Genomic DNA, 70,985 nt, shown 5'->3' with positions numbered 1-70,985 from the left:
ATTTCAGACAATTTTATTTAATATATTTAATGCTTATACCAATAAAACAATATGAGTCATCCAAGCAGGTTTTAAGGATAGAAACTTCATTTTCCTTTTTTCTTTGTTAATTTATTTACTATAACTAGTTCATGACACTTTACAATGCACGTGAAATTTAAAGTTTATCTTAGTACATATAGAAAAAATTAAAAACGTTATATAAAATAGTTTTTTACTTTGTTTTACTCGTATAATTTTAATTTTAACTACTTAAAAAGAAAGGATAAAATTGGAATTTGTGAAAATCTTAAAGCCAAAATATATGACTTGTCGTTCAAACATATTTTCATCATTATATATTGGTGTTTCATATCTATGATCTAAAACATACTCATATACGAGATATATCATTTCAATCTGGCTAGTTGTAATCAAATGACATGATTGTTTGTTATATCTCCATTGTTGGATTGTGATTTTTTTTTTAATCTATGGTCTACCACACATCCATAAACAAATAGATCTATCACTTCAAGTTAAAATAATTGTAAAAAGGAATGGACGTGACTGTTCATTCAAACATGTCTCTGCCGTATATTGTGATGTTTCATATTTATGGTTTAGATAATACATGTATATAAAATAATATACTACTTCAAATGTAACCATCTCGATCCGAATAATTGTGAAAAACACAAAATATGAATTGTGAAAAATTATAAGAATAAAATGGAGATGTAAAGACTCTTTCTCTCCTAACCTATTTTCTATATACTGTAGTATAGATTTTCCTTTCTTTCTTCTTATTTATGGTCTATTTAATTAGTCATATATTACAATTAATAAACTAAATGGAAATTTAGTGTATTAGAGCATAAATTTTGCACTGTCTTGTAGTTTTTTCTCCCTATCTTATTTTGGTTTCCTTAAACTTAGGGAAAAAAAAAAAAAACAAACAAACAAAGAAAACAGAAAACTAAGGTCACGGAGGATAATTTTGTTTCCCTCTTCTCATGTATTTTTTTCCTATTGTATTTGTTTTATTCTTTTTTTTTTCTTTCTAAAACTACAGTATCGTATTTAGACTAAAAATATTATCTTAACAGTTTTTATTTATTTATTTTGGAAAACATCTTAAATATATATATTACATATTATTTAAAGAATGATCAACATATTAGAAAAAACCATAAAATGTTAAAACCTATGATCTTTTGAATGAGAATATATATCTCAACTAGTTAAGTTGCGATCATATGAATTGTCATGTTACAAACTAAAATCACTAACACTGACATTAAAAGAAGATATACATTAAATTCGACTCATATGCATTGTAATTAAGAATTCTTAAAACTTATTTAAGATCAACTCAATCATCTAACATACAACATATTATAATTTTATCTTCTTAGTCTTCTTTGAGTCAAATATCGTAGGTTGAGTCCTCACTGGGTTGTTAATGTAAGCATAGTGAATTAGTAAACCAATAAATATTGCAAATTTAGAGACTAAACAAACACATATCTAAAGATAAGAAACCAAACTTGGATATATCAGAGTACAAGTAAAACAAACGTGGAGCGTGAAGAGTTGAATCTTTGACTTCAAGGAAACAAATACATACCAATTAGTGAAACTATACTCATGTTAACAAATAAACTTATAATTTAATATTGAGAAACCTACGGTTCCACTTTAGGTGTTGAATTCAAGTCACCCCACCTCTATTGTACTAAAAAAATTTGAAATTTTGTTGCTTTGATGAAATGAATATTGAAATGTACAGGATTAAAAGAAGGCTAAATTGCAAATTGATTGTTTCAAAGGATTGATTTGATTCGTAGGAGACAGATAATGGTTTAGATTGAGTACAGAGATGCAATGAAAATGATCCGGGTGTGAATCAAATATAGTTAGATCTCGTTGTGAAAGACTGATCCCTAGAGTAACTTTTATCCATTGAGCGACGACCCTTCCACTCACATTGTTGGATCACTAAGGCTGACTTTCGTCCCTAACAATTCTTGTGGTTTCGAAAAATCCAACTACAGGAAAACTAGGAATGAAGAGCTTTCCCTTATTTTTCGTCCGTCTCCATAATGGAATGACTTTGACTATTGATTCATTCGTAAAAACAACACTCGTCAACTTTTGAATTGACATTTTTTTTTTCAAAATCAAAAGAACGATTGGGTTCATGTGGTTTAAAGAAAGTTTTAAATTAGTTATATGATTTATAATTAAAATTTAGTCCTCATAGTTTGATATATATATATATAGTCCATAAGTCTTCGGGATATAGACTATTTATGAGGGTTTTATCAAACTATAGAGACTATTTATGAGATTTTATACTAAATCCTAATTTTCTCCGAGCTATAGGGACAAATTTACAAATTTAACCTTTCAATTAAAAAGAAATGGAGTGGCAAAAGCTTGAACAAATCAACCTAGTTCATCACACAATCTTGAAAGCATGGATCGTCAACCTCATCTCAACGATAAGAGATATGTGTGATCAAAGCCACAAATTGATTATTGCCCATTCGTTCTCATTGTTCTTCTCGTCCATTCAATCTCTTTCTCCCTCCACAAATCATCATCATCCTCCCATTTCTTCCACATAAAAATACGCCCCCAATTCGCCAAATCGCTCCGTTCTCTGTTTTTTCACTCGCCCACAAAACCCACTTCACTCTTCTTCTCTGCATCATCATCATCAATGGCGTCTGCGGCTTCCCGTGCCACTTTCCATCTCCTTCCCACCACATCTTCTTCCACTTCTTCAACCCGCTCTGCGCTTCTTCAATTTTCCCCATCCACCACTTCCTCTTCCTCAATTCGCCTCCGCAGCTCCGCCACTCAGCGCCTTGGCTTTGCTGCCGCAGACCCACTTTTCTCCCTCCATGTCGCTTCCAAGATTCGGTCGTTTGGGGGCAAGGCTTCGAGGGGTGTGGTGTCCATGGCCAAGAAGAGCGTTGGGGATTTGACTGCTGCTGACTTGAAGGGGAAGAAAGTGTTCGTCAGGGCTGATCTGAATGTGCCATTGGATGATAATCAGAATATTACTGATGACACTAGGATCAGGGCTGCTATTCCTACAATCAAGCATTTGACGGAGAAGGGAGCTAAAGTCATTCTCTCCAGTCATCTGGTGAGCGTACTTTTGGGATTTCTTTTTTACTGGTTAAACTTTTGTTTTGCTGTATCTGGAGTTGATTAGTAATTCTGGAAGACAGTAGCTATAAAATTGTTTGAAGTGATTGATGGGGTGTTGATTTTGTTGATTTCCCAAGTGATATATTCTCTTGGTTAATGGAATTTGTAGAGAAAAGGTTAAGGGATGTTAGCTGTGATGGTACATTGCATGTAGTGGCAATTGGGTTTTTGGGTTTTTTGATTAGCCATTCATGGAAACTTGAGATCAGGGTTTAAATTTTTCTTTTTACTAATAAAGAGTGTTGATCGTATACTGTTTATGCTGCACGAGCTTGTGAATCTGTTGTTAAACAATGGAAATTTTCAGGGACGACCAAAAGGTGTGACTCCAAAGTACAGCTTGGCACCTCTTGTGCCTAGGCTTTCTGAACTCCTTGGCATTCAGGTACCTTTTTCTTCTTATGATCTGAAAAGAAGGGTTTCTTTTACTGTTCTTTGATGCCCTCCTTTCCTGTATGTTGTTAATGATCGCCTCGTCTCGGGAGGCAACATTAAACATTTCTGTATGTCATTTCCAATCAGGTTGTGAAGGCTGATGACTGCATTGGTCCTGAGGTTGAGAAGTTGGTTGCTTCCCTGCCTGAGGGTGGAGTCCTTCTCCTTGAAAATGTGAGATTCTACAAGGAAGAAGAGAAAAACGAACCTGAGTTTGCAAAGAAGCTTGCTTCTCTAGCTGATCTTTATGTGAACGATGCATTTGGAACTGCACATAGAGCTCACGCTTCAACTGAGGGAGTCACCAAGTTTTTGAAGCCATCCGTAGCTGGTTTCCTCTTGCAAAAGGTTGGATCCTTTAATTGATACCTGATCCACTTGTTACTTGCAAAAAATACCATATATTATTAATCGTATCCTATTTCCGTTTTCACTGATCTTGTATATAACTGGTATCTGGTCTCAATTTGTTCACTACCTCCGAACTTCGGTTATTTACCCCAAATTATGGTTGGTTTGATGTTCATCATGTTATTTTATTTCTATGTCTAATGATTTTTAACCCTTTTGGTAATCGCTTTAGGAACTTGACTATCTAGTGGGGGCCGTTTCAAGCCCAAAGAGGCCATTTGCTGCTATTGTTGGTGGTTCAAAGGTCTCTTCGAAAATTGGAGTGATCGAGTCACTTCTAGAAAAGTGTGACATCTTACTCCTCGGTGGTGGAATGATCTTTACATTTTACAAGGCACAAGGGCTTTCAGTTGGTTCATCTTTGGTGGAAGAGGATAAGCTAGAACTAGCAACCTCCCTCCTTGCGAAGGCCAAGGCGAAAGGAGTATCCCTTTTACTACCAACCGACGTTGTCATTGCAGACAAGTTCGCTCCAGATGCAAACAGCAAGGTTTGTTTGTAAATCTGGGTTCTTAGATCCATTTCTCAGACCAATGCAGTGCTGTAGAAACACAAGCTTCTGAAATTTTATTGATTGATTCAAACAGTGGCTTGTTTTTTCTAGTCTTTTGGAAACTTAAAAAATGCATTATGGATCAGGGAAATAAAGAACTTAATTTTTACATTGCAGATTGTCCCAGCATCCGCCATCCCTGATGGATGGATGGGGCTGGACATTGGACCAGACTCTGTAAAGACATTCAATGATGCCTTGGACACTACCCAAACTATCATCTGGAATGGACCAATGGGAGTGTTCGAATTTGACAAGTTTGCAGTCGGCACAGAGGTGAGGAATAACTTCTCCATAGTGATACAAATGCATTTTACATTGATGTCATTTTCATACTGATATAGCCGGTAAGTATTCGTACTTGAGATATAAATATTGATTTGGAGTCGAAACCAAGGAGTAAGGACAGTATTACTCTTCTAACTTTTTTTTTTATCGCAACATGCCTTCCCCTATTATTGGAGCTGGGGGACGATATACCGACCTTTACATATTTGTTATAATGCTGGAACTCTATCTGAGATCTTGAATATTTGTGGTTTTCTGAGGTGCCTGATTTATTTGGTTCATCATAATATAGGCATAAAAACCAATGTAGTTCAACATTTGTGCAGTATGTATAGCAGACGTGTTTATGTGGTCAGTACTGAAATATCCCTTTGGTTGCAGTCGATTGCTAAGAAACTTGCAGAGCTTAGCGGAAAGGGGGTGACGACCATCATCGGAGGTGGAGACTCGGTTGCAGCTGTGGAGAAGGTGGGAGTTGCAAGCGTCATGAGCCACATTTCGACCGGTGGGGGTGCTAGTTTGGAGTTGTTGGAAGGCAAAGAACTTCCCGGTGTCCTTGCTCTTGATGAGGCCGTACCTGTCGCCGTGTAGGTGATGGATTATTTGATTTAATTTTTTTTTTCTCCCCATTGCAATTGAATGCTTAAATTGCAATGTGTAACAGAGAAATATATATTGTTGTAGAAGAAGATGAGTTTTTGTTGTAAAAGTGGTAACTTCAACTGTTGTTCCCTTTCTGTCTCTGCGTTTGACTTTCCCTTGCTTACTGGGAACAGACTGTAGGGATAACAACTGCCTTAAGAGTTGTAATAAATTTGTGCATGAATGTCCATTTTCCTCCTTGCCATCTTCCTCTTCATTTTTCCCCCTTAGAGAAGAGGCAATTTCCAGTAATGCTGGGTAGGAACACTCCAAGTTTATTAATTTACGAGCTTGATACTATAAATTTATATCAATTCAGATTGAGCTATGCTCGTGTTGGCAAGTTTAGGCATCAATAATTGATAAATGATTGTTAAATTTTAAAATGATCTTTTGTTTAGCCTCCAAATGTTTGATTTGGTTAAGTTTACTTTTAACATTAATATTTGTTACTGTTATTCTCATTATTAGTTTTTCTTTATGCCCCATATAAGTACCATGAATTAAAATGACAATAAATCCATCTATAATTAATCTCAACGTGTGTATAGCTAACTAATCAAGATATATTACTTTGATGAAGAGTTAGAAGCTCAAATCTCCCATCTCTTGAACTTTCAAAACATAATTAGAATTTTTTTAGTACAATTGGAAAACAACAAACCTCGTAGTTACTAATACAATTGCATGCTAATTGAACTACGCTCAGTTTGGCATAACTATTTTGATTCTTATTTCTATTGATGACATGCAGAAATGCATGTTATCTTAGGCATTTTACTTAGAATTATGAAGAATATGCGACAATTATGCTAGAAATTCATGAGAAAATAAGCTTGCGTCATTCAGCATGATGAATCTCGACTAACCCGTTATTATGTGTTCAATGTTCTATTTTTGTAGCTAACGTAGGAAGTGGACGCAAATGCGGAAATCGAACCACCGCATAGACGACCGCATGCGGAGAAACTCTCCATCGCAAAGGTGAACGTGTTCAATCAACGCATGGATGTTGTGGTAATCAGCCACATGCGTCCATCGCATGGGAGTTGCACTCGTTAAGCGATTGCGGTCATCATGTAGAGTTGCGGTATTAAGTGAATGCGGTCACTGAATGATTGCGGCTACACGATAACGCATGATAAAGGGATCAACGCAAGGTTGGTGGAATGAACGCATCAATGCATCTACTTTGGGAAAAGCAAAAGATGATGTTGACATTTCACCTACCACGTTGTTAGCAACAGAGGTTCAGAAAGGACTAAACGCGTCGAATGTCAGAATCAGAGCATTCCATTAATGCTGTCGTCGATCCATACTCTATTTAAAGAAGCTGATGAGCAGAATTCCAACTGGTCCGGGGATTACCCCTGCAACCCAGGGTTTTCCCCGCGATCCAGAAAAATGCGTGAGAAGACGCTTGAGAGTTCTTCACCTCCTTCATCCATTCCGAGTGACGACTGGAGCCTTCGACCGGAGCTAGATCTCGAGAGAGTCAGCTCCACCGCCCATCCATGGCACCACCGGCAGCCTTGACGCACATCCGCTGGAAGCAAGTCTTTGCTTCCAGCCGGTCATTTCATTTTCCTTTCTTTTCCTATATTGTATTGTATGAAATTTTGTGATTAAGGAATTAATACATTTTGTTTTCAATGCATTTTTATATTTCCTTCGATTCCATCTCCATCTTCTTTACTTAGCATCTCTAACTTTCATTACATCACTTAGTGAGATTGCTTGAGTATCGCATACTTAGTCATGTGGATTAGGGATATGAAGCATGTAGCAAACCACCGAGTGGTGTGCGTTGCGTGAGTGTGTGAGTAAATCTTTTTTGCTTAGTGTGAAGCTGTAGCAACGCCTGTCTATAGGCCAACGCAATGCTTGTCTATGAGTAAAATTAGCAACAACCAACTGCCCGGAAGGGTAAGTAGTTGGTCGCATTAAGCAATGTATGCATTGTTCACTAGAGATAGGAATAATCTTATGTCAACAAAGTTCATGCGGTTACCTTGTCCTATGAATGCATCATTCATCATTTAGGCATACTCGAGAGAGTAGTCTAAAATCCAAATCTAAGACTCGAGATAGCGGATTGGAACGCATAGGCAAGAATAGGGAACTTAGAGATAAGCTTCGTTTGCTGTCATACAGCGTATGCACCATACGGATAGGATATTGCATGCATCCAGGAAGTAGGATATGGTGGTTGTATGCGGTCATCTCGACACTTATACATAATCACCCATACATCCTAGAGTTAGGCTTAAGTGTGTGTAGCATGATTGCATGACTTGCGTTGACTAAGGTTGTCTTTGCGGTCACTCTTAAGAGTTGCAATGAAAACATCTCCACATTTTATCTATTTTCCCATTCATTTGTTTCATGTCATGAGTTGTCATGTCTCTACCTCTTATTCATATTCTCATTGCGTTGTCTGTTAGTTAGGAGTAGGAGTAGTGTTAGCTTAGCAACCTCCCATCCATTATTTTATTCAACCGCCGCATGCACATTACCGCATTCACCTAGCTACAAGTCCCTGTGTTCGACCTCGGATCACCCGAGAAATTTGCGTTCGCGTTATACTTGGCGTGAGCGCAAGAAAACTTGTGACAGGACGCATGGTCATTGCATACATTTATTAATGCATAGTCATTCCAACGCATGACCATCGACGCATGACTATCAACGCATACCTTAAGAACATGCATCGCATATTGCGTCCAAGAGATTTTAGTTGTCGAGAAATTGACATCTAATTTCCCGTCATCATCTATTTTAATTTAACAATTAATGACATAACTTTAAGTATGCATATTAATATGTAAAATAAATTAGAGGTATGTAAGATAGAATCTAATATAGTAAGGATCAAAATGATTGTATTTTTTAAAGTTTAAGGACCAAAGATAAATAATTTGAAAGTTTGTGGGTTAAAATATAACAAATTCGAAAAATTATGAGTTAAAATGAGATCTAACCGTATCGTTAATATCATTTTCATCTTTGCCTCATTGCCTATAGTTATGAATATGACACATTTTCACATTGGTAACCAACCAAAAACATATCAGTTAACAATACATCCTGGTGGGAATTTTTCCTCTTTTAAAAACTTGTGCAAAAAAACTCATTCTTCCATTTTAATTTGAAACAAGCAAATTATGGGTCTACTTCTAGGTAGTGACTTTTGATCTCATAGGCCAAAAGTTCAACCACATAAGGATGTCATCTATTTATTTATTTATTCAATAGACTATTGCAATTTATTTTATTTTATATTATTTTTTCTTGCAAATAATAGAAATTTGTAATTAGGTCATTGTTTTACAACCAATTACAAGCATAACTCAAATAACTCAAATAGTTTTTCCAAAATCAAAAGGTTAGAGCTTTAACTTTCTATACTCTCTATCATAATTGTTAAAATATTAGTTCATAGTTTTGATTGATAGAACTCCCAAAATTAAGTATCAATTGTTAAAATTATGATGTTTGCATTAATAACTAATCATACTTGGATTGATATATATATTTGAAATAGAAACACTTTTTTTTTTTGCTATACGGTGAGTAAATTACAAAAAGTTCTTATTACAATGAATAAATTATGAAAAATGAGTATAGCTCAACTGAAATAGTACTCGCATTTAATTCAATACTTCTGCAAAAAAAATAGACAAATAAATAAGGGGTTTCTTACAGATTTAACAAATTTGTTAGCTTTAGGGCTTCAATCAAACCAAGTATTTTGATGATAACAAACTCAGATTTTTTGTACTAACATTTTTAGTATTTTAGAGTCACCATCTAGTAGAGCTCGGAAAGACGATTCCAACGCAATTTGAATCGCTCAAATCGGAGTTCAAACGAGAAAGTTATAAGAAAAGAAGATTGTAGAGGAAATCCAATGTGGCAGTGACACGTGGCACCTTGCTGACGTGGCACACAAAAAGTCAATATTGATGACATGGTAGCTGACGTGGTAGATGATGTGGCACTCTAACCGGTCACTTTTGCTGACGTGGCACATGATGTGACAGTAACGTGGCGACTGTGGACGAATGAGATAATGACAAATGGCGGTCACCCAGCTTCACGCGCGGACGCGCGCGTGCGCCGCACGTGCCTATGGTTTCTTCACAAAATGCGACGCGTGACATTCAATCTCCTTCCCTGTGCGCGTGGTGCCCATATCATCCGGCAATTTTTTTATTTCATTTTTATTTTTTTATTTTCCTTTAATTTAATGATCCAATTTTCTCCAAATTCTCACCAAATTTGAGCCTTTTCAAATTTGACTTCCTTCCTAAATTGTCATCCTTCAAATCCTTTTTATTCTCCAAATCTCAATAATTTCAATCTTTCAAAATTCCTCTCTTAATTACAAATCCTTACCTTTTCTATTTTTATTCAATCTCCACCCTTCATTTACAATCATATCCAATGGCCAAAATTTATCCCCCTCGCCTATAAATTCAATTTGATTTTACAAGAGGTAATATTGTGAGGTTTTCTTTTAATTTTTGGGAATTATATTAAGATGTGGGTACACCTTGGATTGTGAGAAAAAGAAATTAGTTTGATCTTGAACCAATAAAAAGGATCTTGGGTTTCTCTTTAGCCTAGTAAAAAGAGGGTCGTGTGTCGGTTTGGTCCTCACCTGCAAGAGGATTGAAATACCCAAGAAGGAGTCTTGGAGAGTGAAGTAGGCAATTTGCCGAACCACTATAATTCCCGGTGTTTTCTCTTCCTCTCTCTTTTATTTCTTGTTTTCAAATTTTTTTTGCTTCTTGTCTTAGTTATTTTTTTAATCTTTCCTAATTGCATGATTTATTTTTTAGTGTGTTATTTAAATTTATCCTTGATTAAATTGTCTTTAAATTTGAAGTTATCATAGCTTGCATGATTTAAGTTTTATCTTGCATAAATTTTCTTTAATCAAATTAGTGGGTTAACTTTATTGAGCATTGTTTGAAGATAAAATTATTTTTTAAAAATTGGTAGTCAACTTTATTCACCCCCTCTAATGTTGCCTTTAAATCCTACTATTGGTATCAGAGCGGGTAGCTCGATTTTCTTATTTCAAATAGGTTTTGTAATTTTTTTTTGATTTTACATTCTGTTTTTTTTAATCTTATTAAATCTGAAATTTTTCTAATTTTTGCAAAAAATTTGAAAAATTGAGTTTTAAAAGCTGTTTTCATTAGAAATTTTTTTCTTGAAAATTGGTTATTAAAACCTTATTTTTTTTCTCTACTTCTTAATTTTTGAAATCTTTTTGATTAAAATCTAAATTTTGGAAAAGTATTTCTCTTTATAAAAATCTTTAAAAAAAAGAAAAAAAAATTATATTCTCTTATTTTTTTGAAAAACTTAATTGTTCTGGCAACTACTGGAATAAATGGGTATAGTGAAGGTCAATCTACCACTAAGCCACCTTTGTTTGATGGAAATAATTATGCATGGTGAAAAACTAGGATGAGAATTTATTTGATTTCTATTAACTATAATCTATGGAAAATTGTTTTTAATGGTCCTTTAATTCCTACTAAGATAGTTGATAATAAAGATATTCCTAATGAAGAAAAAGAGTTTAATGATGAAGATAAAAAGAAGTTTTCTATTAATGCTAAAGCCATGAACTGTGTTTTGTGCTTTATGTCCTGATGAGTTTAATCAAGTCTCTGCATGTAATTCTGCTAAAGAAATTTGGGATACGCTTGAAGTAACTCAAGAAGAAACTAATCAAGTTAAAGAGTCAAAGATTAGCATGTTAGTTCATAATTATGAATTGTTTAAAATGGATGCAAATGAAACTATATTTGAAATGTTTACTAGGTTCACTAATATTGTTAATACTTTGAAGGGATTAGGAAAATCTTATACCACCTCTGAAAATGTGAGAAAAATTCTTAGATCATTGCCTAAGAGTTGGGAAGCTAAGGTGACGGCGATCCAAGAAGCAAAAGACCTCTCAAAACTTCCACTGGAGAAGCTCGTTGGATCTCTCATGGCACATGAGATAATCATGAAAGCCAATGTGGAAGAAGATGTCAAAAAGAAGAAGAGCCTAGCATTAAAGTCCACTCAAGTTCAAGAGGACTCTGAAACTGAAGCTGAACTAAATGATGAGGAGTTCGCTTACTTGACCACGAAGTTCAAAAAGCATTTTAGGAAAAGGAACCTCTCAAAGAAAGTCAACAATCAAGAAGGCAAAGGAGAAAAGAGCAATAGAGATACAATCATCTGTTATGAATGCAAAAAGCCCGGATACGTGAAGTGGGACTGTCCTCAAAGAAAAGCCATTTCAAAGAAGAGCAAGAAGGTCATGAAAGCTACTTGGGACAAAAGCGACGAAAGCGAATCTGAAAGCGAGGAAGAAGTAGCAAATCTGTGCGTTATGACTTTTGGAGACGAAGACGACGACGATGATGAGGTAAGTCCTGAAAACTTTACTTTTGATGAGCTCAGTGATGCATATAATGAAGTTAAAATTGAATTTGAAAAACTAGGTTGCAAATATATGTCTCTTAGGAAGAAAAATGTTAAATTAGCTCTTGAAAATAATAATTTATTAATTGAGCTAGATAATCTAAAAGAGAAAAATGAGACATTAGGAAAAGATCTAGATTTATCGAAATCAAATTTGCATGCTTTAAAAGAAGAGTATAAATTATTAGAAAATAAAAATGAAGATATTTCAGCTACTCGTTTAAAGTTTACAAATGGGAAAAAGAATTTAAATATCATGATGAGTAAGCAACAATGCATATTTGATAAAAATGGATTAGGTTATAAACCTCACCAAAAATAAAAGAAATTTACAAACTACTTTGTCAAAGAAGGTTCTATTATTTGTCATGCATGTGGAAAAATGGTTATAAAGCTTATGCATACAATTTAAGAAAAATCAATATTATGAATGAAAAGAGATGGATTCCTAAATTTTTGTTAGCTAACCCCCAAGGACCCAAACAAATTTGGGTACCTAAGGTTACATCTTGAGAATTATTTCTCTCAGGTATGTTTGAGATCCATAAAGAATAAGTGATACTTGGACAGTGGATATTCAAAACATATGATTAGGGACCACACAAAATTCACATACCTAGAAAAGAAAGATGGAGGATACATTACCTTCGGTGACAATAAAAGGGGTAAGAATGTTGGCAAAGGTAATATTAGTAACGGTTCGAATTTTCTTATTGAAAATGTTTTGTTGGTTGATGGTTTAAATCATGATTTATTAAGTATTAGTTAATTATGTGATAAAGGATATAGAGTATTCTTTTGTGATAAAAATTGTACAATAGAAAATGCATGTGATGAAAAAGTTCTGTTTGTAGGAAATAGAGATAAAAATGTTTAAACTATTGATCCATTAGATTGTCCTATAGTAGAAAATAAATGTTTATCTGCATTGCATGATGATTCGTAGTTATGACATAAAAGGTTAAGTCATGCTAGCATGCATTTAATTTCAAATATTTCTAAGAAATCCTTGTTAGAGGTCTTCCAAAATTAAACTTTGAAAAAGATAAAGTTTGTGATGCTTGTCAAATGGGTAAACAAACTAAGTCTTCTTTCAAACCAAAGAAAATGGTTTCTACTTCTAGACCTTTGCAATTATTACATATGGACCTTTTTGGACCTACTAGAGTTGCAAGTCTAAGTGGAAAACATTATGCTTTTGTTATAGTTGATGAATTTTCGAGATTTACTTGGGTTTTATTTTTATCTCATAAGGATGAAGCTTTAAAATCTTTTATTAGCTTTTCAAAAAGAATTCAAAATGAAAAAGATTTTAGGATTTCGAAAATTAGAAGTGATCATGGAGGAGAATTTGAAAATGCTTTTTTTGAAAATTTTTGTGAAGAAAATGGAATTTCTCGATTTTTTCTCTCCAAAAACACCTCAACAAAATGGTGTTGTAGAAAGAAAAAATCGATCTTTACAAGAATTAGCTACCTCCATGCTTAATGAATATGATTTATCAAAATCTTTTTGGCTGAAGCTGTTAATACTGCATCTTATATGTAATGAATCGTGTTTTAATAAGACTTGTTTTAGATAAAACTCCTTATGAGCTTTTTAATAATAAAACTCCAAATATTAGCTATTTCAAAGTCTTTGGCCGCAAATGTTTTATTTTGAAAGACAAAGGGAAACTTGAAAAGTTTGAGTCAAAAACAGACATTGGCATATTCTATTCTACATGTAGTAAAACATATAGAGTTTTTAATAAAAGAACCCATGTACTTGAATAGTCAATGAATGTTGTTTTTTATGAAACACATGTTGCCACTAATAAAGTTTCTGTTAGTGATGAATTAGAAATACCTGCTGAATATCTTAGTATTAAAGATAGGGAAGCAGTATCAAATGAATCTCAGAAAGAGCTAGAAAAATCCCTCCCTCAGGATTGGAGATTCTCCACTCACCATCCTCAGGAGTTAATAACAGGTGATGTATCTCAAGGGGTAAGAACTCGCTCTTCTTTAAATGCTTTAAATAATGTTGCTTTCGTGTCTCAAATTGAACCAAAATCCTTTAAAGATGCTGAATCTGATGAGTTCTGGTTAATTGCTATGCAAGAAGAATTAAATCAATTTGAAAGAAATAATGTGTGGGAACTAGTCCCGCGTCCTAGTGATCATCCTGTTATAGGTACTAAATGGATATTTAGAAATAAAATGGATGAATCTGATAATATTGTTAGAAATAAAGTTAGACTAGTTGCTCAAGGTTATAGTCAAGAAAAAGGATTAGATTATGAGGAAACATTTGCTCCTGTTGCTAGATTAGAATCTATTCGCATGCTACTTACATTTGCATCTCATAAGAATTTTACTTTATTTCAAATGGATGTAAAAAGTGCTTTCTTAAATGGTTTCATAATGGAGGAAGTGTATGTTGAACAACCTCCTGGTTTTGAAAGCTTTGATAATCCAAATCATGTTTTTAAATTAAATAAAGCACTTTATGGTCTTAAACAAGCTCCTAGAGCTTGGTATGACCGTTTGAGTAAATTTTTGCTAGAAAATGGTTTTAAAATGGGACTTATTGATACTACTCTTTTTATCAAAATTAAAGATAATGATATTTTATTAGTGCAAATCTATGTTGATGATATTATATTTGGTGCTACTAACTCTTCTCTTTGTGAAGAATTTTCTAAGTGTATGCATAGTGAGTTTGAAATGAGCATGATGGGAGAACTTAAATTCTTCCTTGGGCTTCAAATTAAACAACTTGAAGATAGAATCTTCATAAATCAAGAGAAGTACACAAGGGATCTACTCAAAAGATTTAAGTTCGATAATGCAAAAGTAGCAAAGACCCCGATGAGTACCACTACAAAGCTTTATAAAGATGAAAAAGGTAAAAACATAGATATTAAAGCTTATAGAGGTATGATCGGATCCTTGCTTTACTTAACTGCGAGTAGGCCTGATATTATGTTTAGTGTATGCATGTGTGCTAGATTTCAATCATGTCCTAAAGAATCGCACTTGCATGCTGTAAAAAGAATTTTTAAATAATTGCTTGGTACCGTTGATTTAGGCTTATGGTATCCTAAAAATGCATCTTTAGATTTGATTGCATATTCTCATGCTGATTTTGCTGGTAGTCTAATTGATAGAAAAAGTAATAGTGGAACATGTCCTTTTCTAGGTAGTTCTTTAGTATCTTGGTATACTAAAAAGTAAAATTCTGTTGCATTATCTACCACTTAGGCTGAATATATTGTTGTTGTTAGTTGTTGTTCTCAAGTTTTATGGATGAAACAAACGTTGCGTGATTTTGGTTTAAATTTTGAATAAGTACCAATTTTTTGTGATCATACTAGTTCAATTAATTTAACTAAAAATCTCATTCAACATTATAGAACAAAACATATAGATATTAGACATCATTTTCTTCGAGAGCATGTGCAAAATAAGAATATTGTCATTAATTATGTTAATACTGAGAACCAGGTAGCAGATATTCTTACAAAGGCATTAAATGAAGAAGCCTTTTGTAAAAATAGACTTGCACTTGGTATTATTAGAATTGCCTAATTATGTTTGATAGGGGGAGCAATATTCATATTTCTATGAATTTATGTGTTTTAATTTATTAAGGGGGAGAAAAATCACTGGTATATCTTTTTTTTTTTTTTTAATAACAAAAGGGGAAGAAGTATTTTTGGTATTATGGTGGTTTGTCATCATAAAAAATGGGGTGATTGTTAGCTTTAGGGCTTCAATCAAACCAAGTATTTTGATGATAACAAACTCAGATTTTTTGTACTAATATTTTTAGTGTTTTAGAATTACCATCTAGTAGAGCTCGGAAAGACGATTCCAACGCAATTTGAATCACTCAAATCGGAGTTCAAACGAGAAAGTTATAAGTAAAAGAAAATTGGAGAGGAAATCCAACGTGGCAGTGACATGTGGCACCTTGCTGACGTGGCATCCGACGTGGCACACAAACGGTCAATATTGATGACATGGCAGCTGGCGGATGATGTGGCGCTCCAATCGATCACTTTTTGCTGGCGTGGCAATGACGTGGCATATGATGTGGCAGTGACGTGGCGACTGTGGACGAATGAGATAATGTCAAGTGGCGGTCACCCGGCTTCACACGCGAACGCGCACGTGTGTCGCATGTGCCTGCGGTTTCTTCACAGAATGTGGCGCATGATGCTCAATCTCCTCCCCTATGTGCGTGGTGCCCATATCATCCGGCTATTTTTTTATTTTCATTTTCTTATTATCCTTTAATTTCCTGATCCAATTTTTTCTAAATTCTCACCAAATTTCAGCCTTTTCAAATTTGATTTCCTTCCTAAATTGTCATCCTTCAAATCCTTTTTATTCTCCAAATCTCAATAATTCTAATCTTTCAAAATTCCTCTCTTAATTACAAATACCTTCCTTTTCTATTTTTATTCAATCTCCACCCTTCATTTGCAATCATATCCAATGGCCAAAATTTATCCCTCTCGCATATACATTCGACTTGATTTTACTCTTCATTGAGATACCAAAAAAAAAAAAAAAAATATCAAGTCTTAAGCTCTCAATTCTCTCTACTCTCAAATTCTTGTCCTCTTTGCTCCTAAATTGGCTTAGAGTTATTTTTGTGAGTTTTTTTAGTGCTAAACTTGTGTATTTAGCCTTTAAGAGGTAATATTGTGAGGTTTTCTTTTAATTTGTGGGAATTGTATTAAGATGTGGGTACACCTTGGGTTGTGAGAAAAAAAAATTGGTTTGATCCTGAACCAGTAAAAAGAATCTTGGGTTTCTCTTTAGCCTAGGAAAAAGAGGGTCGTGTGTCGGTTTGGTCCTCACCTGCATGAGGATCACTTAGTGAAATACTCAAGAAGGAGTCTGGGAGAGTAGAGTAGGCAATTTGCCGAACCACTATAATTCCCGGTGTTTTCTCTTCATCTCTCTCTTTTATTTCTTGTTTTCAAATTTTTTTTGCTTCTTGTCTTAGTTATTTTTTTAATCTTTCCTAATTGCATGATTTAATTTTTAGTGTGTTATTTAAATTTATCCTTGATTAAATTGTCTTTAAATTTGAAGTTATCATAGCTTGCATGATTTAAGTTTTGTCTTGCATAAATTTTTTTAATCAAATTAGTGGGTTAACTTTATTGAGCATTGTTTGAAGATAAAATTATTTTTTAACTTTATTGAGCATTGTTTGAAGATAAAATCATTTTTTAAAAATTGGTTGTGAGAAAAAGAAATTGGTGAATAGGGTAAAAATCGTGGTTTGTAAACAGTTTAACATGTTCTATTTGCAATATTAAATATGTGAATTGCACTCGTAAAAGCTAAATCTAATAAACTAACAAACTCCTAGCTATAACATGAATACTTGAACTATATGTGAATACATAAAAGTGGATCAAGTTTGAGTATATAACCAAAACTGTCTATAAGTATGGGGATAGGGTTGGGTACCTTATCCTAGGGACACTATGGATGCAACTCACTTTGTAATTATTACAATAGTTGTGAAGTGTTACAAACGAAGTGATCCTAAATCATTCGTATAGAGACATGCGGGTGGCGGCATCCTATGTAATGATTTTGCATAAGACCGGACCACAAAATAGTCATTTTTACTTTATAACACCGTTTACTGATAAGACTGACTATTGTAAATCGATGACCTAGGTAACTCGATCTTAATCTTGAGCCTAACTGTCACACCCCGCTCCAGATTACCCTCTTAACCTGGATGGAGTGGTGACTGCAGCAGTTACCAACCCTTGTGCTGACACTTACTGCTTATCTAACTTGTTAAATTTGCTCAAACCCTGAATACGTACATTTCATTAATATACTAAACTAATTAACTTAGAACTTAACACATTTACATTACAAGGTTTCATAGCACTGTTTTACATGAATATTACAACTTAGTGAGCCCCATCTAGAATACTATTCTCTATCTGACAGACACATGTATACTAACTAATACGGGTCTTCAATTAAGCTTCCTTCAACCTGACTCTTTGAGTGGCAGGGAAGTCTTAAAACATTTGAAAACATGAGCTAGAAGCCCAGTGATTAACTAGCATTTAAAGCATAACGTTCATACATAAATTTGATATTAAAACTGAAAGCTTTAACTGAAAACATAAACTTGACAACTATTATTCATGTCGTCATCAACATCATATAGCACTATTTTATGCTTTGTTGGACTATGCCTTAGTCTGTCAGTCTAGAGTGACACTCTTGCTCATTCTTTATTATCCTTTACTGCATTACTATTTAACTAGGAATGAACCCTTTTGTTCTCTTCCTAAAAACATAATTTGCAACCTTAGTCGAGAGAGAACCTTTACTCAATTCCTCGACGTCAATCCAAAGTTAGTGTGGAGTGATCTCTACACTATCAATAACAAATTTTCTTACATTCATGTGATTCTAGTTTAAGTACCGTCATACCTTAGGTATTACTGCTCAGATACCTTCTCCGTGTACTTCAATATCGAGCTGCTCGGATACCTTCTCCATGTCCTTCAGTATCGAGCTATTCAAATTCTAGGACAAAGCTTCAGTACCTTCTCATCTAGTCCTTCAGTATTGAGCTATTCAAACCTAGGACTAAGCTTCAGTACCTTCTCATCTAGTCCTTTAGTACCGAGTTATTCAAATCTAAGACCGAACTTCAGTACCTTCTCATCCAGTCCTTTAGTACTGAGCTACTCACACTGAACTTTCATATTCTTATCTCTCAATGACTTAGTTGTCCAAAAATTTTCTATACTAACGTATCCTTTATTGAAAAGCATAGCATAGACATAACATTAATGTGAGATGCGTTGCCTGGTAACTATTTGAGAATAGTTGTCATAAATAGCTTTCAGTAAGCATACATTGTTGGACATTCATAAGCATTAATAATTTACTTAAAACATTTAAAGCATTTAGAGTCACTCATAGCTCGTCGAGGCTTCTAACGATTTATATGCCTCTCCTAGCTCCTCTTGGCCTGAAAGGACATAATCCCCGGTAGATTCCTTTAAGTTCTCAGCAAAATGCTTCAGGTAGCTCACTTATTAATGGAACTTTCACCAATCTTCACTTCGAGCCTTGATTCATCTGAGAATTTGTCCCTTCTGCAAATTTTTCACTTTTTGTTCTTCTCCCCGTAAGATCTTTCTTCGATAAAACAACCTCAAAATATAGGTTCTTCCAGCTTTCAAATGGCACCGATCTCACTTAATTTGCTCAAGTCGTTTGCGAAAAACTAGCTTCTTAAGTTCCTCTTCCTTTTATACTTCCTGTCGCCTCCCCTGTTCAATGGTCAAACTGCCACCTCATCCAGCACTTAGTGCTTCCGGCCCAATTCCAATTAGTGAGTTTATTCAATTAATTTATTTTTCCTTCTCTTCCTTCATAACCCACGTTAGGCTTTCGTCTCATAATATAAATTTAGTATGCATCGAGTTTCAATGCTTATGCGTATCGTCTAGCACCCAACGTCTATCGTCTAGTGCCCAACGTCTATCGTCTAGCACCCAATGTCCATCGTCTAGTGCCTAATGTCTATCGTCTAGCACCTAACGTCCATCGTATAGTGCCCAATGTCTATCGTCTAGCACCCAACGTCCATCGTCTAGCGCTTATCGTGCAGCTCATCACCTAGAGCATTGTTCAGCTTCGCGCAATTACTACATGATCGCCCAGCGCCCGCCTACACGATCGCCTATCTCATCGTGTAGTGTCATTCACTTACTAGACAATCGCATACCCAATCGTATAGTGCCGCTCATCTGCTACACGATTGTCCAGTGTCTTTGCTCGCACACACTTGAGGCTGCCGCAAGCATTATCAACGCACTATGCCTTTCAACCCATGCGTTCATCCTTAGTTGACACATAGTTTATCCTTGCCTTCAACACTTAACCTCTACAAGCCTTGGTTGCTACATACGCAACCCCATGCATCCACACTTCTCCATCAACGTATGCCTACACTTTGCTTCCATACTTAGCCAATTTTCACTTGTTATATTATCTAAAACTCACCCTTGACTAAGTATTTCTAACACTTAGAATTTTCTTCCTCCATCTGCCTATTTTCTTTATCTCCTTTCATAATTTTACTAACACGCTTGTTACTCACTTATGTAGGAAAAATGGAGTACGGGGTTGACACTAACTATAGGCTTCTGTTTATTCGTGATTATCCTTTGATCAGTATGGATGAGAGTGGCTCAACATCGCCGACTCAAGAGACCTCCCATTTCAGGAGTAAGGCCGTGTAGATAGTTGGGGACATAGTCCTGCAAGATGAAATTCTCTCATACCTATTTCTAGGGTTAGTAGATAGGTTGTTCTCTTAAGCACAGACTCCAAGTCTTGAACAAGGGCCCCATCCTCTTTTAAGGTATGAGAGAAACTTGGTTTAGTGGTTGTACCACAATCCATTCGTTAGAGGATCAATGGGACTTAAGGAGTAAGATGTACTTTCAAGGGTAAAACTACAATTTTGACCCAACTGTAATTACGAACAACTTATGAAAGATCGACTTACTAACCATGGTTGAATCAAGTGGACGAAATATAATCATGGTTAAAACAAGTGGACAGAAATATATCTACAGTGAAGAGAATGCAACTGCTGGTTTTAGTGGAGTGTCCCGATAGATAACAAATGTTGGTTAATTGGGTTAATAAGATTAGCCGATTAATCTCAAATCATTGAATCTCATGATCTGTAGGTCCATTAGGTCCCCTATTAGCTCATATTGGACTAAATAACATTATAATGAGAGCTTATGAAACGTTCAAATTCAGATTTGAAATTTTTTGTTATAAAGTGTAAATATTTTTAAATAATTTTTTATATTTAAAAGGATCACTTAAACAAATTGGAGAATTGGAAATATTTAAATATGATTTAAATATTGTATACATGAATCCTATTCATGTATGGGATAGGTGTTTCATTAATTTAATATTTGATATTAAATAAATTAATTAAAATTTTTAATTAATTATTCAAAATTATTTTTATTTAAAATTAAAATTTGAATTCATGAAACTCCATTTTGGAACCAAAATTCATTTTAAATTGTTTTTATGAAAATCATTTTAAAATGAAAATTTGATTAAAAATGGAAAGTGGGAAAATCTCACATTTTCCATTAACAATTACACCTAATCCCACTTGTTCAACCTTGCTATGGTGTCAATTTTTTTGTGTTTGATTTGCATGACAGAGTTATATATATATATATATATATATATACAAGGTTTTATTTGATTTTTTTTAGACGATGAAAATCTGGAAATCATTGAAGAAATTGGTTCTTTAAAATTCCTCACCAAAAGGACTCTCCAATAAAAAAACAAAATCCCTCTCAATTCCTTTTCAATTTGGGTCCCACAATTCGTTCCAAGGTCGAAGAATGGCGGAGAAGATACTAGTAGTCCACGAATGGTTCATGATCAAAATTCAACAAGGAGTTGCTGTAGTTTGGAATTTCTTCAAATGTTGCACTTCTAAACCCTAATTCTATTTTTGAACTTGCATGCTTGTTAACTAAAATTAATTAAATTAGAGTGCTTAAGATCCAAATTGCTTATGCTTAATACCAACAATTAGTATCAAAGCAAGATTTAAGCTCTCAATTTACGTTAATTTTAGCTTGGTAGGTGTTATTCATGAGATGTATGAAATGAGCGCTGATATGAATATATTATAGTTTTGGCATCTATATTTACCTTCAATTATGTTGCAACTGTTGTAATTGGTTCCTTATTTATGGGTCTTAATGTGTGGTTAAGGGTTTGTAAATTTATTAGAGTCAATAGAGTGGAAATTAGGTTGTAATTGAAGAAGAAACGAAGCAAACAACAATATTTTTTCTAGCAGCAGATAGCTACTGTCAAGCAACATCGTGACGCTATTCTTCCTTCAGCCCATAAACACGAAGCAGCGCCGCGATGCCATCTTTCAGTCCAGACGCTATAGGTGTACGTAGATCAGGTTGGAGGAATTTTCGGGTTGGCTTTAAATGAACCTATTGGTTTATTTTTTAAGGGTCAACCCAACTCAACCCAACCCAAAATTTTCGGGTTGGGTCGGGTTGGATCACCGGTTTTGATTTTTTCTTTTAGGCGAGGGATGAAGGTTTCACACTCACAGGTTTTTTTGTTTGTTTGTTTTAATATAAAGTGTTTACTGTTTAGGGGTAAAGGGAAGTGACAATCGTGAAGTGGATTAGGGAGGTGAAGAAATGTTTAGGTGAGGGGTGAGGGACAAGGGACGAGGGTTTCCGTTTCACACTCGCAGGTTTTTTTTAATATATATACACACACACACACACGAGTAACCCGAGACCTGGCCCGAAATTTAATTAATTATTTTTTTTAAAAAAATTACTTTTTAACCCGACCCAATCCAAAATAAATTTTAACGCAACACAATCCTTACGAGTTGGGTTGGATAGTCCGGGTTGATCGGATTATCGAGTTTTTTGAACACCCCTACCAGACGCATGCACTCTTGAGGGATCCGATCCAGCTGAACTGATTCAACCGTTCTCAATTCGCACGTGAAGGATGTGGGTAGGGATTTTGCTATTTCTACAAAATTGGAAAGAAAAAAAAACCAACTTATACTTGCAATTTCCTTAATTAAATTTATTATCCATTGCAATTTTCTAATGCGAATATAATTCTAAGTGATTAAAATACTACGAAAATTTCTTTCTAACTATGAATAATATGAATATAACTCAAGTTATTAAAACATTATATTATAGGTTCAAATCATCGCACAACATAAATAAATATCGAGTCAAAAAGCACGTGCCAGGTGGCTATTGGAAGAGTTTGAAAATTTTGATTTGTCTTTTACTTAGCAAGAATACGCACGTGCGTAGGTTGTTTCCGATCCCACCCACCCACTTCTACCAACCAACCGCCAAACAGCCGGTCCCCGTCGCACCGGAAAACGACCACCCTAGCGTTCCCTTTACGCCGCGGGCCCATAAAAAATAACAAAATAATAATTTTTTTAATCTATAAACAAATCGCTATTATCCGACGTGGCTTCCTTTCCTCGGCTCCGGTGATCACCACCGACGATACGCCGCCGTATCGCCACCTACTACATCAATAGTAACGCCATCAGGCTATTAAAATAATAACGAATTCCGCAGACTTTTGAAAATCTGTCATTTCGCTTCCGTTTTTCTGCTAGGGTTTTTGCGTTTTGAAGCTTCTCCTTTTTCGTTTTTTTGTCGCCATTTCTTCTTCGATCAGCGAAGAAGCTATACGATCATGGCCTTCTCATCCTCCTTCGCTCGATCTGCCATTTCCTCTTCTCTGATCGAAGCTTCTCGTTCTGACTTGTCGCCGTCTAACTGCCGGAAGGTTGGTTTTCTTTGATAGTGGTTAGGTTAATTGCATCGTGAAAAAGGGAAACTGGTCCAGTTCTGATGAATATAGTTGCAGTTAATATCGATTAATAGTTGTGTTTTTATGACTGGACCTTTACGTTGATTGGAGTTAAATTTTTTTGTTCTCATTTCTCTTGCGCGTGTTGTGTTTGTTGGCTTGTATCTGCAGGCTTCATGCGTCGGGAGCTCTTTAAAGCTTCAATCTGGTGTTTTTGGAACTGCTGTCTCGAATGGGGCGTCTTCTTTACAGTTAAGGTGAAACCCGGGCTTTATTGAACTTATTCTCCAAATACCGTTTTAAGTACTATCATCTGAATGGATTTCATATGTATTGGATGGCAGGTCATCTAAAAGTCGAACTGTCCAACCCATCAAAGCTACGGCCACCGAGGCGCCTCCGACGATCCAAAGTAAATTTTTTATTTTCTCTGTTTTTTTTTCACCCTCGAAGAAAAGTTGACTTGTTTCAGGTTGTCAGTTTCTGATTAATTGATTATTGTTCCATATTTCTCCCTTGCTGGGCCATGTTCAGAAACTCCGAGCAGTGGGAAGACCAAGATAGGAATCAATGGTAAGATTTTTCAGCGCAGCTGTGTGACTATTTCTTTTGTAGGGCTAGGAGTTAATTGTTGTGGTTCTTAATCCTTGTAGTCTAGAGAGCTCTCTGGAGTCTGAATAGTAATAGTGTGAGGAAGCGATTAACAATGTATATAAATAATACCGTCAAGCTATAGGTATGTTGTCACTTAATAACGTATAATGTAGTGGGAGAAAATAGACAAAGAAGAATATAATCTTAGTGAACAACATTTCTGCATATGAAAATGAAGCAAAAAGTATTAGAATGTGAAAAAGCAGGAACCATTGATCTTATTGAAGTGCTTGATTGAGCGAGGTTATGTGCCAACAGTGCACCAGAAGCCTGAATGACCTCTTTCAAAACTAGGGTTCAACCAATGTAATACAATTTCTAGAAGTCTTATCTTTAATTGTTTCATCATGTCAAGAAGTCTTCATATTCCACGTCCACAGATTGATTATTCACCCTTTTCAGGAAAGGTGTCTATTATTGTTACTTTTATGTAGTTTGATTCTGGAAGATCATCCCTTTTCCGTAGGTTATCTAGTTTTCTTCCCGTATTGGAATACCTTTTCCCCTCATTTATAGATATATTTCTTTTGCTGGTTCCTTTCAAGTAATGTTCATGGGACAAATAGATATTTTTGTGATGACTCACTATACAGGTTTTGGTCGAATTGGAAGACTGGTATTGCGAATTGCAACCTCCAGAGATGATATCGATGTTGTAGCAGTTAATGATCCATTTGTTGACGCCAAGTACATGGTATGCATAAGTTTAGTCAATGATCCATTTGGGTTCCAAGTATTTAGCATGCAAGTTTAGTTAACGATCCATTTGGATTCTCTTATCCAGGCTTACATGTTCAAATACGATTCTACCCATGGTGTTTTTAACGGAACCATCAAGGTTCTCAGTGATTCAACCTTGGAAATTAATGGGAAGCAGATCAAAGTTGTAAGCAAAAGGTAGTAACTGAACATTTGCTTCTCTAAAATATTTTTAAATTAAAAATTAGTACTGTGAGTAGTTTAACCTGTAAAATTCTAATGATGTCGATTTGTATGCTTTTGGTTGATTCTATAGTAACTAAACTCCACTAGAGACTGACTTATGTAATTTTTAATACTCAGGGACCCTGCAGATATCCCTTGGGGTGATTATGGGGCCGAATATGTTGTTGAGTCCTCTGGAGTTTTCACTACTAAAGAGAAGGCTTCAGCACACCTGAAGGTTGCTGTTGATTGTTGATACATCAAACTCTCTTCCTTTTTAATTTCTTGCTTACCCTTCTATTTTGATGTCTTTGAACTCCAAGTTATCAATTTGTAATTTTGTACTGCAGGGTGGTGCTAAGAAAGTTGTAATCTCAGCTCCATCAGCTGATGCACCTATGTTTGTAGTTGGTGTTAACGAAAAAACTTATAAGCCGACAATGGATATTGTTTCCAATGCAAGTTGTACAACCAATTGTCTTGCACCTCTCGCAAAGGTATGAATGAAACCCATGTTGAGTATTTTGGAGTGTTGTTTCTTGAATACGTATTCAGTGTGGATTTTATATTAGACATATGTATAATTTTCACTCCATCTAAAAAATACAGGGACATAGGTCTCTGTGCTGTCATACAGTCCGCCTGACTCAAATTGTACATTATGTCTATGTCATGTAGGTTGTTCATGAGGAATTTGGCATTGTTGAAGGTCTAATGACTACAGTGCATGCAACAACAGGTTTTTCATTCACTCGCTCTCTCGCTCTCACAACTTATTTCATGTGTGCCAATTGTATTGACCATTTCTTTTTTTACTTCAGCAACACAAAAGACTGTCGATGGCCCTTCAATGAAGGATTGGAGAGGAGGCCGTGGGGCTGCACAAAATATAATTCCTAGCTCTACTGGTGCTGCCAAGGTATGTGGCTTAAACAATTGATAGATCTTTATGGCTTTTCTAATCAATTGAAAAGGATGAAGTTTTTCTTTTTTTAATTTTTAATAACTGCAGGCTGTTGGCAAAGTTCTTCCGGAGCTAAATGGAAAGCTTACTGGAATGGCTTTCCGCGTCCCAACTCCCAATGTATCTGTTGTGGACTTAACTTGCCGACTTCAAAAGAGTGCTTCTTATGAAGATGTGAAGGCAGCAGTAAAGTATGTCTTGTACCCAGCCGGTGTTTCTTCTCGTTAAGTTTTTCCCTATACAACTTTAGTTTTTAGTATCTTTTGATAACCATTGGGCAACATTTTCAATACTTTTTATAGATATGCATCCGAAGGTACATTGAAAGGCATTCTTGGATATACCGATGAGGATGTTGTCTCTACAGATTTTCTTGGGGATTCGAGGTACCACTTTTTCCAACATGTTCTAATTTAACTTATGTGGCTATACTGTACCATATGTGGAAAGTAAAATAAATAATTTACCAAATGTAGTTAGTAATTGAATTATGGTTAATAATCACTTTTGATCCCAATTTTTTTTTTTAAAAAATAACAATTTAGGGTGTGTTTGGATTAACTTTTTAAGTGTTTAATTTTAAAAATAAGTGATCTAGAAAAAATTGAAGTGTCTGGCAATCACTCAAAATAACTTTGGAAACACGTTTAAAGTGTACTTTAAACAATTTTTATCGAGAGAGTTTAAATAATAATGTATTGTTTGAAAAATACTTTTTTCTTTTGTTAATCCAAACGAGCTCTTAATCCTTGAACTTTAGTTGGTATCGATTTAGTCCCTGTATTTTTAACTTTGTAACAATTTGTCCCTAAACTTTAGTAAGTATCAATTTAGCCCCTATCATAAAAAATCTTTTTAAAGTTAAGGGTTAACTTCTATCATATCTATCATATGATGACTTAATCTTTATAGTTTAAAAAAGAATTGTTTTTCGATCAATTTAACGATCTACACGTGTAAGAAATTTCATTTCATTGAATCTTAATAGTATATGTCGCAATAAGAATTAATTCGTTACAAATTTTAAAGTATAAGGGCTAAATTGTTACTTATAAGTTCAAGGACTAAATTGTTACGAAATTGAGAGTACACTACAAAGACTAAATCATCACGAATACTAGAGTTCAGAGACTCAATTGTTATTTTAATGAAACTTCATGGACCAAAAGTGATTTTTTTAACTTTGAATTATTCTTAATTGGGGGGCCTGAATAACGTGATTTACTTGTTATAGATCAAGTATTTTTGATGCAAAGGCTGGAATAGGTCTCAGTGCCTCATTCGTGAAGCTGGTGACTTGGTACGACAATGAATGGGGATACAGGTACTCTCCTTCAACTTCACACATTTTCGTATTTTGATGTATTATGATGCTCTTCAATTAAAACCATTCTGGCAATGGCTTGTGAACAACTGTTGTTCGTCGTTTCAGCAACCGAGTACTGGACCTTATTGAGCACATGGCAATGGTTTCAGCCTTCAATTAAATGACAGTGTCTTGTCATCGGCAAAGCCCCGAGCAGTTCTTGTGATTTTTGATCGTAAGTAGTTGGTTGTAGTGAGATAGGTTTCTATTTTTTTTTTTCTTGGAATGGAATCATTCGGTTGCTTGTGTAGAACAGTAGAAGCTAGTTTAAAATAAGCAATATTTGACATGTAAACGAGTTCATTCTTCCAGTTTAACATATCTGGACCCGGCAGATTCAATACAAGTAATTGTGGAAGAACCTTTCGGTCGTTTATCTTCTATGCATGTGTTTCAACTTTCAATGCATCACTATTTTGTTCACATTGAGTTGATTAATTATAGGTTAAATATCCTTGAACCAATATTACCATTGATCTTCTTAAAGGTTTCTGATGAATATTGGAGTGTAGAAATGGTTTAGAATTTTGAATAAAAATTGAAACTTGAAATGATGTAGTGGTGACTTAGAACGAAAATTTATATTATCATACCATTTTAGGTCATCTCGATGTGGTCCCAATATTCATCTGAAATTTTAATGGTTTTCCACTAATAAATGACAAAGTAATATGATATTTGAGAATTATCAGCATAAATCAGGACCACTTTCAGTGTCAAGTCTGCCATCGGAATGATGTCGCTGTTCTTTGGATCTTTTGCCACAATCGTCATCTAAACTGGACTGACTCAATTGCTGGGATTTTCTGGATTTTCTTAAAGGGCACACATTAAATACGTTCATTGAGATCACGATTTCAGTTGGTGAATTAGGTTCAACAACTCCTCTATGTCAATATAAAACAATACAAAGCTTCGATAAATATATGTCTAAAACAAGATAACTGAAAGTGCTGCTTGCTTGCTGCATTCCTACGTGCTCCACCTTGTTCACTAACTTAAGAATCTAATGCAATTTCGAGGACTTGTTTTTGGAAATTTTGATGAAATTGTACGTGCCATAATATTATTTTCTTTAGAGTGAGACTTAATTCTTTGTAGGACTAAAAAAATGTATCTACTAAAATTTGTCGACTTCGTATGAATCTCATTCGAACTTCTTATGTATTCAGATTTTATACAACCTTTTAAAATATGTTTTTGTCATCATATGGATATTTCATACTTTTAAGTAAAACTTAACAAAAAAAGGATTTAATTATCTACTTTTAGAAAATAGAGAACAAGAAATATAGTAATTATCAGTGAATACATATTCATTTTAACAAGGACAGAAAATTGATAATCAAACAAAAGTTAATTTTATGGGGCCAGAATGTAATGATATAAACAGAAACTTCCGAAAATGTAACCACTCTTTCTACCTTGGTTTTACCCCAACAATGCTCCAACCATTATATAATGATATATATATATATATATATATATATATCATTATTTTTCCGTAAAATAAATTTTATCCCCAAAACATACCTCTTACCAGATTTCCTTCTAATAAACATCAATGACCAAACAATCATCATATACCAAAGTTGAAAAAAGCATAAAAGATTTTGTTATACTTATAGGAAAGCACGTAAGATCCTACAAAGAAGTTCCTAAAACCAAGTATTTCAACATTATTCAAAGCAACCTCTAACTTTCCCAACACTCTAATTCAGAAAATGCATGTCAAATCACCCCTTCCATTAATTAATCCAACCCTTTCCATGCCATTGTTTACTGAATCCACTTTTCTCTTATTATATTCATCGCATCCAACTTAGTCGGCAACACTTCATCATCGTCTTTTCCCTTCTTTATAACTATCTCTCTGGTTTAAGTAACAGAAAATCACTTCCTTTTGGCCAGACTTTTAGTTGGGATCAGCATAAAAATGGCAGATAATCCTAGAACGGATTCCTTCAGAACCGAGCTTTTGTCCCCGGAGGGTGTGGCTGCCGGAACAGATGGAATGGTGACAAAGGTGCCCTCGTGGCGACTCAATATGGATGAGTTTCGCTTGCCTACCACAAACAAGAGGTCTCATCATGGCATTGTTTATTACTGGAAGTCATGGAGTAAGCTTTTCAAAATGATCTTATGAATTCTAATTCCTGAATAGAGTAGTTCTTCTGCACTAAACTTTTGAGTTTTGGAGGTGAAACTAAAGAGTAAGGAGCATTTTATATTGATCATAGACAGGCAGAGGAAGGTTGCTAAGTACTATGAAAGGCAGGAAAGTCTTCTCAAAGGATTCAATGAAGTTGACTCCTACAATGAACTCGGTACCGTGCCCGGAACTTTAACAGAGGTTTGTCACTTTTTCTTTCTCTAACACCCGCCAGCTTCTTATCACACAGATTCACCTAGTTTCTAATACATCAGGATGAAAAGAAGCAAGAGGCAAACAGTGAGAGACAGGCAATATATGCATCCAATATAGCCAACATGTTGATCTTCATTGCAAAAGTGTATGCTTCAGTTGAGAGCAGATCACTAGCGGTTATAGCTTCAACACTAGATTCCCTGTTGGATCTTTTATCAGGGTTCATATTATGGTTTACAGCTAATGCTATGAGAAAGCCCAATCAGTACCGTTATCCTATCGGAAAGAATCGAATGCAACCAGTGGCAAGTCATCTTTCCTAACCAAACTTAGCTATTTAATTAGTCAGAAAAGTCTTGTTGAATGAAGAATGGAAATGCTGGTCTAAGAAAATAAAGGATGGTCCAAATGGAGAATTAACACCTAGTATTATCCAAGATCAATGCCAAAAACTCTTTTATGTTGTCATACAAATAATAAACAAGTTCAGCAAAAAATAAGTCAAGTCATGTTAGAAAACGTACAGAAGAAAGCAAAATAGCATGGACTAACCTTTCAAATTTATGACAGGGAATTGTCGTGTTTGCATCAGTCATGGCAACTCTTGGAATACAAATTTTGCTTGAATCAGCTCGAGAACTTATTTCAAAGGTAAACTAGTTTGATTATTAATTGGATACAAAAGAACACACCAGTAATTTCTCCATACAATATGATTGTCGCAGGTTCAACCAGACAGAGATCCGGATAAAGTAAAATGGATGGTTGGAATAATGGCATCCGTGACAGTAGTGAAACTTTGCCTTACAATATATTGTCGTAGATTCACAAATGAAATTATCAGAGCCTACGCCCAAGACCATTTCTTTGATGTAATTACGAATTCAATTGGTCTTGCGACTGCCCTTTTGGCCATCAAATTCTACTGGTGGCTTGATCCTCTTGGTGCTATCCTAGTAAGTTGGCCACACACGGTATTCATATCTGTTTCTACTCACTAACCATACTCCCACACTAATAAGCAATAACATCTACATTTGCATATTATATATAGATAGCATTGTACACTATCAGCAACTGGTCGAAGACTGTGATGGAAAATGTATGGTCACTAATTGGGAGGACAGCCCCACCAGACTACTTGGCTAAGCTAACATATCTAGTATGGAATCATCACGAGGAAATCAAACATATAGATACAGTGAGAGCGTATACCTTTGGATGCAACTATTTTGTGGAGGTGGACATAGTGTTGCCTGGGGAAACATCTCTAAGTCAAGCACATGACATTGGAGAAACACTTCAAGATAAACTTGAACAGCTTGATGAGGTTGATCGAGCTTTCGTTCATGTGGACTTTGAGTTCACTCATAAGCCAGAGCACAAACCTAAAGCTTCATAGAATGGCGAATAGTGAATATGTATGCTGCATGAATTCCTGAAAGAGAGTGGTTTGAATTGTGGTTATCTGACTATTGAATTGTTTGTATTATACATATTCTGTACACAATTTTCAGCTTTCCAATAAATAGGATCTCCACTATGATTAACATTTCACTGAAAATCTTACAAAAATTAGTGATAAGTCAATTCCATCCCTGTCTTGTGACAAAATTTGACTGAACGTCCTGCAGAAACTTGTCGCAACAAAATAACATCCTTGATTGTGGATTTAAAACTAAAGCATCCAAGAAACTTTTATCATTTCAAATGGACAAGCCTTTCAGTGTCCAACAACATTAGGAGAATTAATACAACAATAGAAATGAAAAGAATTACGCTCAACAACAAGCATTAACTCTCATCATAAGCCAGATAAACATCCCAAGTCTGTTTCTATATAACTGGAGATCTAGAGAACTCGTAAACAATCCATTAAACAATCATGGAAGCAGCATCCTTCTTGGGGGGAAATACTACATTCTTGTTTCCAGGAAATGCATTGAGAGAGATGTCTACCAGGGCCTTGAAACTGTAAGGCTCGTGCATTGAGAGCTCTGATAATACTTTTCTATTTAGTTGAACGTTCTCCTTCATCAGCCCATGCATAAAATTGCCATAGTTCACCTTATATGGTAGGGAAAGAGACAAAAGAATTGTTAGTATCTCTACATGGAAAATTGTCCAAATATATAGAAGATAAATATTTGAGTAACCTGGCAAAGAATTCAATATTTATTGGAAATAAGACGCAATTCACACTGATGTAGAAAGTGAGAATCCTACACCTAAAACACAAGCATACAGTAATTATTTGACCTAAAGCAGCTTTGATTCCTCCTTTGCAAAACCAAACCATTCAAACAAGTGCTAAAATTCATGAATCACGTGAAATTTATGCAACTTATCCAGGCAGGTCAGGTTGGCTTAAAATTACAAACATATTGTAGGAAGAATGGAAGGGACAAGTTTAAATGCTAAAATTAAAGGATGTGGGAATATCAAAGGTGAAAATTAGAAATTGATGTGAGAATATCAAAGGATCAGAAGCTCAAAACGATCTCAATTATTGTTTTTTATTATTATTATTATTATTTTTTTTTTTGGGGGGGGGGGGGGGGGGGGGGGAAGAAAAACAAATACAAGGGCATAAAAAAAATGAAAGACAAAAAAATCAAACCAAGGTCAAAATTATAAAAGAGCCTACTAAATCACGTCAACTAGGAGAAATTAAACATAACCCCCAATCCAGATACCTTAAAGAGCCAAAAAAAAAAAGGAAAAAAAAAAAAAGAAAAAAGAAAAAAAGAAAAAGAGGAAGACAGACAGACAACATGTCACAACATCTCGCCTTTCTCACAAAAAAGGCAGAAACAAGCCCACACCCTCAATCATGTTTTTTTTTTTCTTTTTGTAAATGGAAACAAACATTTTTCATCGATGAAATAAAAAGAGACTAATGGTCGAATTACAATATGGTAAAGCTATAAAGGAAACATAAAATCCAAAAGACTAGGGATCAGCAAGCGCACCCGGATATCTCGACTAGGTTGACACATCCACAACGCCCTCATCACATCCCAAAAAAGAAATCTACTAAAAATGCATTACAAGATGACATTATTCTGATAGACCTCCCATATTTAGAAGATATGAAAGAAAGGCCAAAAGGAAGAGTAGGGAGAAGGGCACAAATGTAACTATGAAAAAGAATCAAATTAGTTAGAGAGGGGACTACCAAATCTATAACAAATTCGGTTAGTAGTGGGGAATTCTGTTAGTAGGGAGAGAGGTGACAATTTGCTATAAAAATAGGAATGTAGAGGCAGGGAGGTATCTTTTCATTGTTCTTGAGAGTTTAAGCTTGTTGAGCTTGTATTCAGGAGGGGGGTCTCGACCTTCCTAGGCTATTTTGAGCCAAAACAGTAAATATATAATTGAGACACTACCAATTTGGTATCAGAGCTGTTCGGTTTGTGGGAAAGGGGTATGGTGAAAAAGATGGAGGCAAGACTATCAGCTGTGGAGGAACAACTCACCTTACTTCAAGTTGGAATGAAAAACAGGATGGATCAAAGATTTGGAGAAATGCAACAGATCACGGATAGCATGATGACAGCAAAAATCGAAGCATTAGGAGAGTCGATGGAGCAGAAGATGATCCGGGCATTGGAGGTTTGGTCGAAGAGATCAGAAACAACCAAGGAGATGGAATCAGGATCATCAGAAAGGACAGTGACTGATAAGGGCAAGCAGCCGGCGAGAGAGGAAAGGGGCGAAAGAAGGAGGTGCCCTTGTTTGATATGAGACTGAGAAAGCTGGAAATACCGATATTCAAATGAGAACCAGGTGAGGATCCGATGGAATGGTTTCATAGAGCTGAAAGATATTTTGTTGTGAACAGGTTATCGGAGAAAGATAAAATCGAGGCTGCAATCTTGTGTTTGGAAGGAGAGGCTTTGGAATGGCATCAATGGGAGGAAGAAAGGACGCTGATGGATACATGGGCCAAATTTAAAGAACAGCTCCTACTACGATTCTTACCAGTCAAAGAAGAAGACCGGAGGGCACAGTTTCTCACCTTGAAACAGGACGGCAGTGTGCGAGCTTGCCAACGGCGATTCGAGCAACTCTCAGGGCCGTTGAAAGACCTATCCGATGAGACGTTAGAAAGCAAGTTCGTTAGTGAGCTTAAGGAAGACATTCAAATCGAAATGAGGATGTTCAAGTTGATTGGGCTGAAAGAGAATATGAGAATGGCCCAAATAATAGAAGATACGGAGGAGGCCCGAAGAAAGAAATGGGGCAATCCGAATCCGGCAAAATCAACAAGCGTGTCTTTAAACTCGGGACCCAACTCACAGGTTAAACCGGCTCCAATTCAAATCAAAACATGCATGCATCTGCCCGAACGATCTCACTCAACCCGACCCGCCCATCAGGTACGTCTTCAAACTCTGTTACTTTAAAAGATGTCAATTGAAAACCGTTCACGGCTGGAGCTTTCAAGCGATTATCCGACAATGAGATGCAAATCTGAAGGGATAAGGGACTCTCCTACCATTGTGAGGAGAAGTATACACTAGGGCATCGATGTAAAAAGGAGCTAAGTATTTTGCTTTACCACGATGAGGAGGAAGGAGATGATATCCTGGAAACAAAGGACAAACCAGTGGAGGCCGAGATGCCCATGACGACTACCTTAGAATCTATGGTGGTGGAAGATAGCGAACAAGAAGCAGCAGAGCTATCCCTAAACTCTCTCGCAAGGATCGATTCACCTCGTACGATTAAAGTCAGGGGAGCTATAGGAGATAGAGACGTGATTGTTCTCATTGACAGTGGTGCCTCACACAACTTCATTGATAACGAACTAGTATGAGCCCTGAAACTACCACAGACACCAACAACGAGTTATGGGATAATGCTCGGAACAGGGACATCAGTGAGGACGACGGGCATTTACAAGGGGGTAATTCTTAACCTTCCAAACTTAACCATTATCAATGACTTCTTCCCTTTGCCCCTGGGTAGTGCTGATGTGGTGTTAGGAGTGCAATGGCTGATGACTTTAGGACGAGTCAAATGCGATTGGGGAACGTCCGAGATGGAATTTCAAGTAGGTGATTGGAGAGTACACTTGCAAGGGGACCGTAGCCTGATGAAAGCACAGATTTCACTAAAGTCAATGATGAAATTGGTAAAAGGAGGGGCCAAGGTATCCTTCTCGAGCTAAACTCGCTCATGACTTCTGAAAAAGATGGAGCAGCACAGTCAATAGTAGAGCTACAACCGGAAATACAAGAGATTTTAGAGAGATACCAAGCCGTTTTCAGTTCAGTAGAAGGGTTACCACCAATGAGGCATCATGAACACCACATCGAACTCAAGCCAGAGGCAGGGCCAGTGAAAGTTAGGCCGTATAGATACCCACAATTCCAGAAGGACGAGATTGAGAAGCTGGTAGAAGAGATGCTCACTACAGGGATCATTCAGCCCAGTGTAAGTCCTTTCTCAAGCCCGGTGTTATTAGTGAAGAAGAAGGATGGTAGCTGGCAGTTTTGTGTCGATTATAGGGCATTAAATCAAGTCACAATACCAAACAACTTCCCTATTCCAATGGTTGAGGAGCTCCTTGATGAATTGGTTAGTGCACGAGTATTCGCGAAGATTGACTTGAAGTTAGGACACCATCAAATTCGAGTGGCTCCTTCAGACATACACAAAACCGCATTTCACACTCATGAAGGCCACTACAAGTTCTTAGTCATGTCATTCGGTTTGAGAAACGCTCCATCCACATTTCAATTGGTAATGAATGATCTCTTGCATCCCTACTTAAGAAAATTTGTGTTAGTGTTCTTCGATGATATCTTAATCTACAGCTCTTCTTTATGTGACCATGTGTATCATCTATCTGTGGTGTTACAAGCTTTGGAGGACAACAAGTTCGTGGCCAATTTTAAGAAGTGTACGTTTAGGGCAAAGCAAATAGATTGTCTGGGGCATATCATATCAGAAGGAGTAGCAGCAGACCCTTCAAAGGTGGAAGCTATGCTCCAATGGCCAACACCAACAGCAATCAAGCAACTCAGGGGATTCCTTGGGTTAATGGGCTATTACCGCAAGTTTGTACCTCAATATGGCTTGTTGGCTTTCCCTTTAACACAGCAGCTCAAGAAGGATAGGTTACGGTGGAACGAGGACACTCAAAAGGCCTTCGAGGTTTTGAAGCAACACATGGCCCAACTACCCACCCTCAAGCTCCCTGATTTCAATCAAACATTCATAATTGAAACAGATGCCTCCGGGGTAGGAGTTGGGGCAGTCCTAATGCAAGAAGGAAGGCCGGTGGCATACTTCAGCAAGGCACTCCCACCCACACATCGACTCAAGGTTGCCTACGAAAGGGAACTAATTGCCATAGTCATGGTTGTACAAAAGTGGCGTCCCTATCTTTTGGGAAGAAAATTTATTGTAAGAATAGATCAGAAAAGTCTCAAGTTCCTATTAGAACAGTGGATCATAGCAGGTGAATATCATAAATGGGTTGCAAAATTAATAGGATACGAGTTCGAGATTGAGTATAAGAAAGGGAGGGAAAACTCGGTAGCAGATGCTTTGTCTAGGCTGCCTACCACGCTGGAAATGACCATGATCAGTGTACTGCACGCCCTCAATCAGGAGGTATTTCACGAGTCAAGTTGAGCAAGATCAGGAACTAAGAACAATCAGGGATAACATACGAGCTGAGCAACCACACCCCAGGGATATACACGGCAGGGAGAGCTTCTATTGTATAAGCAACGTATTGTACTTCCACCTCAGTCACCTACAATTCCATTACTCTACAAGAATTCCACAACAGCCCAATTGGGGGGCACAATGGTGTAGTAAAAATGTACCAACGGTTAAAAAAAGAATTCTTCTGGACAGGGATGAAGGCAAGGGTAAGGGCTTTTGTAGGAGATTGCTCTGTCTGCCAACAAGCCAAGTATTTGGCCTTAGCCCCTGCTGGACTACTCCAACCTCTGCCAATACCCGAGCTCACTTGGCAAGATATCAGCATGGACTTTGTGGAGGGACTGCCGAAATCCGAGGGATACAACTCAATCTTGGTAGTGGTTGATAGCTATCCAAATGTGCACACTTCATTGCTCTTCGCCACCCCTATACAGCAACAACAGTGGCCACTTTGTTCATGAAGGAAATTGTGTGTTTACATGGAGTGCCTAGAAGCATCATTTCTGATAGAGATAAAGTATTTACTAGCCTATTTTGGGAAGAATTGTTTAAATTGATGGGAACACAATTCAAGAGGAGCTCATCCTATCACCCACAAACAGATGGGCAAACAGAAGTGGTCAACAGAGGCTTAGAAGCTTATCTAAGGTGCTTTACCATGGAGACTCCTTCACAATGGCACAAATGGCTGGCATGGGCTGAATATAATTACAACACATCCTACCACACAGCCATCAAATGTTCACCTTACGAGGTATTGTATGGTAGACCAACACCTACACTCATCTGTTACACACAAGGGAATGCCACAGTAGGAGAAGTAGACGTCCTACTTAAAAACAGGGACGAGATGCTCAAACAGTTGAAGAAAACACTAGAAGCAACACAACAAAGAATGAAGGCTCTAGCAGATTCAAAAAGAAGAGAGATAAACTTTGAAGTATCGGATTGGGTTTACATAAAGCTCAAGCCTTATCGCCAAGGATCACTATTGGTGCACAGGCACCCAAAACTAGCACCACGCTACATTGGACCCTTTCAGATAATTCAAAAGGTCAGACTTGTGGCATATAAGCTTGATCTACCTCACAATGTCTCCATACATCCAGTAATACACGTTTCACAATTGAGAAAGGCCAAAGGAACCATACTACCACGATTCTCTTGACGAACAGTGGGACCTTTTGGAAAACAACCAAAACCATTGTCGGTCTTGGGGGTTAGGAAGATTGGTTCAACGATATCATCATCAAATGATTTTGAAGTACCCATACAGTGGGAAGATCTACCAGTAGAAGATGCAACTTGGGAAGGAGGAGCACAATTAGCTGAACAATTCCCTGATTTTCACCTTGAGGACAAGGTGGTGCTTTGGGGGGAGGGTAATGATAAACCTCCCATATTTAGAAGATATGAAAGAAAGGCCAAAAGGAAGAATAGGGAGAAGGGCACAAATGTAACTATGGAAAAAAATCAAATTAGTTAGAGAAGGGACCATCAAATCTATAACAAATTCGGTTAGTAGTGGGGAATTTTGTTAGTAGGGAGAGAGGTGACAATTTGCTATAAAAATAGGAATGTAGAGGCAGGGAGGTATCTTTTCATTGTTCTTGAGAGTTTAAGATTGTTGAGCTTGTATTCAAGAGGGGGGTCTCGACCTTCCTAGGCTATTTTGAGCCAAAACAGTAAATATATAATTGAGTCACTACCATATTCTCAACAATATAAGAATAAGATCCAAACTAGACCGTAACAACGTTGTGCCAATCAACAACAATTAAGAATAGATAAACACATTCCAAATTAAGCTAATGTCTTGAATAGAGTAGTCCGTAAATAATCTAGATAAAGACACCAAGAGGAAGCTTTGACACATGCAGTCTCATAGCGCTCCAACCAAGGAAGGACCTTGCTCTGAAAAATTCTTTGGTTCCTTTCAAACCAAAATGTCTGAGAGGATTGCTTTGACTCCATTTACCCAGAGAAGGTGAAGAATAGCTATAAAACAAGGCCCCACTAAAATCTGCATAACATTCTCCTTGAAAGGATTACACCAAACCCACTGCACATTAAAGAGAGAAAGAAATTTCCTCCAGAAATTCTTGGAGAAACAGCAATGCAAGAAAAGATGCTGGCAGTCTTCACCACTTGCCATGCACAGAGGCATGTTGATGGTAATAGTGAATGTCCAGGAAACTTTAATTGCAATCTTTGAGAACAATTAAGAGCTCCAAATAACATCATCCAAATTGTAATATTTACTCTTCTAGGACAGCTTGATTTCCACAAGGCTTTAAACAACTTTGTATCATCCATAGGTGAAGAAACAATCTCTCCTCCACGCCAAATGTAACTAAACGACTTCAACCACCTATTCTAGATCACCACCCCCCAGAAGGTGGTGAAGGTCCTCTTGCTGCCTGCATATGATGCACCATTGCAAACGCAACACAAAGGAAGAATGAGGTTGAACACAATCTATAGTGTTCACCCTACCAAGTAAAACTTGCCACACAATTTTTTTTGGCCTTCTTTGGTATTTAACTCTTCCAAATAGTGGCAAAAACTGAGGCAGCCTAGGGGAGTGAAGAGAAAGACAAAATGTGAAAAGGTGATTCACAGGAGAAGCCTTTCAAAGAATCAAAAGACCAAAACCTAGAATCCTTTCTCCCTAAGAACACATGTTGAGCTTGCGGAAGGGAAAATTTAAAGAAGAACCACCACATCAACGACCTCTCCCGATCAAAAAGAGGATGAGCAAAGCCCAAGGAAAGGAGAAGGCAAAATTGAAGCCACCAAATGATGCTTCTTTTGAGATGGGTGGTATAAACAAAGAAACAACTCACAAAAAGGTTGTCACAAACTCAACAATCTTCCCAAAAATAAACTTTCAAATCTTCCCCAAGAAAGCATCTAATGAACCGAAAGAAAAAAGGGGAATCCATATGCAACAGATTGCCAAAGGTTTTTACTAGGTCCCTTAGAATTTTTGCTCATAATAACTTTGTACCGTGCTCCATGAAGAACAACCACAACCACTTAGCTAATAGCACCTCGTTACATAATCTCAAGCTCCCAGCCTTTAATCCTCCTAATTCCAATGGCTTCACCACCAACTCCCACTTAACCAAATGAAACCCTCCACCTTCTCCTCATTGACCCCTCCCCACAAGAAGCTCCTCAACACTCTCTCAAGACACTTACTATCATCAAAATTCTGAACAAAGACAAGAAGAAGTTGGAATCCCACTTCATAGCCCCCATCCTATATATATATATATTTTTTCATTTTAGTATATTTTTTCAGGAATAAAATAAAACAAGAAAAGAAAGTAAGAACGAAAGCAAAGTAAGATTGTGATAGTCTAGAAGTAATTCTAAAAAGGTACAGCAACACATCGTGATCACATAAACAATTGAGGTAGTCTAATGAGGAACATTCAAATAAAATAGACATACCCCATGAAGGCGTGTGCCAGCATTGATGCGTTGTATCCAAAGGGAGCGCATGTCCCGCTTCTTATTGCGACGATCCCTGTAGGAATACTGGAGACCCTTCTCCACTCGCTCTCTAGCAATCCTTATGCAATTCTTGGCCCTTCCTCTGTAGCCCTTGGCTAGCTTAAATATTTTGTCCTTGTTCATCTTTTTTCCTTGCTATGATCTACAACTACATACACATCACAATTAGTAATTGATCAATCATACATGAACGTTTGATGATCCAGTCAAAACAACATCATTACAACTATAAAGTCAAAAACCAGATATACTCAACAAATAATGACAATAAGAAACAACAGGACACTCATTGTCTTCTTTCCAACTATAATCTACAACTATAAATATGGTTGAGGTTGTTCGGTCAATCAAAATAATTCCTACAGGCTAGGGATTAAAAGATAATTTGATAATACCATAGATTACTTTTCCTGATTGTAGATTAATAAAGAAGGGAAATGCTGGAAATTTCAATGGTCGCAGAAACAAGACAATCTTTGGCAGAGAGCAGGGAGACATACAGATTACCAAAGCCTCAATTGAAAGATATATGCGACAAATCAAAAGACAGAGGGTAGCACACGGCAGTTTGCAAAGTCTTAATTAGAGTTTTTCGAGTGAGAAGAAAGATATAGATAGAAACTGGGAGAATACTAGTAGCCGAAAGAGTATAAGATCCCTGCAAACCTGCTAGGATGAGCTTTCGGCGGTACGAGCGGAAGAAAGATGGCGGCGGCAGAACTGAACGGGACAGAGGCGGCGGCGACACTGAGCTGTTGAAAGGGAACAGGGGACGGCGTGAAGAAGGAGAAGGAGAAGGCGGGGCACGTGAGAGTGAGGGGAAGAAGGAGTTTAGGTTTTCCATTTTTTTTTCCTTTTTTAAATTAAAAAGAAAAAAAAAATGGCAAGCTTTTATCGATTTTAAACATTAAACTTTAAGTAATCTTAACTTTTATGAAATTAAAAGCAGGCCAAACAAGAGCGTAGCTCAATTGACATAGTGATGTCGTCATTTTCTTTAAGATTGTAAGTGTAGAAAAGTCTCGGTAAAATATGTTTTATTCTATCTCCTTTAATATATCCTCCTTTGCTATAGTAGTTCCTCTACATGTAAACAAATAATCTTTTGAGATATTCTGAAAATGCAAGTCTTGCATCAATTGCACTAAGATATGATATTTAAGGACCAAGAAGTTCTTTATTATCTTCCCAATGTCGAAATATATTTTTCATTATATCCAATGAACAGACTTCCATTGGAATATTTAATGGATGTGTTTTGTCTGTATAAAATCTTTTCAAATTTTTTCTTGTATAAGTTGATTTTGAAAGCTATTCAGAAGTTTCAATTATATTCGAGTCATCAACATATACAGTTACAATAGCAAGTCCTTATTATGATTTGTTTATAAAAATACATGGGCATATTGGATTATTTTGATATCTTTCTTTCAATAAATATCCACCCAAACAATTGTACTACATTTGTCCTAATTGTTTCAATCCATACAGTGATATCTGTAACTTTATTGAATACCATTACCGGGAATTTGATGTATATGTTTCAGGTATCTTAAGTCCTTATGGGATTCTCATATAAACATCATTATCAAGAGATTCATATAAATATGTTGTGACTACATCCATAAGATGCATATTTAGACTTTAATACACAGTCAAGTCAATTAAATATCTTAATGTAATTGCATCTACTCCCGGAGAATACGTCTCCTCAAAATCAATACCAGGTATTTATGAAAAACTTTGCGCAACTAATCTTGCTTTATATATTGTGACCTCATTATTTTCATTTATTTTTCTTACAAATACTCATTTGTATTCCATGGTTTTAACACCTCGTGGTGTACAGACTACTGGTAAAAAAACTTGAAATTTTGAGAGTGAATTTAATCATGCCTCGATTACGTCTTTCCATTGAAGCCAATATTTTCTATATCGACATTCCTCAACAAACTTTGGTTCAGGGTCCTCATTTTCAGATATAATATCGAGAGCAACATTATAAGCAAACATGTTGTCATTAATTACATTAGTTCGATTCTATCATTTTCTTGTCATGACATAGTTTATTGAAATTTCATTATATCTCAAGGTATTTCACCTCCTCACTAGTCATGTCGAAGATTTCTTTATGGGTATTTATATCATCAACCAAGTTTTTTTTACTATTAATTATTTTTCGTTTTCGAGAATTTTTATCTTTGGAACCCATTAGTTTACTACGCTTATGGCGTGTTCCAGACTCATTAGTGACAACTTGTTGTGTCGGGATATCAATTTTTTATGAAACATTTACAACTGGTTTATGTGACTTAGTTATTTTCTTTGCATCTTTAAATGCATCTGGTAATTGATATTTTGCGAATGAATTATTTTCTGAACTTCAAGTTCACATTGATCTGTACGAGGATCTAAATGAGACAATAACGATGCATTCCATGTAATTTCTTTTTCCAACTTCTTAATTCCTCCCCTTAATGTAGGAAATTTGTCTCATTGAGATGACAATTAGCAAATCGTGCAGTAAATACATCACCCATCAGAGGCTCAAGATATTTAATAATTGATGGGGAATCATATCCAAATATATTTTTAACCTTTTGAGGACTCATCTGAGTACATTGTGGTGGAGCAATTAGAACATATATTGCACATCTAAAAATTCTCATATGGAAAATATTTGGCTCATCCAGAAGCTAAACGAGTACTTATAATAAGTTGTTGGCCTAATGCGTACAAGTGACGTTGCATGCAAAATAGCATGTCCTCATACAAATGAAGGAAACTTATCTCTCATAAGTAATTCTATTGCAATTAATTGCAAACGTTTTATAAATGATTACGCTAAACAATATCATGTATGAACATGAGCTACAAGATGTTCAACACTTATCCCAATCAACATACAATAATTATCAAAAGCTTGGGATGTAAATTCACCAGCATTATCAAGACGAATGATCTTAATTGTATAATCAGGAAATTGTGCTCTTAACTTAATTATTTGAGTAAGTAATCTTGCAAATGCAAGATTTCGACTTGATAATAAGCACATGTGTGACCATGCTGGATGCATCTATTAATACCATAAAATATCTAAATGGTCCATTTGGTGGGTTAATGGGTCCACATATATCACCATGAATTTGTTCAAAAAATGCAGGTGATCTAGTCCCCACTTTAGCTGATGATGGTTTAGTTATCATTTTTCCTTAAGAGTAAACATCACATGATAATTAATTAGATTGAAGAATCTTATGGTTTTTCAATGGGTGTCCATTTGAATTCTCTATAATTCTCCTCATCGTTACAGATCTTGGATGACCCAATCGGTCATGCCAAATTGTAAATATGTCTGGATTCATGTACTTCAAGTTCATTGTTGCATATGTTTCAATTACTTGTATATGAGTATAATACAATCTAGAAGATAAAACAGACAACTCTTCCAATATACGTTTTTCATCTTAGACAGTGGATATGATATATAGATATTCCACATTATTCTTACTATCAATCTCAATATGATAACCACTGCAACGTATATCTTTAAAACTTAGAAGATTTCTTTTTAATTGACTAGAGAACGATACATTGTCAATTGTAAATTTTGTTCCTTTAAGCAAAATAATATTTGCTTTTTCAAAACCTTCGATCAAGTCTGCAAATTCTGATATTGTATTACTTTTACTTTCAGCATTGTCAATTTGGAAAAATTATTTTTTATTTGTAAATATTGTGTGTAGTTGCACTGTCTATCAGACATAGATCTTCTTTGCTCATTTTTTAAACCCAACATATGAAAATGATCCATGTTTCTTCATTAAAAGAAAATAATTACAATAAGAAAAACAACACTTAAAACATGCAAAAGTTACTAAAACAAACATGAAGATAAATAAAAGAAAACAACAACATTAAATCTAGATATTCTCAAAGTCAAAAGAAACATTTGATGTGCCACCAACTGTGCCAATTTTCTCTTCAAGAGATTCAAAGAAGTCTGTCACATCCAAATTTGTCGTGTGGGATGAGTCAAATATGTCATTATCCTGGTATGCAAAATTTGCTTCCACATTTTTCTCTTTTTCCTTTAGGGAGACTTGATAGAGGTCAACTAAGTGTTTTGACGTACGACAGGTGCGTGACCAATGGCCAGTCATTCCTCATTGGAGGCATTTATGTTCAACACTATTTTAACTTTTATCTTATGAAGTTTTTCCTTTGTGCCATCATTTTGTGTGGTTCTTTTGAAATTTGAATGATTAGAATAACCACTACGAAAATAATAATTATTTCTTCCTCTGCCACGGTCACACCTTGACCGCGACCGCAACCACGACCTCGACCACGATTATTATTAGAATTCACAGCATTTACTTAAGGGAATGGTGTTGTTCCGGTTGGTTGAGATTCATGATTTTTCATCTATAACTCATTATTTTGTTTGGCCACAATAAGACATGAAATTAATTCAGAATACTGTTTAAAATCATTCTCTCGACATTGCTAATGCAGGAGCATATTTGAGACATGAAATGTATAAAATGTCTTCTCTAACATATCAGCATCAATAATTTATCTCCACATAACAACAATTTTGAACTGACTTTAAATAATGCGAAGTTTTAATTACTTACCGATTTGAAAACTTGTTGCCTCAAGTGCATCCATTTACAACAAGTTTTAGAAAGAATAGTTGTTTTTTTTATGACCATACCTCTCTTTCAAATTTTTCCACAAGATACGAGAATCTTTTATTGTAAGATACTCAATTTTCAATCCCTCGTGGGGATGATGACAAAAAAAAAAAATCATAGCTTTTGTTTTTTTCTGACTGGATGTCGTATTTTATTCTTTATTTGTTTCTCCCAAGTTCATAGTGTCCAGGTGAATTTCGGCATCGAGCACCCATGACAAATAATTATTGCCATTAATGTCAATGGTTGCGAATTATAATTTTGTAAGGTTTTTCATGACAATACTATCATAAAATATTATATTTATATTATAAATTTAATATGTACTAAATATGAAAAATTGAAGGATCTCATATCTAAGAGTTCCATGAGTGCGTTCAGATCGCTCCGATCTCACTGTGACCGAAATTCATATTATACGTTCAATACATACAGTTATGCAAACAAATCTTAATTAACGGCATGCTAAGACAAAGATATAATAAGATGAGAATTCCATACCAGTTGAAGACCGTCTTCGAAACTATCGCATAGCATAAATGCTTATCGTTTAGGAGGAGCTACATGATCGTGTAGGATTTACTGAACGATCGTTTAGGAAAAGGTATACGATCGTTTAGCAAAACCGGCACACTATATAATCGTTTAGAGAAGCTATCCGATCGTGTAGGAAATAACGTGCAATCGATTAGGCGCGAGGTAGACGATCGTTTAGGCAGAGAGTGCTATCATATAGGCTCTCGAAAACACTTAAGCGATCGTTTTGCTTTCTACCATCGCGCGCTCTCTTTCTTTCTTTCTTTCTTTTTTGGACGACGATTGAACGTTCACTTAAAAAATGAAACGATTTCATTTTTTTATTTCATCGGTTACAATAACCGACTCATTCCTACTAACTCACGTCCAAACACGATTTTTGGGTTAATTATCATATAATCAATCAATTAATTAATTAATAAATATAATCATATTATATTTTTATCCTATAGTTTGATATCACATATCTACTATAGTATTTTCTCCTCTACTCGACTTTATCCAAGCTACCCAGGGGACCTAATGGACCTGTGGCTTGAAGCTCCAACGGTCCGTGAATAGCTGACTAAACTATTTAGCCACGAGATCCACCATCCGTTAACTATCAGACATTCTACTAAAAACCAACAGTTGAACTCTTCTTATCACAGATATATTTCTATATCCATCGGATATGACCAATCACGAGTACGATGACCCTTCACAGATGCTCGTAAGTACAACTGGACCAAATTACCGTTTTGCCCTTGTAGTTACATCTCACTCCTTAAGTACCACTAATTCCTCTAATGAACAATACAACATGGTCCAACTATGTGTGAACACCTCTCAGGCTAAGAGAATGTGTGTGGCGCCACATCGTTCAAGCCCCGAAATCAGCCCTTAAGGGAACTATCTATCTACTTATCCCTACCTCGGGGAATGAGTGAATTCCATCTTATGTAGCTGAGTTCCCAGCTCCCAAATCAGACGAATCCTCAAAATGGTAGATTTGAATCGGTGACCTGGCCACTCGTACTCATACAAATCAAATGATCGCCCTCAATGGCAGGAGTTCCCAACTCACTCAGGATTAAGGTCATGTTACCTATGGTCATCATAGTGAAGTGAAGTCTCTGTCATGAACGGTGTTATATAACGAGACGTTGACACTTCGTGGTCAGGTCTTATACAAACTCTATGTATAGGACGCCCCCGCTCGCATGTCCCCAACATGAATGATCAGGATCAGACCATCCGTGACAAGTCACAACACTTGTGATCATTCCACAAAGCGGGCCGCATCCATAGCGTTACCAAGATAAAGTTTCCCTCCTATATCCATATACTACAGACCATTTTGGTTATCACTTGAGACATGATCCACTTATATGTCACCACATACATGTTTGAGTCACATACAAATAACCAGGGATTTTATGTTTATTGGTTTGTGGTAAAGCAAATAAAACAAGTAACCTAGCAAAAAACTAGATGTGAAGTAAATATCATATATTATACAACACAAGCGTTCGTACATACTGTTTACAAACTACATGACACGAGACTTTAGGGCATCAACCCTAACAAAAATAGCATTTAATTTATTAATTATAACAAAGAGAGAAAAATCGACATATCTTTAGGACCTATCTTTAGCGGAAAAAACGATAGGAGCTCCTGTTGATAAAGTGTTATGAAATTGAAGAGCACAACGGGAATACAAATATGAAAAAATATAATATAATAATAAATAAAAACTAAAATTATAAAATTGAACAATAGGAAATTTTAGTGGAATTTGATGTGGATTTCTCACCAATGGGTATATCATTTTAATATCCACCAAAGGCCACTATTTATAGGCAAAGACACAAGTAGGATGTGGACTTACATGGACACCAAACATGAATTACTACAAAGCACATGAACGATATGAATGGTGATGATGACCTTTGGAACACTAAACAATGAACATCTATTTTTTTTTTAATTATAATATTCATAGTAGACTTTAAAATTTTAAAAAATGTTAATATTTTTAACACTCTAATAAATTATCAATCGAAATATCATTAAAAAAAATTTCTCTTGTATGTCAAATGGATTATGGTGCATTGACGCAAATTCAATGAAATAGATAGAGAAAAATAACATTATAGCCGTTTTAATTATGGTCCTATTTGGTAATTTTGTTTTTATTATTTTTTCTTTAAATTAAGTTTATCGATATATTACTTACGCCTTTAAATTTATTCCTTTATTATCTATTTTTTATTAATGATTTAAAAAATCAAGTCAAAATTGAAAACTAAAAACATAAACTCCGTTTGATAATTATTTTATTTTTTGTTTTTGTTTTTAAAAATTAAACCTATTTCATCCTCATTTCTTACGTAGTTTGTATCTTTCATAAGTACAATGGTTGAATTCTTAGCCAAATTCCAAATTCCAAAAACAATTTTTTTAAAACTACTTTTTTTTTTTTTAGTTATCAAAATTTGGTTTGATTTTTTATACCATTGGTGAAAAAGTAGATAACAAATGAAAAAATTTGGAAATAGAAGTAGTTCAATAGGCTTTATTTTAAAAATAAAATGGTTACCAAACGAGGCCTTAGCTTTTAAAAACTTGTTTTTTTTTTGTTTTTTGTTTTTTGTTTTTTGTTTTTTGAATTTGACTAAGAATTTGATCATTGTACTTAAAAGAAAAATACAAATCATTGTGAGAAATTGTGAGAAAATATGCTTAATTTTTTAAAAAAAAACAAAAAACAAAAAACAAAACGGTCACCAAGTTGGGCTTAAATTTATGAATTTTTGCAAAATTATTTAAAGACTAATTTGTGCATTGGTCAATCTTCTTTTTTGCGTGTGAGCACGAAACACGTCAATGGAAGTTTAATTGATGGTAAAATTTTATCATTAGTTAAATTTGCAATACTTATTTAAGTTCATAGTCCAATTGGATGAAATATAAAAAATTAAGGTTAAAATTGATGCAACCTAACAAGGGTAGGGTTTTGGGTTTTTTTTGGCTAAATATAGAAGAGAGATAGAGACAAAAATGATGATGGGTTTTTAAACGAGTTGTCTTTAGAATATATATTTTTTTCTTTTAAATCCAAAAATTGTAATTGGAAGATCCAACCCTCACATATGCTATGATAATTTGTATCTTATACATTGAGTTAAAACAGACATTTGACACACACACTTGTTTATGTTTAAATGTGTTTAACATTGGACTGGAAGTCGAACCATCGACTTTTGAAATTGTAATTGACGCATAAACCATTAAATTAAAAATAAACTCTTGGTATACATTCTATAAAAATAACCAAGGCAAAAATTTAAGAACCAAAAGAGTTAGTAAGAAGAGCAGGGTCTACCCATGAGATGATCTTCAAGCCATCTAGCTGAAAACTGAAAATGTTTAGCATGAGCAGCTAACTCATGCACAACAAAATTACTCTTGTGGTTGGTCCAAAGGAAACCATAAACAGAACCACGATAACGAAAAGCCTGTACTGCATTAACGAAAGCCTAAACCTTGTTTGTATAATTCCCAAACAAAAGATTCTAAAGAATTTTGGAATCAGATTCGACCCAAATCGGGACAATGTCGGCCCCAATGAGCTACACCAAACCCATAAAAAACGAAGTGATTCTCCATAGTAAATAAAAAATTACCACTCCTGTCACGAACAATGGCATCGATACCCACTTCACCATCGAAGAAAGCCACATTTAGAATGTTGAGGGGAGAGGCAGACTAACAAGACAAGCTCTCATCAACGAGGGAAGAGAGATACACATTTATTTATCTTTAAATATATGATATATATATTCAATCCACCAATTGAGAAAAATAGGAGACATATATTTGATATCCTTAACTAGTTGACTTAAATTCGAGTTGCTGCCATTCCAAATTCAACAAACTTAAACATATTGTTTGATATCAAATTAAATTTTCAAAGTATCTATGTTGTTGAAAAAGTGAAACAACTCTTTCTAACCATGTTAAAAACATTTAACAAACACAACTTTAATTTTATTCATACGAAGGTCTAATACAATATTAATTTATAAGAAAATAGAAGAACGATTTGAAAGGATGTGTATGCAAATTGGACATATTTAACACAAATCTAAAAAAGGACCTATCAAATATAAAACAAAAACCTTAATGCATATTATAACACTTTTGAAAATTAAAAAACTATATAAACACAAATTTCAAGGTTAAAGGTCTAAATACACAATAATTCATTATAATTAAAAAGTGAAAAAAAGTACGTTAAACCACTCATATAAAACATGCTTCATTTTTTTTTTTTTTGAGTTCACCAACATGGTAATGTTATAAAATTATCCCAACTCTCCCAATTAGAGTATATGTATTAACCGTTGAATAACACAAAACATAACTCAATTATTGTCAACATGAATAGCGAGAGAAAGTGATAGGTTAAAATGGTGGGTTATAGTGGACGTGGAACCAACGAGTAAAAAGAGCGATTGAGTCCAACTCAGAGTAGGACCTTCCCTTGAACCTAATTATTGTCAACATGAATAGCGAGAGAAAGTGGTAGATTAAAACTGTGGGTTACAGTGGACGCGGAGCCAACGAGCAAAAAGAGTGATCGAGTCCGACTCAGAGTAGGACCTTCCCTTAAACCTATATTTAACACAAATCTAAAAAAAGACCTATCAAATATAAAACAAAAACCGTAATGACATATTATAACACTTTTGAAAATTAAAAAACTATATAAACACAAATTTCAAGGTTAAAGGTAAATACACAATAATTCATTATAATTAAAAAGTGAAAAAAGTACGTTAAACCACTCATATAAAACATGCTTCATTTTTTTTTTTTTTTTTTTTTTGAGTTCACCAACACGGTAATGTTATAAAATTATCCCAACTCTCCCAATTAGAGTATATGTATTAACCGTTGAATAACACAAAACACAACTCAATTATTGTCAACATGAATAGCGAGAGAAAGTGATAGGTTAAAATGGTGGGTTATAGTGGACGTGGAACCAACGAGTAAAAAGAGCGATTGAGTTCGACTCAGAGTAGGACCTTCCCTTGAACCTAATTATTGTCAACATGAATAGCGAGAGAAAGTGGTAGATTAAAATTGTGGGTTACAGTGGACGCGGAACCAACGAGCAAAAAGAGTGATCGAGTCCGACTCAAAGTAGGACCTTCCCTTAAACCTAATTATTGTCAACATGAATAGCGAGAGAAAGTGATAGGTTAAAATGGTGGGTTACAGTGACGTGGAGCTAACGAGCAAAAAGGGTGATCGAGTCCGATTTAGAATAGGACCTTCCCTTGAACCTAATTCAATTGTTGGACAAAAACCCTCACCTAAACGACGAAAAAGACAGCTACCACATAACGGTTGGACAACCAACTAACCCAAAGAGACTATAAACTTGTCTATAAGTCCAACCGTAAACAGGCGAGGAAGGTAATAAAAAAAAAGAAAGAAGAAAAAACAAAATTCAACCATCTATCGATATTGAGGTTAGAAGGTCGAAAAAAAAAAAACTAAATTATTACATCACCTTCCAATTTAACCTTATCAAAGCACAAAGATTGGGTTTGGAACTGAATGTCATCTGAATTCCCGCTCAAGAGTTAAAATAGAGGGAGTCATTTCGCCTCATCAACAAACGCGGAAGCATGCAGCACCTTCAATCCCGCCTGCTAAAGTCTCTTGCCATCTCTTCCTCACCGGCCGCCTCCACAATCCAAGAAATTGCTTCTACTTGCCCCAAAGGTCGGTGTACGATTTATATTTCTTACCTGCGAGATGAAAAACGAATGTCAATTGTCCCAAATCGTTTATGTTTGTTACCTACCTGTTAGCGAGCGTTTTAGCTTCTGGGTGCATCAAAATCCATGTTATTCGATGTATTCTGCAGTTTTTCATCTTAATTGCGCTTTTGAACTGATGATATTGATGGGTTACCGGAATTAAGTAGCTATGAGAATTGAAATATGGTAATGTCGATTGTGTCGAGCGATAGGTTTTGTTCTGTTCGATAGAAAAATTAGGTTGAAATTGTGTTGCATTTGGGGTTAGTAGGTTTGGCGAAGGTTGTGCTGAAAAAGGGGAAGGCACAGCTTTTTAAAGATGGGAGTCCAATGGTGTACAGTGGAGCTGTTGATAGAATAATTGGAAGGCCACCACCAAAAACTGGAGATGTTGTTCTGGTAGCCGATGGGACTGAAAAACCTATAGGATGGGGTTTGTATAATTCAGTTTCTATGTTTTCTGTTAGATTGATGCAGCTGGAAGAAGAGGCAGCTAGGTATTGAACTGACCAATGCTTGAATTCTGTGGTGAAGATCACCTTCTTTATACGGTGCTAAGATTCCAATTTATGCAATGCAGAGACTCTTCGTGCACATTGAATATGGAGAAGATGATCGAAACGAGGATAAATACTGCTAGAGAATTACGAAAGAACTTGGGACTTCCCTCGGCCAGTACGAATGCTTATCGTCTTGTTAATAGTGAAGGAGACAGGTAGCGACCTCAAGTATTATGCTCATGTCTTATACATTATGCATTCTATATCTGTAAAACTTGACTAATCTTTAGAGCTACCATCCATTGAACTTCCTTCTTTAAGCACGCTTGGAAAGTCATTCCAAACCAACCCATCTAACTGTTTATTTCTGTGTGTGTATGAATTTAGTGGGAGGGGTGTGTGAGGCTCTTAGACCGTAAAGACTTTCTTTCTACCATTTGCAAAAGCTCCCCTAGGCCCAAACTATCATCTTGATCTCTCTCATGTTTGGTTCTGAATCTTAGTTGTTTGTGTACTAGACACTATAGTAGCTTTATCCAAAATGTGTTACTATTTTATTTATTTATTTTTTGCAGACTGTCAGGACTAATTATCGATGTCTTTGGAGATTTAGCAGTGGTAGCATCATCTGCTGCTTGGGTGGAGAAGTACAAAGCTGAAATAGAGGATTGTGTCCGTGAAATTGATGAAATCAATCATGTGAAATGGAGACCATCGATGGACATTCTGAAAGAAGAAGGGATAGACGCGTCTGAATTAAAGGACACCAATCCGTCTACTTGTCCTGAAAGAACAAAGGTAGCAAATTACTGCAACTTTTGTATTGTTTCAAGAAATGTTCTTAAATATCCTTTTACGTGGCAAATATAAATGAATTCATTCTTTATTTATGTAGTTGCATTAGACATTGCTCTATTTAAACAAAATTAAGCAGCTCGATTCCATGAGGGTAACGACTCTCATGAGTCATGAATAGTGAATCATGATTTGATGCATTATGTTAGTGTTAAACAAAATTGTTCATTCTTCACCACCAATTCCATGAATGTGGATTTATGTCATGTTTATGGTAACTAAATGTTAAAAATGACTCCTTTTGATGAGTAAACTGATTTTACATGCATTTATAATCATTAATGGCTATCAAGATTTGAAATCTAGGAGGCAAGAATTTTGCTATATTAGTAATCCTTAGCCCCTCTGCGTATCTTCCCACTGGAATGTGTTCTACTTGGTGGGAATTCTTTGTAACAAGAGAAGCAATGAGGGTATCATGTTGTAAGGCCCCTAGTTAGGGAAATAATAAAATTATCATGAGAATATTAGTATGGTTATTAGAGGGGCATATTAGTAATTAGATAGTAAGTCTGTTAGGATTTTTAGTCATAAATAGAGGGCGTGGGTTGAGAGAAAAAGGTGTGAAGAATTTGGGATGAACATAGGCTCTTGGGAGAGGATTTCTCAGCCTTCTAGAATGTGTTGAGAGTGTTACTGTTACTATTCCTATAATATTTCAGTATATTTCTATATATTTTATATTAAAGTGTTTTTGAGTTCTCTGTGTGTCTTGAGTGTGTCCTTGTTAGGAGGTATCCTAATACATGTTAATGTATAAGATACTTCAGAAGTTATATAATACTGTTCAGCTTTGCCTGCAAATACATACAATAAAGTCTCCAGCAAATCACTTGAGATATTGAAAATGCCTTATTCTGATAGGTGACGGAGAATGACATTTTTTATGCCATTTCACTTGAAGGCCAAAAAACAGGTTTTTATGCTGATCAGCGTGAAAATCGTCATTTTATCTCAACAATTTCGGAGGGTCAGAAAGTTCTTGATCTCTGCTGCTACAGTGGTGGGTTTTCTCTAAATGCAATACGTGGTGGAGCTATTAATGTCACTGGTAAACAATTTTTCTTCTGTGTATATAACTGGAACCTTTCCAAACGTGGGTACATTCGTCTTTGATTAAAGTATCAAATGTTTAATATGTCGTGGCAAGGGCATTAAGAGTGTGTTTGACTCACAGAGTTGGAAAGTAGGAGTATGGAAATAGGAGTTCTTGAACTCAACTCCTTGTTTGGCCCAAGGAGTTGGTGGGTCCCACTACTAAAAACATCAATTTTACATTTTATGAACTCCTTACACGGTGGGTCATAGGAGTTTACAACTCCCTATATTTCATAACTTCTTACTATTCCACTCCTTACCCCAAACACCTCCTAAAAGCCTCTTTGTGTTTGGTTTGCAATCCAAAAATAGAAATTTGAAAACAATGGATTCAAAGAAAATAGAGTTGTATTTTATGTTTTCTGTCGAAAAAGGGTTGGTTTGCCCTAGGGGCTTATTTGTAATTCTCTTATGGGTCTAGGGCTTCCTGTCTGTCTATTTATTTGAGCAGTCTTCTTGTATTTCTATATTACTTGAATAATAAAAAACTAGTCTAGATCGTTGTTATTTCTCCCTGGCCTAAGGTTTTCCACATAAATTATTCGTGTGTTTCTTTTCTCCTTCCTCTTTTATTTTCATCATGGTATCAGAGCAAGGCGACGAAACCCTAGCCACCATTGATGAGTCTCCTTCGACGATCAATTTTGAGATAGCTGACACGATTAAGGAAGCTGTCCAACAGTACCTAGAGACTGCCTTACCTCGTCTTCTTCAACAAGTGAGTACCGCCGGACAGACAATCCAACCCGTCGACGGATAGATCGGGTCGTGCCCAGCCAAGGAGAATCGCGGACAGACTGAGTCACAGCCGGCTGTGGAGGAACGCACCCAGCCCCGATACGTCGACGATGCTCCAATCGCGTGTGGAAGGAACCCTATTGGAGCTGTCGATCTCCCGGGTGCAGAAGGAGTTCGGCGTCCAGATTTGAACGACGCCCAACCCTACTTAAGCAGCAGATCCGTCGACCTCCCAGGTGCGGACGACTTTCGGCGATTAGATTCGATCGCAGCCCAACCTTCCGCACACACCAGATCTGTCGACGGCTATGAAGCATAGACACCGATATGGATACGCGATACAGATACGGCGATTCGTCAATTTCTAAAAAACTAAGATATGGATACGTCTAAGAATACGTCATTTTTTTTTTTTTTTCATATATATAAATTTAACCATAAAGAAAGATACTAAAATGTAGTCCAAAACATAAGATATCAAATTAATAACATAAAAGTTCTTAGTACAAAGACAAACTAGAGAAACTTGAAATATTATCACTTTGTCCTACCACAAAGTTCTTAGTACAAACCAAATTAGTAACATAAAGACTAGAAAATAGAAAAACTTGAAACACTCAAATCTTAAATCACCATAATATCATCATCATCAACATCATTATCACTTTCACCACCACTATGATCTCCCAAAACATCAGCTTCTAACTCTGGTTCATCTAAAGATAAATTGGCTACTTCCAACATACCAACATCTTCAAAAGAATCAAAACTATCTCCAGCAATGTCCCATGCTTTCGTCTCTCCTCTTGAATATTCTGGAGTACCCCTTGACAAAAGGCGTAAATTGCTGTGAATATATACCAAATCTTCTGCACGTTGAGGTGTCAATTTGTTCCTTTTGAGAGAGTTAATAAAAGAGTATGTGGTCCAATTTCTCTCACAACAGGATGAGGAAGAAGGTTGCTTGAGTATTTTCAATACAATTGGTTGAAGCATTGGGGCATAGACACCATGAGTGGCCCACCAACTTATAGGACCAATTATACATCTTTGAGATATGGAATCAGGGTCACTGAAATCTCTCTAGATTTGGTAGAAAAGTTTGCAAACTCTATGTTCACTTTTGCACGATCCCCAGGGTCACTAAAATATTTCTTAAAACACTTCATTCTCTCTCGAGATAGTTCGATATCTTGGTGTGGGGCCACTCGATTAGGGGACTCTAAAAGCCATTCTTCACTATAGTACCTAAAATAGATTAAGGTTAGAATATAAGATGGATAAAATATATATATATAATGAAAAGATAAACAAGATGGTGTAATTAAGTACCTCGGATTCAAGGAGTGTGCTAAACAATGAAGTGGAGTATTGTTTTTATTCTAGCGATCAATGAGAATATTATAAACCACGTCATAAAAAGAGGAAAAGTCACTAGGTTCAGTTGGTTTCAATTCTTCATGTTATAAATAATTGCCTTCACCTTTACAATCATTTCACCCCACATATCAATCACCAAATGTAGACAAGGTGCATCTGTATCACAAGCTCTAATCATGTCATAGATAGGTGTAGTGAGGGCAAGAATATAATCAATTTTGTCCCACCATAAATCGTTAAGCACCAAATCCTTCACACGCCTTGCCTTTACCACATCATTTTCCCTATAATTTGCCCATTTATCATTGATGACCATGGCTTGTAAACCACCTTTAATAAGTTTAAACCTCTTAAAGCATGATGATAATAGATGCAAAGCGTGTTTCAGCCACAAAGCAATTTCAGAGATACAAATTTTTGTGTTTGTGAAAAATTCTATTATGAATCATTCGATGCGGCTTGCCATGTTTAATGAATTTGTATCTCTGAAATTGCGTTCTGTGGCTGAAACACACTTTGCATCTATTATCACCAGTTCATGAGTCTGACTTGGTCTCAGTCCCAGGTATGAACATCCCTGTTTGTGATACTGATGATTGTGTTGAGATTAATAATTGCAGAGTGGACAGAGATATAGAGATAGGTGAAAATGATGAGAAAATAGAGGGAATTGAGGAGGATGGAGAAACTAATGGAAAAGACAACACTGAGGAAATAACTCCAGCAAACGAGAACAGTGGAAGGGAAGGTGATTGTGTGGGAAGTCCTTCTAAAGAAAGATCCATAGATCAGACGGCTAGCTGCAGTAAGAAACTTGGAAAAGAGGAAAACCGTGATGCGTCTCTCGATCTTCCAATTGCCTTGAGAAAAGGGACTAGGTCATGTACAAAGTTCCCTATGCATAGTTACATTACATATAGTAACTTATCTCCCGAGTTCAAGGCTCTCACTACCAGTCTAGATACGGTAATGGTTCCAAGTAATATACATGTTGCCATGGAAACTCCTGAGTGGAAGGCTGCAGTTATGGAAGAAATGAGAGCTCTAGAAAAAAATGAGACATGGGAACAGGTTGCTCTTCCTGAGTGGCACAAGACCGTTGGATGTAAATGGGTTTTTACTATCAAGTACAAATCCGATAACTCAAGTGACAGATATAAGGCGAGACCGGTAGCCAAAGGCTTTACTCAAACCTTTGGTATTGATTACTCTGAGACATTCTCTCCTGTGGCCAAACTCAAAATGATCCGGGTGCTGTTATCTGTTGCTGTTAATAAAGATTGGTCTTTATAACAATTGGATGTGAAGAATGCATTTCTTAATGGAGAACTTGAAGAAGTCTATATGAGCCCTCCACCCGGCTTCGAAAACCAGTTTAAGCATCGGGTTTGTAGATTGAAGAAGTCAATGTATGGGCTGAAACAGTCTCCAAGAGCCTGGTTTGACAGATTCATCACGTTTGTTAAAGCATAGGGGTATGATCAGGGGCACTCAGACCACCCGTTATTTACAAAGAAGTCTGGTTCAGGAAAGATCTCACTACTTATTGTGTATGTAGATGACATTGTTCTGACCGGTGATGATACTGATGAAATTATGAGACTTAAAACAAAGATGGCTAAAGAATTTGAAATTAAAGATCTGGGAAAATTGCGATACTTCCTTGGGATGGAGGTGGCTTGGTCGAAGGAGGGTATCTCTGTCTCACAACGAAAGTATACTTTGGATTTCCTTAAAGAAACAAGAATGACTAGGTGTAAACCTGTAGACACCTCTGCAGAGTATAATGCCAAACTGAGTAATAATGTTAACAATGGAGCCCCTGTTAGTAAAGAGAGATATCAGCGATTTGTCGGGAAGTTGATATATTTATCTCACACGAGACCTGATATATCTTATGCCAGAGTGTTGTCAGTCAGCACATGCAAGCTCCCTATGAAGAACATATGACATCCGTCGAACGCATTCTACGGTATCTAAAGGGTACTCTTGGAAAAGGCCTTCTGTTTAGGAAGTCTAGTAAATGTGGTATAGAAGCATATATTGATTCAGACTGGGTTGGGTCTACTGTTGATAGAAAGTCTATGTCTGGGTACTGCACTTTTGTCTGGGGCAATCTGGTCACTTGGAGAAGTAAAAAACAGGGAGTGGTTGCCAGAAGTAGTGCAGAAGTCGAGTACAGGGTCATGAGTTTGGAGATATGTGAAGAAATCTAGTTGAAGAAAGTGTTGACAGATCTTCGACAAGACAGTGAGCTTCCAATGAAATTGTTCTGTGACAATAAAGCAGCAATAAGTATTGCCAACAATCCGATCCAGCACGATAGGACCAAACACGTCGAGATTGACAGACATTTCATTAAAAAAGACTGGACAATGGGAGCATATGTATTCCCTACATCTCTTCTAATCAGCAGATTGCAGATGTCCTTACAAAGGGGTTGTTAAGACAGAGTTCTGATTACTGTATCAGCAAGTTGGGTCTGATTGATATTTATGCCCCAACTTAAGGGGGAGTGTCGAAAAAGGGTTGGTTTGCCCTAGGGGCTTATTTGTAATTCTCTTATGGGCCTAGGGCTTCTTGTCTGTCTATTTATTTGAGTAGTCTTCTTGTATTTCTGTATTACTTGAATAATAAAAACCTAGTCTAGATCGTGGTTTTTTCTCCATGGCCTATGATTTTCCACGTAAATTATTTGTGTGTTTCTTTTCTCCTTCCTCTTTTATTTTCATCATTTTCAAGTATGTGATTAGTAACAGATTTAGAATTCAGATCTTAACTAAAACAACCGTTGAAAATGTGTTTATAAATACACTTATAAACAGTTTTTCTCTTTCCTAAAAAATATGTTTTTAAAATCTATTCATAATTTGCACTATCAGGATTCTCAACTCTTAAGCCTAAAGTACTACTGTTAACTTCTCTCATAAGTTCAATAATTATCAGGAATTGATTCATCATTGCCTGCTCTGGAGCTAGCAAAAGAAAATGTGATTCTTAATAGCATGGATCCGGAAAGAATATCATTTCTGAAAGCGGATGCCACTGCATTCATGAAGGATGCTCTATCTAGAAATGAATCTTGGGATATTGTCATTTTGGATCCTCCCAAACTAGCGCCACGGAAAAAGGTATCCTGCATTTGATCATTTGTCCTGTTGATAAATGTTTTTCAATTCTTGAACTCTATCATCTCACAAGTTAGAACCATGTGAAAATAGGTAAAGAGTGAACAAAAGTTTTTAATTTTTCAATTCTATTCACTCTTACAAGTTAGAATCACGTGAAATCCTATCAACTATTTGCTGTGGGTGCTTTTAAAAAAATGTTAGAAAGTGGTGGGTTTTAAGATGATATAATTTCTTAGTTCTCGTTATTTCATACGTAGAGGCTTGGGTGGGATTGGTATCTCAGCTCATCTTTCATAGAAGGGCGAGTGAACTGCTAATGAACTAATGTGAGGTTCAATCGGACTCGGTACTCGTTTGGGAACAGAAATCAAATGGACATATTTTGGTTTATTGTGGAGATTATTTTCTTTTGTTTTGCTGATTTTGTTTCATGAATATGACCTGTTTTTTTAGCATTATTTCATAAAAAATTACGAATTTATTAATGAAGAGCGATTCAATTTTACAGTATTAACATTTAGTCTTTACGGGTCTGGCCGAATCATAATTCTTGAATATAGTTTTGATTTCTTAATAAAAGAAAACAGGAAATGGGTTAAAAAATACCTTCTTGCAGGCCTATTTTAGATTGAATTTTTAAGTGCATAGAATTAAATTCATCGCCTGCTTAGCCATAACATTTGATTGTTGTATCATCCGACTAACTATAATTTAGTAGGTTCTGCAAACCGCATCAGGAATGTACAGGACTTTAAATTCATTAGCAATGCAACTCACAAGGAAAGGTGGTCTTCTCATGACTTGTTCGTGTTCTGGAGCAATGACACAAAGTGGGATGTTCTTGCAAATACTCCAGGCAAGTCTAATTCCACCGCACCCAAGAAATAAAAATATTTTTGGTTGGATCATTAGCCAGTTTGCAAACATTATTTGGTTTTATATTAGTTTCTATTCCCCATCATCTTGACTTTCAACAAAATGAAGAATGTAGTTTGCAACTATGAGCCATTTAAGAAAATTATCATACCTCTCATTAGAGAGGTGGATCGATTCATTTTGTTTAAGGAAACTAAACTGGTGTGTACTTGTCCCTTCTTTAAAATAGGGTGCAGCATCAATGGCCAAAAAGAAAATTACGGTTCTACGACAAGCAGGAGCAGCATGTGATCACCCAGTCGACCCTTCTTACCCAGAGGGTGCTTATCTTTCTAACATTCTTCTACGTGTACTCTAAACTTTACAGCGCCCTGCCCCCAACTTATTGCAGTTTTAAAGGTTGCTACCATTGATCGAAAGCGAGAAGCTATCTAACATAATGAGATACTGCATTTGAAGTTACACTATCATCTATCTGATACTTGCTCAACATCTTCATATAAAAAGGAAAACAAAAGTTTCATTACAACAATTTGTTAAACATCCTGCTCTTTCCTTTGTTTTCAATATGCTCACATCAAAATAATATTACAAATAAAATTACAACAAACCGTGTTCTAGCAGCTCCTGCTTCAGTGCCCACCTGGGTTTCTATTCCATGACAGATATGACGGGTCCCCAAGTCGCCTGAAATCGTTAGGAAATGACATTAGAATTTATAGCATTGGAAAAAACATGTTCATGCTTCAGTTCATTCACTGAACTTTAAAAAAAGCAGCAATTGAAAACTCCTAATCCTCAATTATCTAATGTATCTCATGCATCAAATATTGCTTTGTAAAATACCATTTCATTGGGACGGGTTATTTTGATGATGCTCCCCCCAATAATTCTTTTATAAAACACGGGCAAATAATAAGCAATGGAGTTATAAAGCCACAATTGAAACAGAGAAGTAGAGGAACATCACATGCAGATTGTTTACCTTGCATGATCAACGAAATAATAACGATCAAATTATAACACATTATGAAATATCAGATCAGACACAACACTAACTTTTGAAATTATGAATAAGATTAACCAATCATGGAGTTTAGGTCAAGTAGGGTTTCTGGTAAATTACCTTGGCTTAACAAGATAGACGACTGTGAAAGCCATTGCCAAAAAGAAGCATAACCCACCAACAGTAAGATAAGCAATTCCAAGAAAATCATTCTTCCCACCAAGCCAGCTAGTTGTAGAAAGGACAAGCTTTTTCTTGCCGTTAAAACTGTAAGTGTTGTAATTGTTCTCCAAAACCACATCTATTACATCATTTTTCTCAAGGTCGACCTCTATCTTTCCATACAACTTTCTGAATGTGGGAAGAGCAGCAGTTCGCATCCACACGATAAGGTCCTCCTGTTGACTTAACTGTAATTCATAATACAAAATACATGGTCAGGCAACTGGTCCACATCAACTTTGTTTCTTTCATGTTGGCAACAGTCATACCCCAAGTTCTAATGTCGAAAACAAAGCGCCATAGCTCATAAATGCAAAGGTTTAAGATAAAAACTAGTTTTGACTTACTGGTACTTTTTCATTTAGGGTTTTGCCTCCTTTCAAAGTACCATTCTGAAAGTTCTTGGGAAATACATTCTTGCCGAATTTGTGTTCCCGATCACTCTTCCATGAGATACCGACCTTATTCACAGCAACGTGCTTATTATTAAGGGTGAAGTTATAAGTATCATTAAACAAACTCCATGCTATCAAACCACAGGGAACAACTGGGCGCCCATTCACATTGTCTTCAGGCTTGCAAGAGCTTATATCATGCTCGCTGCCAGGATCTCTCAATTGCTTATCACTACGGCTCTGCACGTATCTGATTCACATGGCATCATGAAAATATTTGAGAATGAAACACCACCAAGTACAAGATTCAATCCATTTACAACATGAGATAAAAAATAAAAAAAAATAAAAAAATAAAAAAACAGCTGAGGAGGCCCCAAGCACTTATATGCAGAATATTAGAAGATAAAAACATATCAAGACTGACGTGAACTATCTAACTAGTCACATGATATACATAAAATAGGACAATGTACCTGCGGTGATTCTGATAGAAATTGTCAAGCTGGTAATAGACGTATATTGGTTGCTTCATACGTTTTGGCACCTATACAAAAAATAGATTGGAAAACACACGTTACTGTAGTGACTTTGAAAAAAATACTGATTCCAATACCTTACAAGTAATTATTTCTTTCATTAACTTCCAGACACCATAAGCTACTTTTAAAGCCTTTTGCATAAGTAAGAATCATTATGGAAACAGCTAGGCTGCCAGAATCTTACAGTAATGTTTCTGTGGCAAGTTTTAACTGCAGGGCCCTGTATGAATCCGACCTTATCGTTTCTAAATCTTTCTGGTATACACTCAGTTTCATAACGATCAATTATTTCAACGACCTAATGAAGAGGAAAAGCATCTGAAATCAGCTGAAGAACAAACTCGCCATGAAAATAAAACTAAAAAAGGAGGAAGAAAGGTATTCTTGATTGAACATACATCTCTGGAAGCAAACAAGGAAGCAACTCCAATGGGAACAAAGATAATGCTAACTAACATGAATGCGGAAATCACCTACACAAGAAGAGATTCCACTTTGATCCTTAGTTTCGATAACAATAAAGATAAAAGGAAATTTATATTAAAATAAGAACAACAATAAAGCGTACCCATCTTGGTGTGAGAATGGGTTTACACGCTGGAAGCTCCTGCTGGGTAAACCTCGAATCTGGAAAAGAATTTCATTTCAGTTTTCATAAATGGAAAACATTCAGAGCAGACGTGAAGAAACAGGAAATTTGTAAAAGCACAACAAGCCTAATCATCTCATCAGTTTCAGAAATTTCACCAAAGAATCGTACAAAGAACAGGGCAGAATCTAATTTACAAGCATACAGATATAAACGTTCATAATCCTCAATAACTAAGTACAAGATCCATAGATCAGCACCAATCAACGCCCGTAAAGTAAAGAAACCTAACCATTTAAAATCATTCAATTAGGCCTCAGAGAACGAAAGAAAAATCCAATACCCTTATCATTGGTTTGGTTGATATACTCATCAATAGTTCAATCAAAGGTTAAACGAGCGAAGAAGATCAATCAAAACATGAAAAAGCAAGTTACATGGCCTTCCAAAAAAGAAAATCACAAAATCAAATAAAAAATAAACGAAAACTCACATTTAGGCCGCTTCGAATTCCTTCTATTTGAAGATGAATCGTTCGATCCCGGACCTCCAGAGCTAGACGCGGTGTTGGAACTCATAATAGCTGGATTTCCTTTCGTCTGTAAAAGCTCTCAAACCCCAATCAGAAGGAAACCCAGTTATATAAAGACAAAAACAAAGATGGGTTCCGCGTCAAAACTTGATCCAAGTCTCGGAGACTTCAGAGAAAGGGACACAAAAACGATGGCTATTATGAAAAGAAAGATTGATTAAAAATTAGAAGGCTGAGTCTTTGCCCTTCTCATTGTTTGACTTTCAACCAAAAAGAGGGAAAATCGACAAAATTACTTGTTTAATCGTCTCTGAAATGCTCAAAAACAATCAAATTAATGAATGAATCTCTTTGTAAGACGGCAAAGACAAAGCAAACCCTTTCTTTCTCTCTCCTCTCCTTCTAGAATTAGAGAGAGGGGAGAAGGAAGGAATGAAGGAAGAAAGGGATTAGAAAGAAAAATGGAGAGAAAGAAGAAAAAACGTAGGGAAGGCAATGGACACAACGAAAAACAGGAACGTTTTGAACAATGGAAGAATCAAAAGCTACTCTAATTCTATTATTCAATTATCTCCCGTCTTTAATTCAAGGGTTTGTGTTTAATTAAACATCAATTTTGTATTTAATTAACTTAAACCATCCCCCTCCCTTCATTCACCTTTTCTTTCTTTGGAAATAAATTTTCTTCCTTTTTTTTTCCCTTAAAAAAATATTTTTATTTAAACACTTTTATAAGAACTTATTAAAATACACTTGATGAGCTATTTTGAGAAACACTTCATTTTTTCTAAAATAACTTGTTTTTTAAATTAAACACTTGAAAATGTATTTCAGATACACCTTAATCTTTGAACTTTAGTTTATAGCAATTTAATCAACGTACTTTCAAATCTGTAATAATTTAGTTCATATAATTTTTATTAAATTTCAATTTAGTCTCCATAATTTATAATTTGTAATGATTTAGTCTCTATCGTGAAAACATTTTACAAAACTAAAGGGTCCACTAAGTGGAGTTAATTTGTATGAGGTTAATGTGTGGAGTTAGTAAGTTTGTGTTTGAAACGTAGAATGGTAAGATTTGAGTTTCTCGATAATCATGAAAAGTAGATTAAGAAAATAAGATGAAGCTATTTGGTAAATGTAAGAAGTAGAGATAGAGGGCAAGATTGAGTTCCTATAAATGTGAAAAATATTTAAAAACTGAGAGTACTAAAAAATGGGGAAGATTGAGTTATTAAGTAAATGTGCAAATTTGAAAGTATTTACTAGCCAAAGGGCCCCTAGTGTTAGTTAAATTAAAAATAAATCTGATGTAAGTGGGTTTATTAAGCTACATGCGTAAGAAAATTCAATGAATCATATTAATATTTTTCCCAACATGATCTAAATCATTACACACGGTAAAGTATAATAACTAATTAATACTTATTAAAGTTTAGAGATTAAATTGCTATGAATTTAAAGTATAGAGACTAAATCGTTACGGACTAAATTGTTGCTTTCATGGAAGTTCAAAGACAAAAGTATTTTTAATCCATTTAATCTTAAGCTTTGCAAACTGTATCAATGTTAACCTTAAACTTTCAATTGCATCTCAAATAAGTATAGCAATATCAATTTTAAACTTTAAATAATGTTGTAATTTTGATATCTTAATAAGTTCTCGCTCTAATATCATTACAAATAAGTTAACTTATAAAACGCATGTATGATACAAAAATTGAAAAAAAAAAAAATTCAAAATAACAACAATAGTGAGCTATTTTTTATATAAAAAATGTAACGACCCGACCCCCTAGGACTTAAGTTAGGCCGTTACTAAATACATGCATGCATGTAACTCAAAACGACACTCGATTATGGTGAAATAAATGCTAATTAAATAAGGTAAGTTCAAAAGACTTTCATTAATTTCAAATATTAAAACAATAGTAGGGTATCCATAAATCATAAAGGATAATAAATAAGTCTGAAAAACGAATCTTAAAAATAAGTTTTAAATATCAAAACTAAAAGTTAAGAAAAACATGAAAAGAACTCTAAATTTCATGATGCAAAAGCGTAAAAAATAGTCCCAGTGGCTCGATCATGAATTTCGCTTGTCCATCGCCAGTGCATCTCTACCCTTACCTGAAACAATAACATGAGAAATAATGAGTATAAAATACTCAGTAAGTAACCCCACTACTGGGGTCAGGCTGAGCATCTATGTCCACTAGATACCCACCTCTGGTGAAACATATAACTGCTCTAGTCTTCATGGAACACATATGCACATGAAATAAGAAGGAGACTGAGTCCTATCCTACTGTAATTAAGTATGCCCACTACCTCGGTGAATCCCGAAAGAAGCACAAACTGGTGAATCCCGAAGGAAGCACAAATTGGTGAATCCCGAAGGAAACACAACTGGTGAATCCCGAAGGAAACACAAAATCTAATGGGCATCTAACTAATCAGTAAGGACACTTGCACAGTCTCAACATCATAATCATCACTGTACGAATCTATGACATACATATAAACCTCAACATCATGACTCTACAACATACACATATACCTCAACATCATGGTTCTACAACATACATGTATACCTCAACATCATCAGATCAAATACAACCATGGAAGCACATACCATCTCATACTAGCATTCAAGTGTCTATGTGCATAAATAAATAATTCGGATCTCGTAACAGAACATACTTTAATCATATTATACTATCAACCTTTCATGTTGTCATTCTGTCATAACCTTCATTTAACATGCTACCATACATCTAATGCCTGACCCGTGGGCAGTTCCAGTAGTAATATTACTTACCTTGATATTAGATCAAACCAAAAAGCAATTGAATCTTTGTAAAATTCTTGAATCCTTAATCAAGCCTAAACATAAAACAAGCTTTAAAATTAATAGTTAAGGCCAAATTCCAAAAACCCAAATATTATAAAATATTTCCAGATAACCTTACCTAAGGTGTGATCCAATTCAAATTCACCTTCCAAACCTCCAATTTTAAGTCCAAATAATTAGCAAACCAAACTCTTCTTCATCTTCAATGAAATTCTTGAATCAACCCCTTAATCATAATTTGAAATTAGGCTTACATGATTAAAACTTGAATTAAATACATACTTCACTACCAATGTCTCAAATAAATTATCCATATATAGCTTCGTCAAAAATCACTTCCAAATGACTTTACCAAAATTTCTCAACAACCAAAATTAATCCACAAGAGGGTAATCAAAGCATAAAACTTACCAAAACTTGCTAAAACAAACTACAACTTCACTGAACAACACCTCAATACCTTGATAAATTTGAATTCAAAGTTGAAACACAATGGGTATCAACCAATTGATGCCAAAAGTAAATGAGTATTCAATAATCAACTGAAAACAAACCCAAACGACAGAAATTTTACCCAAATCGATAGATCAAGTGACGACAAAAGTGAATGACGCTTGAGCAGTGGTGGACGGAGGTCATGAAGAAGAAACTGACGCAGCGACTTTGGGCGGTGTCGGACAGGCTCACGAACGTGAGGAAGAAAAGGGGGTGGAGTTTGACTTTTTATAAAAAAAAACAAAACAATAATAATAATAATAAAACAAAAAAAGAAGTAAATATAATTACATTTAATTCCTTTCCGTTTTATACTATTAAATTCCTTTCTGTTTCAAAAGAAAATTAATTCCTGCCATTAATTTTCTATTTGAATTTCAAATTGAATAATTTCACACCAACAATTAAATTCCCACACTTATACTTGAAGTCAAAATTCCAAAAATGCCCTCTAACTAATAACAATTACTGAAATTCCAAATAATAAAGTTACTGAAATTACATTATTACTAAAAAAATATGCGGGGCGTTACAAAAAAATATGGATTTTGGCAATGTCTTTCAGGGGCTGTTTGATGGGTGGGTGGGTTTGGGTAAGCCCACCCGGTATTTGATGGACGTTTTCCCTAAAACGGTTTACCTCCTCGTTTCATGCCCCAATCTTGCAGGTTTTAATTATTCTGCTCTCTCTCTTCCCATCACGTGTAAATAATCATAACTATCTCTCTCTTCTCATATTTCCCTTTTTTCACTGTTTCGTTTGTCTTTTTCGTTCGTCTCTTCATATTTCCTCCAACTGGAATGGATTGTATTTCTCTTCATCTCTTTGCTTTGATTTCTCCATATGTCTTTTTTTTGTGTGTGTGTGTGTGTGTGTGTTTTTTTTTTTTTTTTTTTTTTTTTTTTTTTTTTTTTAATTTCTTTGTATATCTATTCCTCTCAGACTTATTTGATTTCTTCTTAGATCAGTTACATATGAACGATTTTCTTGTAAATCTAACAATGTTTCAGTAGATCGAACCATTTTCTTGGTAGATCTAATTATTTTCTTTGAAGATTTTATAGTGGATCTAATTTTCTTTTTCGATTTCACATTTCAACGCCGAATATTTGTACATTGTTCTCTTAATTTCGTCGTGCCATATTCTTCATTGAATGTTTGCTATTCTTTCTTGTATATTTGATTTTTCGATTCCAGAGTGTTTTGATTTATCTTGCTTGTTTGTGACTACCTAGGGTTTACTCCTATAATTTTTCTTCCTCTTATAATTACTGTCCATTGTTTCTTTATTGCATGTTTGATTTTCTTTCTTGCATGTTTGCTTTTTCGATTCCAGAGTGTTCTGATTTATCTTGCATGTTTGTGACTACCTAGGGTTTGCTCCTATAATTTTTTCTCCTCTTACCGTTACTATCCATTGTTGTTTCCCCTTACAATCCATCTCTGTTTCCTGCTGTTTTCCATACTTTTTTTTTTTTTTTTATCCAGATTTCCTCTTGTCGTTTCAATATCAAAGCATGTGTCATTCTCTTGCCGTTTTTCTTATGCTTTTCCATCAGAATTGGATGGGAGTTAATTCCTAGTAGGGGATGCTGACCATATTATTGGAGCTTGGTGGGGGGACATTCCACCCCAATAACAGGTCTATTTTCTATTTTTTTCCGATGAAGGCCGAAGATGATTTGTTCCAAGTCTCATATTTGAGTATGATTTATGTTTTAATTTTTTTTTAATGATTTTTAGACTTAAAAAAGGACATGCATATCTGTTTTTGAATGTTTTTTATTTCCTTCGAATATATTTTTCCTAATCTTTAGAGAATGTTTTTTGTTTTAGTTTTATTTCATTTCAATCTGTTTTTAATTCTAATTTTTGTATTTTTAAATTTCACTTCAATTTTAGAAATGTTGAAATTATTTATTTTCTTTGCTTGAAGTTGGATTTGTTCCAAAGAAATAGCTCTTCAAATCCTAAGGCCTCTAATCTGTATTATTACGTATTTCCATATGTGAGATAATATGTTGTATTTATGTCCATTTTTAGGTTAACCACCAAATTAATATTGACTATTTATTTTTTACTTGATTGTCTTTAATATGGGTGTATTTATTTTTCACCTCACTGTATTTAATATGGGTACTGTAATTACTCTTTGGATTTATTGAGGTTAGGTGTACTTAAGTTTTCCTAACCTTCTTCACCAACCAAGCTTATTGTATTCTCTATTTATATCCCATTCTTACCTCATGTTTTTTTTTAGACTTCTCCACAAACTCCTTTGGTAAAGTGTGTTGGTAAGTCCCTATCCTTCCTTTTTAGTTCAACTTTCTCTTAAATCCGTTTTACTTTCTAGTATGTGTTGTCTAGCTGTTGCAATATACTTTGTTTTCTTCTTCCACCTCAAACTTCAAATTATTTCATCCATATTAGGTATGCTTCTTTCTCACCTTATAATCGAAGTAAAATCAGTCGCTAATAATTTTCTTGTTTTTGTTTTTGTTAGAACCGATTATTCTGCCCCTGTGTGGAGTGTCTCGACCTTCGCTTACTCCGAACATAAACAAAAGTATGAAGTCGTATATTTTATTACTACTTCCACCGTATTAATATATACTATTGTCTAACTACATTTCTTTTCTTCCATGTAGGGCCCAAACTAATCAAACATACCTTTTGATACTAGTTTGAGTTTCGTAAATTTTTAGTTCGGAATGCTCTTTGTTATTGTCTACTTTTTCTTGTACTTGTTGGGGAACAGACCTTTATGTATTATGGTTATGTATTTTTTGACTTGTATGTTGGACATTTTCCCACATTTTCTCACTTGTGAGAATATTGTACTACATTTTTTTTCTTTTTTTTTTTCTTCAAGAAGATTATTATAACAAAAAATTATTATGAAAAATATTATTTTATATTGTTAAATTATGGGTTGTATCAATTTAAGTATTGATTTATCAAATGAATTAATTTGAATCATAAGTTTTGTTTGGATCAATAATACGATTGGTTTGGATCGACATAGTACCAAAATTATAGTTTGAACATTTTCCCATATTTTCTCACTATTTATTTTTCATCAACATTGTTTATTTTATTCATCTAAAAATAATTATGCTAAAAAAAGGGAAAAAGTCATAAATAAATTATTTGGCTCTTTTTTAAAAAAATTGATAAATAAATTATTTTCAATTCTAATTTAAAGAGTATTAATTAATACACTTATGCAAAGTTCAAAGTTTCAATTGATACAAATATCATTTTACGGTTTTGAATTACACAATAAAAAAATAAAAAATACTATGAGAACTAAATTTTTCCAAATTATTTATTATTAACCCACAATATTTACATTTTATTCATCTATTAGAAGAAGTCGTTCAATTATTGCAATTTATGATAAATTGATTTATAGTTTGATGTTTTTATTGATACCATATTCAAAGTTAATAGTTTTTTTAAATGTTTTTTTTATATCCTTTTTAAGTATAAATTTTGAAATTAAACTACATGCATGGAATAATTTTAAATTATGCTTATAATACGTATGTCTCAACTTGTGTCCCTAGTACGTAGAGATAGTTATAATGTGTCAGCTAGAATATCTAATTGCACACTTTAGTTTTCTATAGGTAGTAAAGGGTTGTATGAGGGGACCCTTATACTATAACCTGTGCATCCTAACTCCCACAAATACTGGTATTTACTATCCCTATTATGAAAATATAGGTAGATGAGAAAACACAAATTCTATGTTGTTTTCATTGGTCGTATCCCAGGGATCTATCTACCCTGGTATGAATGTCATGGACAAGTCAGTAGGTACAAGGGGGCATTATACAAGTCATATGAAACATTCAATGAAGCGGAGCACGTGTATAGGTCTTACAATACAAAGCACATTGGACAAATTAGTAACCAGGATGTACGACGATATAGTACAATTATTGCAACTGTAATAGACTTCATTTTTGGGATGATCGTAATGTATACTTGGCTTGAGATAATAGGATATGAATGATGTACTAGATTGTCATGACTTGACATTTTCGGACAAGTTCAATAATTATTTTTAATTTTGTATGTGTGTTTTAATTATTGTGTGCATGTGTTTTAATTATTTTTAATAATTGTTTTGGAGATTTGACTATTATTTTTCGGACAAGATAGAAGAGAGAGAATAAAAAATGGATTTTTTTGATGGCTTATATTTATAATAATGTATTTTTCGTCTGAATAATCGGGCTGGACCGTAGACCGTGGCTGGGGTAGAATCGTAATTTTGTGTTTTGGTGGGGCGGCTTGTCCTCGTTTGGCCTTTGGGTTAGTTGACCCGTTCCATCGGTGTTATTAAGTTATTAACATTGTTGAGGAATTTTAATTGGAATCTAAACTCAATATTTGGAATAAAGCACTAATATTCTTATCTGCAATTAAAGCTTCAATCTTTAATATTTTATTTAAATAACAAATTAATTCCTACATCTAGATTTCTCAAGTTATATCAACGTTTATCACAAACTTTTAATTTAATCGAATTGAACTTGAAACTTTCTTATCCGATAAATTTTCATTTGAAAGATTGCCAAAAGGAGTATTCTCGCATGTATTCGAAGAATTTTAAAACTGAAATGACATTTTAATTATACTTTTGTTAAAATTCATGAAACTTTCGTAAATCTTTTCAATAGTTAATTTGCACATTAATCAAACTAAAATTTACGTAATACTTGATATTATTGAAATTAGAGATCGAGTTTA

The 70,985-nt window shown here is 35.2% G+C and overlaps 6 protein-coding genes and 1 pseudogene across 9 annotated transcripts; 4 read left to right on the top strand and 3 right to left on the bottom strand.

Annotated features, from left to right (window-relative positions):
• The first annotated feature begins 2,406 nt into the window (after positions 1-2,406).
• LOC150033157 (phosphoglycerate kinase, chloroplastic) lies at positions 2,407-5,731 on the top strand. Its single transcript, XM_090305822.1, has 6 exons — positions 2,407-3,139; positions 3,512-3,589; positions 3,727-3,987; positions 4,223-4,540; positions 4,721-4,879; positions 5,273-5,731. The coding sequence occupies exons 1-6, from the start codon at positions 2,708-2,710 to the stop codon at positions 5,480-5,482; spliced, it is 1,458 nt and encodes a 485-aa protein (XP_090161948.1). The 5' UTR covers positions 2,407-2,707; the 3' UTR covers positions 5,483-5,731.
• Positions 5,732-22,954: 17,223 nt separating this feature from the next.
• On the top strand, positions 22,955-27,755 carry LOC120087754 (glyceraldehyde-3-phosphate dehydrogenase GAPCP2, chloroplastic-like). The gene is made up of 14 exons (XM_039044641.2): positions 22,955-23,442; positions 23,638-23,723; positions 23,811-23,878; positions 24,001-24,039; positions 24,714-24,814; positions 24,905-25,017; positions 25,183-25,282; positions 25,395-25,541; positions 25,723-25,783; positions 25,866-25,963; positions 26,057-26,199; positions 26,311-26,394; positions 27,243-27,332; positions 27,441-27,755. The coding sequence occupies exons 1-14, from the start codon at positions 23,350-23,352 to the stop codon at positions 27,493-27,495; spliced, it is 1,278 nt and encodes a 425-aa protein (XP_038900569.2). The 5' UTR covers positions 22,955-23,349; the 3' UTR covers positions 27,496-27,755.
• Positions 27,756-29,165: 1,410 nt separating this feature from the next.
• LOC120088422 (metal tolerance protein 9-like) lies at positions 29,166-31,299 on the top strand. The gene is made up of 6 exons (XM_039045699.2): positions 29,166-29,494; positions 29,615-29,727; positions 29,802-30,047; positions 30,313-30,393; positions 30,468-30,698; positions 30,797-31,299. The coding sequence occupies exons 1-6, from the start codon at positions 29,311-29,313 to the stop codon at positions 31,142-31,144; spliced, it is 1,203 nt and encodes a 400-aa protein (XP_038901627.2). The 5' UTR covers positions 29,166-29,310; the 3' UTR covers positions 31,145-31,299.
• A 114-nt stretch (positions 31,300-31,413) lies between these two features.
• LOC150033156 (uncharacterized) lies at positions 31,414-40,759 on the bottom strand. 2 transcript variants are annotated; one of them, XM_090305820.1, is made up of 3 exons: positions 40,615-40,759; positions 39,886-40,096; positions 31,414-31,809 (listed from the first exon to the last, which is right to left on the bottom strand). In XM_090305820.1, the coding sequence occupies exons 2-3, from the start codon at positions 40,069-40,071 to the stop codon at positions 31,618-31,620; spliced, it is 378 nt and encodes a 125-aa protein (XP_090161946.1). In that variant the 5' UTR covers positions 40,072-40,096; positions 40,615-40,759; the 3' UTR covers positions 31,414-31,617. The 2 variants fall into 2 exon arrangements, with proteins under 2 accessions (XP_090161946.1, XP_090161947.1); XM_090305821.1 differs by having other exon boundaries at positions 39,886-40,090; positions 40,615-40,756.
• Positions 40,760-50,654: 9,895 nt separating this feature from the next.
• LOC120088326 (S-adenosyl-L-methionine-dependent methyltransferases superfamily protein) lies at positions 50,655-60,111 on the top strand. 3 transcript variants are annotated; one of them, XM_039045544.2, is made up of 8 exons: positions 50,655-50,969; positions 51,279-51,504; positions 51,588-51,722; positions 52,083-52,305; positions 53,227-53,413; positions 58,525-58,709; positions 59,428-59,565; positions 59,815-60,111. In XM_039045544.2, the coding sequence occupies exons 1-8, from the start codon at positions 50,873-50,875 to the stop codon at positions 59,941-59,943; spliced, it is 1,320 nt and encodes a 439-aa protein (XP_038901472.2). In that variant the 5' UTR covers positions 50,655-50,872; the 3' UTR covers positions 59,944-60,111. The 3 variants fall into 3 exon arrangements, 2 of the variants coding, with proteins under 2 accessions (XP_038901472.2, XP_038901471.2); XR_016524160.1 differs by having other exon boundaries at positions 50,757-50,969; positions 51,276-51,504; positions 59,425-59,565; XM_039045543.2 differs by having other exon boundaries at positions 50,759-50,969; positions 51,276-51,504.
• On the bottom strand, positions 54,823-55,894 carry LOC150033155 (uncharacterized; annotated as a pseudogene).
• LOC120088328 (ALA-interacting subunit 3-like) lies at positions 60,058-63,476 on the bottom strand. The gene is made up of 8 exons (XM_039045546.2): positions 62,833-63,476; positions 62,319-62,377; positions 62,149-62,223; positions 61,935-62,048; positions 61,685-61,755; positions 61,161-61,458; positions 60,712-61,001; positions 60,058-60,272 (listed from the first exon to the last, which is right to left on the bottom strand). The coding sequence occupies exons 1-8, from the start codon at positions 62,915-62,917 to the stop codon at positions 60,218-60,220; spliced, it is 1,047 nt and encodes a 348-aa protein (XP_038901474.1). The 5' UTR covers positions 62,918-63,476; the 3' UTR covers positions 60,058-60,217.
• Positions 63,477-70,985: the final 7,509 nt, after the last annotated feature.

Source organism: Benincasa hispida, chromosome 10 (genome assembly GCF_027475165.1).
Source record: "Benincasa hispida cultivar pf3 chromosome 10, pf3_genome.v1.1, whole genome shotgun sequence".
NCBI classification, from domain to species: Eukaryota; Viridiplantae; Streptophyta; class Magnoliopsida; order Cucurbitales; family Cucurbitaceae; genus Benincasa; species Benincasa hispida.
This window is presented reverse-complemented; position numbering and strand designations above follow the sequence as displayed.

Bases quoted from the DNA above. Each gene is read 5' to 3' on its own strand.
- LOC150033157 (XM_090305822.1), top strand. From the start codon at position 2,708: ATGGCGTCTGCGGCTTCCCGTGCCACTTTCCATCTCCTTCCCACCACA. The intron at 3,140-3,511 runs GTGAGCGTACTT...GGAAATTTTCAG, and splicing joins TCATTCTCTCCAGTCATCTG to GGACGACCAAAAGGTGTGAC. The intron at 3,988-4,222 runs GTTGGATCCTTT...TAATCGCTTTAG, and splicing joins CTGGTTTCCTCTTGCAAAAG to GAACTTGACTATCTAGTGGG.
- LOC120087754 (XM_039044641.2), top strand. From the start codon at position 23,350: ATGGCCTTCTCATCCTCCTTCGCTCGATCTGCCATTTCCTCTTCTCTG. The intron at 24,040-24,713 runs GTAAGATTTTTC...CTCACTATACAG, and splicing joins GACCAAGATAGGAATCAATG to GTTTTGGTCGAATTGGAAGA. The intron at 24,815-24,904 runs GTATGCATAAGT...TCTCTTATCCAG, and splicing joins TTGTTGACGCCAAGTACATG to GCTTACATGTTCAAATACGA.
- LOC120088422 (XM_039045699.2), top strand. From the start codon at position 29,311: ATGGCAGATAATCCTAGAACGGATTCCTTCAGAACCGAGCTTTTGTCC. The intron at 30,048-30,312 runs GCAAGTCATCTT...AATTTATGACAG, and splicing joins AGAATCGAATGCAACCAGTG to GGAATTGTCGTGTTTGCATC. The intron at 30,394-30,467 runs GTAAACTAGTTT...TGATTGTCGCAG, and splicing joins CTCGAGAACTTATTTCAAAG to GTTCAACCAGACAGAGATCC.
- LOC150033156 (XM_090305820.1), bottom strand. From the start codon at position 40,071: ATGAACAAGGACAAAATATTTAAGCTAGCCAAGGGCTACAGAGGAAGG. The intron at 31,810-39,885 runs GTATGTCTATTT...CTACCATATAAG, and splicing joins CTGGCACACGCCTTCATGGG to GTGAACTATGGCAATTTTAT.
- LOC120088326 (XM_039045543.2), top strand. From the start codon at position 50,873: ATGCAGCACCTTCAATCCCGCCTGCTAAAGTCTCTTGCCATCTCTTCC. The intron at 50,970-51,275 runs GTCGGTGTACGA...ATTTGGGGTTAG, and splicing joins TGCTTCTACTTGCCCCAAAG to TAGGTTTGGCGAAGGTTGTG. The intron at 51,723-52,082 runs GTAGCGACCTCA...TATTTTTTGCAG, and splicing joins GTTAATAGTGAAGGAGACAG to ACTGTCAGGACTAATTATCG.
- LOC120088328 (XM_039045546.2), bottom strand. From the start codon at position 62,917: ATGAGTTCCAACACCGCGTCTAGCTCTGGAGGTCCGGGATCGAACGAT. The intron at 62,378-62,832 runs GTGAGTTTTCGT...ATTCTTTTCCAG, and splicing joins GAATTCGAAGCGGCCTAAAT to ATTCGAGGTTTACCCAGCAG. The intron at 60,273-60,711 runs GTAATTTACCAG...TAACGATTTCAG, and splicing joins GTCTATCTTGTTAAGCCAAG to GCGACTTGGGGACCCGTCAT.